At 43.4% G+C, this 72,089-nt stretch overlaps 1 protein-coding gene across 1 annotated transcript; it reads right to left on the bottom strand.

Moving 5' to 3' along the window:
• Positions 1–13,132: 13,132 nt before the first annotated feature.
• ELL2 (elongation factor for RNA polymerase II 2) lies at positions 13,133–61,358 on the bottom strand. Its single transcript, XM_052777532.1, has 12 exons — positions 61,230–61,358; positions 50,337–50,384; positions 32,041–32,162; positions 29,224–29,387; positions 26,397–26,656; positions 22,950–23,074; positions 22,720–22,807; positions 20,394–20,958; positions 17,978–18,047; positions 14,425–14,596; positions 13,372–13,427; positions 13,133–13,255 (listed from the first exon to the last, which is right to left on the bottom strand). The coding sequence occupies exons 1-12, from the start codon at positions 61,356–61,358 to the stop codon at positions 13,144–13,146; spliced, it is 1,911 nt and encodes a 636-aa protein (XP_052633492.1). The 3' UTR covers positions 13,133–13,143.
• Between the last annotated feature and the right edge of the window lie 10,731 nt (positions 61,359–72,089).

Genomic DNA, 72,089 nt, shown 5'->3' with positions numbered 1-72,089 from the left:
GATGCCGCAGCAGTCTGAAGTGCTCATGTTACTGATTGCATAGCTGTCTGAGGTGTCTCTGCATAAACAGGAAGAGTTTTTTTGACCAGAAGAACCAAGAGCAATTTATAAATTAGGTGATTCAGTTCTTCCCTTTTGTCCATGGCAGAGCTGCATCAGGTCACAAAGTGCTGTAGGTCATGACGTAGCTGAGGCAGGGCAAGGCGTGCAAGTACTTATCAGTGTGACTTTTTTGTGTAGGAACTGTTGACAAGGATAAGCCGTTTTTAGTAATAATGGAAAAACACCCTTGCCGAATGGCCCAGGAACGGTCCTTTTGCTGCTCCCTCCTCTCCAGCTACCTCCACATGGTAGGCTGATCTCCTTCCATGTTGCGCACCACACTTTGTAGCTCATTTGGATTTTTTCTTGCTCAAGATTTTCTAAGGCCCAAAGTTTGCATGCAAGAAAGTTGCACTTGCTGTTCCTGAGGAGACAGCAATTGAATTCTCTATACACCCTATTGCCCTGCCAGTTCTAGCACTTACAGTGGGACCTTTGATGTAAAGTGCTTTCATGTAGCCCGGCTGCCGTTAGGCTGGATGTCAACGGGCAACTGGACACCTGTGTATTATGGGTGCAAGCAGCCATCCAGCTTTGAAATCTGAGCACGCAGAGTTCGGGGTGGTACAGCAAGATGCAGCTTGACCTCTGCTCAACAAACCATGCTGTCCTTCTCCAAGAGAGTCTGACCTATTTTCTTTATACATTATACCTTTTTGAAAAGCTCTGGCAGTCCTTTTTTTGCAAGTGCTGGGTCACTGACTCAAAACATCATCCATCTTAGAGGAAGCTTTCTATGGGTAAGAAGTTAGGCAGTTTTTACAGAAATTTGAGATCCCAGTGCTCTGGATCCAACACCAGGTTTTGAACTGGAGAAATTTTACCCCGACTATGGGGAAAAAGGCAGACCCAGCCTCACCAAATAGCTGTAGATTCCTGCTCTCTCTGCCCAAGACGATCAGGGTGGGTACAAAAGTACCTGCTTCCTCAGGAGGAACGGGGGATCGTCCAGAAAAAAGGGGCAGGCTGCTGAGCATCCCTCCCAGCACATGTGTGTGCTATTACTATGCCAGGCACTGCAGGAGTAAGGGTGAGGGCACTGACTCGTCTATCCAACGTGGTGAGCTGTTTTTTAAGACTTGGAAAACATGGTGAATTTTGTGTTGCAGTTGTTCTTGCACACCTTGGTGCTTTGAGGATCCGGCGGAGATCAAAGCTGGTTTTGTAACACTCCTGGCTCAGCTGCAGCCTGAACCTCTGGCAAGGTCTTTCCACAAGACTGATCGGCCCAGCTGATATTTGGGTAGGAACAAGGTGAACTTTGGGATACCTGGGGAAAACTGAACCTTTTGATAGGCAGTGCTCAACTAATTTCTGATGAAGAAAAATGATCAATACTGTTACAGCAGTCTGCCACCCTACCTTGGAAAAACAGGCAAGCCTGTGCATGGCTGCCCTGAAAACCACACAAAAAGGCTGGATTCTAGCAGGGGCATGCCAGTTCTTGGCAGTGTGGTTCAGGAAGGCAAGCTACCCTAGTGTCACTCATGGGAGTGGGGGGATTATTGCCATGCATTTTTCTTGAACTTTCCTTGTGACTATCTTCATTTCATCGCTCTTATTTCCTTTTTCCTCTGGTATTTTTGTCTCTTGCTACGTGCTTCTCAAAGTGCTTCATCCAGCAAAGAGACGAATTGGACATCTAGTTGAATACTCTGTGGTACTACAATGAGCCGGGGGAGGGTTGTGTTGCAGGGGAGAAGGAACCCTTGCACTGGCATGAGCCCCTTGATAGAGGTTTTCTCCTCTGCACCCTTCTGCATGCTGTACGTGGATGCCTGGATGCTCATCGGTGTGCCACCAGAAGTACCTGCTCATAACTTTTTTTTGTATTGTTATTATTCGTCTTCCACAGCTGAAGCAAGAGGGGATAGAAGGAAAAGTGTTATTAGCCACTTCTGCCATACAAGGTAATCTGAGTTGAAAAAAGTCAGTTTTGTGGGCACTAGAATTAATGAAATCTGACTTCCTACTGAGTTGTCTCTTGTGGCTGGTTGTCATTAGAGAATTTAAGGAGGGTGAAAGGTCCAACTAAAATTTTTCCTGTGGCTAAAGGAAATTATATGGGTTTTTTGTCCCCAAGTTTTCCCTCTGAAATGTAGTGGGGCATGAATGCATCCTGCTGAAGTCAGTGCACAAACAACCGCAGTTCTGTGAATGTCCTCAGTGATCTGTAGGAAGAAAATAATTTCTGAAACAGTTGCCTTCAACAGGGGAGGGTGTCCCCATATAATCAATTGCTCTTGTAGAGAAAACATCAGCTTGGAAACAAGGGGAAGAAAAGAGATCTGGAAGAGGCATCCTGCACAAAGGTGCTTGGAATGTCTGTGGATTATGGCTCCTTCTCCACCCCCACAAAAAATAGCAGAAGAAAGGGAAGATACCACTATAAATATGTTAACATTTTAAGAAAATAAAGGCATTAAAAACACTCAAGTGCTTCAAAAGGCACAGTTATGGTGCAGGACCAGCTATGTGGAGGGGATGCAGAAGGTGCTGCAGGCACGTGTTCGGGGGGGGGTGGACATCAGTTTGTATGAAAGCGATCCTGTCAGATACAGGTGGAGCAGAGTCAGTGAGAGCCGTTCCAGGACAGCCTGCAGGGACAGCAGGGCTGGCCTTTGGAAAGCATTTTTGCTGCACATCAGCTCACACATCACCCTGCAGGGGCACAGATGCCAGGGAGAGGTGAGTGAGATTATTACCCTGCTTTCAGCCGAGGCATTGGCTCCTGCTGTGCTCAGTGTTTGCTTTGCCTGAGTGTTGGTCACCTCCACGGTGGTCGATATTTTCTTATCAAAGGCTTCCACTTTCTGCTGTTTCAGAGAGATCCCTACCTTCCCTTGGCCATGCACGCACACAAGATCCCTGCATTAATATGGCTAAAATTTCATTTATAACTCTTTGCTCTCAGCACTATGGTGGGGAGTTATTGAATTCATCAAAAAGTCCTATAAAAAACCCAAAACTGAAGGATATGGAGAAGTTCTTTCTAGGAAGCAAAGCCACCTCATTTTCAGTGAAGTGCTAAGGAAGGAAAAAACAATTTCAGGTTTTCCATAATTAGTTGGGTCTGAAGGAGAATTAAATTTCAGTATAATCACTTGTCTACTGAGGTCTGCCGCTTACTGTCAAATGCCACCCCTTTTGCTTTCCATGATATATATACACTTGCGACTCTTGCAGTTCACACGTGTTCATGAGGTTATTTCTCATAGTGGTCCCCCATATAAGACTGGGAGGGAATCATAGCAATGGTCACTATTAGAAGCAGTGTGAATACAACCTGTTCAAGTCCTTCCCTAAACTGCCAAGTTCGTGAGGAGGACAGAAACAACTTAGGGCTGCATTTGCTTAGGAAAATATCCTTACCACCAAGAAGGATGCTGGGTGTCAGGTACAACCTGAAGCCCCTCTGAGAGAATAACAATAACAATAACAAACAATAATAACAACAGAAAACCCAGAGAAACCCTCTTCAGCCTAAAAGCACAAAGATCAGTGTCTGGAGAAGGGGACCACCACAGTGCAGTCACCACTTCCAGCTGGTATTTGCAGCAGACCCAAGCGGGGTCAACTCTCAGCATCCTGCATGACAGGCCCCATGTGATGACAGGCTTTTAGCTTTTATTGGCTAATTTAGTTAATATGCATTTTTATGTTAAGACATTATTGTTCCAGCTATACCTTAATTCTAACCATATGGGTTTCCACAGGGAAAAGAGCCTTGAGGAGTTTCAGAGCTCTGATCAAAAAGGGCTGGTGGTTTCAGCCTGCTTTTCCTTGCCGAGTGCTTTATCTCTAAATGCCATAATAGCTGAAACACTCAGGAATTGAGGTACATTGCCTTGTCAGTCAAAGGAAACATGCCTGGTAAGAACATGGCTCTACGTGCTTCATCATAACTGTAGCTTCTAACTCAAGCCCTCAGCTACTCTTAATTAGTGTGGTCACAAAAAGATCAACAAGCAGGCACAGTTCTAGCTGGCAGCAGCAAAGGACAATCAATATAAGCCCTCTTTGAAACATATGAAACTTTAGTGTTGGTTGTGGGAATCATTTTCATCCTATTTTAACATTTCTCTTAGCAACACCTGGAAAAAACCACTTGCAAAAGGCAAGAACATGTTTCCTTTTTTGTTTGGTTGGGTTTTTTTAATGTTGCTAGCATCATTTGTGGATTTGCAGTGGTACTAGGTTAGAAGGAAAAAAGCAGGGGAAACGTCTAACTAGCAGAAAGCTTCAAAACAAAAATATCTACTTTGTGTGCTTTGGATGACAGGTTGCTGATGTAAGAGGCGGTTGAGCAGAGACTCAGGGGAACAGAGGTGCAGTGCAGATTCTGTTATTGATAGGAAAAGTTGGTTATTTAAAATGTGAACTGATAGAGTGAGCAGTGAGTGAAAACTTCTTTTTATGAACAGCAGTTGGCAGAAACTGGAGATTAAATGCCATGTTTCTGGAAGGGACTTCTAATATCCTGCTCGTAGGTAACTGTAGTCCATGGAAGGATTATGCATCTTTTTGAACAGTCAGTCTGAAGCATCTGTTTATGCAAGATGCTGACTGATAGTCTTTGAAGATAGAAATCTCCTACTTAGTAACCGGTCTGCTTTCTCACATTGCTTACCAATACAACCCCTACCCTTTTAGAAAGACTTCAGTAAAAGATGAAAAGATGTCTGTTCTCCACATCTGTTTGGTTTCTGGCCCCATCACTGAGATTTGCTGCTTGAAGAGCTTTGCTGAGGCAGCACTGGGTCCCTCTGAGCCATCTTCTTCCCTGCTGCCTAACACGCAGGTAGTTGCTCTGCTTTGCCTTTACCTGAGTATTTTTCACCCTTGTGCCCTGTAATTGCCCGTGCGCTGGATGCACTGTGCACAATTTACAAGAAAGGGAGGATGGCATGATCTCGTCCTCCTTCCCCTCTAGGGTGGGTTTTTTAGGAGAAGACAAGCAGTGCCCAAGAGACTGTTGTCAGTGGCATCCTGTAACCACCTTCTCAGACATCCAAGCCCAACCGTCTCGTGCTTGTGCTCTCTTCTACTCAGGACAATTCTGGCTGGAGCCACCACATGGTCTGTCCTGTGCGTGACTTCCTGATGCAATGAGTTAGGGATGTTTCCAAAATGCTTTGTGGAGTGTTGCCTTACCCAACGACCTTGGTGCTTTGGAGGTCAAGTTCTACAATTTGCTGTTTCCCTTTCAATAGTTTATGTGTTTCTCTTATTTTCATACCATTAAAATTCCCACAGTCCTTCAGCTCTGGCCTCTGGCATGGTTGCTGAATGTCCTGTTGGGTGATCTGTGACTGCATGATACTTGGTGTCATCCTTTTTTTTGAAGTTTTTGCAAACTTTAAAGAACTTCATAATTCCAACATTGAGTATGGCTATGGCCACAGCTAAGTTACTGGTTAGAGCAAATGAACAGGTCATGTATAGTGAAAGCAAGTGCCTGCCATAACCTGCTCCTCAGCTGTATGCAGTAGCATGGCATTCGTAAGTGTGAGACATGAGCAACAGGACACCCCGGCCATACCACGGTGCTGATCTGGGATGCCAGCAAAACTTCTGACTCAGCAGAGACACTTCCAGATGCAGTTGTGCTCCTTTTCTGCCAGATAGCTAGGAAGACTGGGAAAGCACACAGCAAGCCTGCTCTGAAACAGAACCATTGTTCCCACACATCACACCATTGTTTTGGCTGTCAATGGGCCTTGAAAGATGCTAGGGAGGACAACTTTGTGTCCTTTGTTCTCCACAACTGTCTGCATTATCTGCATTTGCTCCTTACAGCACTGCAAGACATCCTAGGGGCCACCTTCCTGTTGCTCCTCTTGAAGCACTTGCTTTGTCCTTTCTCTCCTGATCTGCAAAATCATCAGTAGTTTCCATTTCCCTGTTCTGCCCTTCTCATCCTGTGCTGGTTCTCCTGGCACTGTCCTGGGGATGGAGGAGCTTTATGAACATCAGCCTCTCTGCATTTTTCATTGTGTGTCAGCCTTTTTCAGTGGTTCTGGAAGCAAGAGGCATTTCAGCCAAGGACACTGTTAAGACTGTTTTATCTTCTCTGCCACCACTGTAAAGCTGTGAGACTCTGCTCCTCTTCTTTTTCCTAAAAGCTTGTCTGAGGAAACTTTGGCCACAGCATGACAAAAATGTGCAACTGCAAGCAATTTACTGTGGGAGGAGATGGACGGATAGATGGTTGTTTAGAGATCGTGCAGTGGATTGGCATTCAGTTTGCTGCACATCACAGTGATAACAACTGGCATCTTGTTTCTGGGGTTGTGACATGGTATTCAGCCATCAAGGGTTACCTGGGGATGGTTTGTGCCCATTTCCCAGCAGTGGTAGCAGGGGAAGCTCTGCTAGTGGAGAGCAAGTAACACAGTAGTTGCTGCCTCTAGCAGTCTCATATAGGAGAAGACCATGATGTCTCTTAGATAATGCTGCAGAAAATGTTGTCAGCATGAAGGCAGACATATCAGCCAGTCCTGGTCTGCTTCAGAAGCCTCAGATTGCAAGACAGAGAACACAAACCCCTAAGGCAGCAAACCTTCACCCAGGTATAGCGGGTTGTTTGGGATGGAAGGCTGAGTTCTGGTGAAAGCTTTATTTTTAAAAGGCTTGTGTTGTTATTCCTCTCCAGGTCAGTATTTCTGGCTTTCTGGTGAAATGTCCTTGTAGAGTTTTTTACTGTGCAGGTTTAGTATTCGATGTTATTACTAGTAAAATGGCTATTTTAAAAGCATGTATTTCATTAAGCCTTGAAGCCGTTCTCAGTCTGTGTACACGGCTGTCATATTCAGAAAGGAAGAGAACATTCAAGCTTAATGATGGAGGGAAAAAAAACTCCTCCAGTACTGAGACCCTTCCTTTTTCCCAGTTTCTGCTCCCAGCTACTCATTCAAGCACAGTTGCCCAAGGAGAGCGGGGAGGGTTGGTTTATCTCACCCCATCCCTGCTGAGCACCTGGAAGGTTGCTGAGATGGGTGCACCCAGGGCATCAGCAAGGGCTTGGATCGAGTGCGGTGTGCGGCTTTCTACAGAGGGGAATTACTCAACTTCATCTTGTGCAGGCTGCTGGCCAAGTCCCTTGTGGGTCAGAGAGGTAGACTTGGCTGGAGGAAAGCCAGCCCTGATTTTGACTTTTGTGGCTGGCAGGGAGAAGACTAGGTGTTTCTTAACCTAAAAGCTTTTCTATGTGATCTGGAAATTTACCTGGGCGCTCCAATGTGAGGATGAACACATGAAGTTCTCGTTATTCTTTGCTCAGGATGAAGACTTGGGGGCTGGCTATGGGCAGTAAGTGCACAATCAACAATGACATAAATTCTTTTAGACATCCAGCCATGCTCTGTTAACATGAAAAAATAACTGGACGAGCCTGGACTATGACAGCCCCACCCTCTGTGAAGGGCAGAGAAGCTCCAGTTCATACAGGAGAAATTTCTAAAAACCAGGATATCTTTTTATTTACATACGTGCTGCTATCTGCTTTTTCCTATACCGAAAATCATATTGGTGCCTTACCATCTAGCTGTTTCTGTGACGTGGTAATTATTTTTTGATCAGTGAGCTGAGGCAGTCAGAGCAGAACCAGAGCTGGCACAGGCTGCGTTTACCCACTGTCAGAAAATCCACTGTCCTACTGCCAGCTGTGTGTGCAACACACACAACCTGACAGCAACCCTGGGGTAAAGCCGAGGAGAGTTTTGCAACCTGCCTGTGGCCACAAAACCAGCCTGGAACAAAAAACACGCCAGCGTGCTATCTGAGGAACTCCAGAGTGCTTCTCCTTGCCGGCCTGTGCAACAACCGTACTCAGTCCCACCTCTCTGGCAAGGGGAACAGAGTTATTAAAGCTGTGGTCAGCTGCGAGGCTGCTGGTCGCCCACAGCAGCAGGTAGGGACCACCCTGTCCGCAGGAACAGCATCGCCACCAGCACTGCAAGCTGTGATGCTCAATTCTGTTTCGCACCACAGGCTATCCCAGCCGTGGGCTGGCTGGGGGACAGAGGAGTGGTGACAGGCTCCTGGCGATGCCAGCAGGGCTGCCAACCCCACATCACCTCCCTCCCCTCAGGACGCTGTGCCCTGCCCCGGTCCCAGGGATCTGGAGCAGCCTCCTGGCCCTCAGGGATGTTCCTGCTTCATTCCCCCCCTCCCCGCATCAGCAGAGCTTGAAAGTTTGAAAAGTTTAATCGTTAAAAACCGCACTAAGCTCTTGATCACAGTTGTATCTTGCAGCGTGACTCCCACTGAGTAATTTCACATTTTCTTAACATTGTGTTTTCAACCAGGCTTTAGAGGAAGTACTCTTGGACATGACTTTGGCACCTTAGGAGATAGTGGAAACCCACCCGTACATCTCGGTGGAAATGCCCAGCTGGCCATCAAGTCAGCGAAGAACCAGGAGCAGGGACCTCTGCTCCGGGATGTGTGACCAGCACTGAGCTGGACAGTCGGGCACAGCTGAGTCAGAACTCTCGTACTGCTCCCAGCCCTCCGCTTTCTGCTGCACCCCTAATCCTCCTGCATAAGGCTCTGTCAAAACGAAAACAGGAATATTTCTATACCTGTTCAATGTCAAACTATACATGTAGCTTTCAGGAAAACGTAAACTTGCTCCAGGACTAGGGCTGAAATAGAAAACTGTATAGAAGTATACATGCTAGAGGAGCACTTGGAGTTCAGGAGCTGGAGGAGTTAGATTGAAGCTCTCTAGAGCCTACTGAGCTTATAAAATTATTTTTAATAGGGACGTAGAGCAGCTTTCCACCTTTCATGCTCACTGAAAACTTCAGAAGTGTTTTCTGGTTTAGGGTTTTAAAGAATAGTGATTTTTTTTCCTGTTTGGGAGGGGGGGGCTGTTGTTTTGTTTCTGGTTTGTTTTTTAGGGGTCTGGATCGAAATGACAGCCAGAAACGCACAGGCCTATTAAGTATGTGTAAATCACACATTCTAGAGCCAGTTTATGGGCACAGTGAAATGTGAACCAGAATAAGGATATCTGCTTGTAAAACCTTCATCCATCCATCCATCCGTTTCATATTTATAACCAACAACTGAGAGTGATGCAACCACCTTGTACCAACAGTTAGTGAGCAACAGGTAAGCAATTTCTTTTGAAGAGAAAGCCCTGGCGATGCAGCTGACAGCCAGACCCGAGACAGCACTGCTTGCTTCCTTCCCTGCGTGGTGGTGCCTGTATCGGCAGGGGAAAAACCCCGCAGCCTGTGACAGTTTCCCATACGCTTAAATTTGCTGGATATAGGAGTGTTTTGCCAGGACTATGCCCTGTGTTTTGTAATAAAGAAGCACAGACAGGAGTCCAAAACTTGGCAGAGTGAGAAAAACAAGAAATGCAACTTAGCATGTGAATGTTTTGCTCTTTTAGGTTAGAAAGTGGTCCCAGCACCAGACGACAAGGAACATGGGTCATCTGCCAGCAGAGGAACGGGAAGGGAAGGAGGCAGGATATTGAACTTGAAGCAAAAAGAGGGAGAGGAGTTAGAAAGAGAGGACAACCTGCAGGGAAAATACCTACGTACGTTTGCTTTCAGCTCTAACTGAAGCAGCATGCTTGCTCTAACAGGCCGGGACAAATCACCTCCTGTTCGCTGGCAGACATTTAATGCACATCTTTCTCATTTCGCTATCTACACTTGACAGCAGTGCTCTTGTCCTGCTGCTAATTTATGAAGCGTGTGTTACGGCCAGGTGACGTACCACCAACGAGCCCCTTGCACGTCAGCAGAATTCACCCTGCGCTCCCACGGTAAAGCGGCCGTCCCCACGGCTGCGTTCACTGCACTGCTTCATTGCAGAGATCTAGGATGGACCCCTTCACCCCCAGAGAAGGAAAGACCAAAGTCTCAGGATTGCAAAGTTAACACTTTATTGAATTTAAATTGATGCAGAACAGAGGGGCAACAATGGCTCAAGTGTTCATTAAGAAAACGCCCCAGGATGTTTCACATATAGACTCTTAATACAGTTTGCATGGAAACAACTGAAGAAGTTGTAAAATACTCTCAAGTCAGAAAGGGGGATTCACAGCCCTGTTTTTAGCCTTCATGTTCCCAAATACTGTCATCCCTGGATCAATTTCATATCCTTCCCCAGAAGAAGGTTATGGACTTGCTGGCTACATCCTTCCCCCATCAGGTACAGAAACAAATTATAGTAAACTTATGAAAGGAACTATACTTCAAGGTAGCCATGAATCAACATTTACGTATCTAGAAAGACTGGTTGTAACATCACTATTTTCAAAAAGCTAACAAATAAGCAAAGTTACAATATCAACACTTTTAACCCAATTTCTGTTTAAAAACTGAAGTAGTACCTTGCCTCCAATTCCAACACTTGTCTACATGTTTTACAAAACATTTCTAAAAGATTTGAATAACTTTTTTTTTTTTGATAACTGGCAAGGTGAACTGAAGAGTTAAAAGCACTCAAGTGAGCTGATTCAAGTGACAGTTTAGAGCGTATCTACAATTTTAAAAAATGTTACTTTGGGCACAGTTTTTCTCCCTCAAACTCTAGCAAGACTGGAAACCCATCCTCCTAACCTACGTTTTGTTCAGCCAACTGGAAAGGGCTATTGCCTGCCTTTTAACCATCTATTTTTTTTTTTTTACAAACTGTAGTGAGATTCACAGTTTCCACTAAGGAGGCACACACAGTTGCCCCTTCTCTACATCAATCATGTGCTTCAGGTTTGTAGTAGTGTAACCCCAGCCAAGATGCCACCACGGGCAATGTTTGTTTCTCTAAGTGAGCAGGCCAGTTTTACAGGAAAGGCAACAATACAGTCAGAGGCCTGACTTCAACCAGCTCTCAACATTTGCTGAACTGGAATGTCAACTCCAGGGCAACAAGAGATATGTGGATTTACAGCACTATTTTGCAATGGATAGGCTGGCTTCAGAAATGCTCAATGCAAATGGGCAAAACCTTCAATTAAGGCCTTTACAGTAGCTTGTCAGATCTGATGATGACAGGCAGCGCTGAACCTCTGAAGCAGCACTAACCTCCAGCTGCAACACATATACAGCCTGTAAACCAGAAGATGCATGCGAATACAGGTCAATGGTAAAAGGTGGGGAAAAAAAATAAAAATCGATTAATTGCACTGGGTCTTGGTTATACAGTGATAGCACTACAAATGATTGCAACACATCAGGACAGTTGTAGCAGCCTTGTGTGACCCATAATGGCAGTTAATGTCAGATCCAGGCACACAGTTTAGATGAAGAACACGGAACTGTCGAAATTGGTCCCAACATCAGGAACTTCACATTATTTTAATCTGAATGGCTACTTTGTTTCTAGGTTGAAAGCTAACCACCCAGTGCACCTGCAGCAGAACTGCAGTGATTTTCACCAATTTCAGTTGTTAAACCCAGATGAATGCAGCTCTTACTGGGAAGCAAGAAGTTTTCTCTTCCTTCTGCCATTCGAAATGTGGCATTGAAAACTGCACTAATCCAAGGGTCCCAAAGTCAACCTGGTCTCAAGTAGGTACCACAAATATCACTGCCATGCAACAGTAAGGGATGCACCTCGCTTGCTATGCCATGAACATAACATCTTTGAACCCACAAATTTAAGGCAAAAATTCAATTGGTCCCATCTACCTGACCACATGTTTTCTGGCAATCAAATATTTTCTGGTTTACAGTGATACATAACAGTTTTTTTTGATGCTGGAGATAAAGTTTATTAATGATGCTACCAAAATTTTGGCAAAAATTCCAAAATCAGATTTAAAAACACAATGCTTCCCTTTTCAATTTGGCAGCATTTTGAAAAGACAAACACAGTAAGACACACAAAGATTTTGCTCAATTTTGACTAAATGACCTGTGTTTTCACATGATAAATAAGCAATGGTTTATATCAAAACAAACCAAAAAACTGCATGAAATGAAAGTTTGTGCTGTTTTATGATCACAGTATTTTCTAGTTAAATATATCTGCTCTTTGTTATATTCCTGGCACCCAGGACAAAAATCTTTAAATATATATTTCATGTAGGCAATAGCTTCTGTGCATATCTCTCTTCAAAAAATACTTTATAGTAGTATATAAATAGGTAACTTACATGTTTAATTTTATAATCTTGCCCCAAAACTATATATCTGTTTCATTTTTGTAAAGTATCAATTTCCCCAATATTATTAAAGCTGACAAACTATTGAAATGGAAATGCTGTCATCTTCCATAATAGAAGTAGCAATTTTCTAGGAAAAACCCACAGCAACGCTCGTCAGTTGTTTTAACCTGAGCATTTGGCCTACTTAGAGTAGCAGCTTTTTTTTTTTCTCTCCCCATCACACATGCTCACATGCACACATTCCTGCACACACACACAGTACAAGCACACACTTCCAGACACTGGTAGGCCACGTAGTGCTTCCCAGGTTCTACAGCAAAGTGGGAAGCAGTGTAGCTAACAATTTAACTACACTAAATATACACAAGCAAACACCTTAAGGCAACCACTGCAATGGGGGGTTTAAGTTGCAGGGGTGAATTTCTGTTGTAACAAAATGGGCTGTATACAGCACACATACATGCCTCTTTAACCCTCCAAAACAATGTGATTTTTTTTTTTTAATATTTTGTGCAAATTTCTAAGCCTTCTACCACTTAAGGCAAAGAGTTTTCATTAACAAAAAAGGTCAGAAAACAGCCTTATATCTATCCAGTAACATTCTGATTTGCTACAATATTTTCTTAAAATGTGCACAAGTTCATAGTAGAGGTACTGGGTCCCCAGTACCTACTGATAAAATTATTTCAATGGACAACATAAGTCTTGAAGAAAAAAAAGGACCAGAAAAAGCAGCTTCAAATATGCATATAAACAACATCAACAACAAAAGTAGTTAACTTAAGTCTGCTAATACTGAAACTTCCTAACGTAAAAGTTTGATACTAATTTTCAGAATCTTACAGCAACTAAACTTAAGTTTTAAATAAATACACTTCTGTTCATTCACATGTTGTGGTCAAAGCAGATCAGTGCCATGACCCTGCTTGCTGTTGGTCAAATTCCCCTATTAGTCTCTTAATATGAGACAGCTTCCTGTGGAGATACTCACACCTACTCTTGTCTTGATAGTAGGTGGGGCTACACTGTAAAGATAAGATAAAAAGAAAATTAGGGCATGAAAACATTTCTGCAGAGTTTAATATTTTGTGTCCTTTGCTTACAGACAGCTTTGAGCCAGTCTCAGTGATTACCACCTCCAACAAATTTGATTTACCTTTTGATACTCTTCTACGATTTCCTCACGAAGGACCTTCAAGAAAAAAAACCACAAAGACGATATGAAGAACATTTCACTACTACCAGAAAACTCAAATTTATGTAAAACTCTAAAAATACACTCAGTTTTACTCAAGATGTTTTCTTATCCATGAGCCACCACTCTTCTGCATTGCAAAAATAAACCCCCGCCTCCCCACATCACCCAAGATCTGCAATTAAACCTGTAAATAGGCAACAAAAGGAGCATGTGTTCAAAGATTCCCTTTGAGAAGTCGCTCATGCTGCTGTGCATTCACAGACAGCTCAAACAGGTGGAGTTTGAGGGCTGAACAACTTTTTGCAGGGTTTTGCCATGCTTCAAAAATCAGAGCTAGCCCACACAGAGTTTGAGCATGTATGTAAATTCTGCAAGGTTTCCCTTTGTCCAATTGAGCAATACCAGGGATTTTAAAATACTCCTTCTGCTCACGAATACATTTGCAATCTGGCCAAAAGCTAAATAAGAGCCAACCAAAAATCCTCAGCATGCACACAGAATTAAAGAATTCTGATATTGAACATGTGGAATTTGTATGTCCAAATAAGAGAAGTCCAGGCTGGAAAGCCAGAATATCAGGTTTTTAACACCCTTCTCTGCTAAAATCATAGCTAGGATCAGCCACCTGGAAGATGAGTAAGTTGTGGCTGTAGGTTTAGTTAAGCGTATAAAATCATGAGAAATAGAGGGTCAGGAAAGCTTTGGGATTACAGCCGCTGGTTTCCATGCACTTCCAATCTTCTCCCCCATCTGTGTAACTGCACCGCCTCACCTGGCCAGGATGCTGAGGCAGTCAGCAAAGCCTGAGCCAGTCTGGTAATTCCAGCTATTATTCAGTCTCACACACTGAGCCTGGCAAGTCTTTTAAAACCATGTCAATATGATTTAACAGACAAGTATATTGAAGAGTCTGCCTGTGCTGAAAATGTGGACTTTTGGAAGGTATAAGAGGGAGATGAAATGCAATCTTCACAGTTTTATCCTTCTTTACCTGATATTCTTTGGACCCTGGAGAAAGAAGCTTCCGTTGTGCATCAAACTGCATGAATCTCTGGTTGATACTCTCTATCTGAGCATGCAAGTTCCGGTATTCATCATACTCTGCATTGAAGTCATTCTTGTAACTCTGGCGTTGCTCATATGAGACTACAGTTACGTATTTTCTAATGGAAAAATAAGCATACATGCAATTTTACACCAAGGACATTTTGTAGTGAATATCAAGCATAGACACCCAATCAGTTAATTATATGACTGACTTTGCCTCTACATGTAAGCACATGTGCCCTAAGAGAATGTATTTAGGTAATTATAGAAATCTACCATATTTTTGTGACAGTTATTTGCTAATATTTTACTTTTTAGAGTCTTTATTCAGAAGCAAAAAAAATTGTAGCATACTTAGAAAACATTAGCAATCATTCAAATATAGAATGACCAATAAATGCATCAGCCTCAGTGAAAGAAGAGAAACTGCTAGATTATAATCTCTTTCTATGAAGGGACAGGTTAATTAAGCCATATTTACTTTTGAAAATTCATTTTCATTACATGTTTGGAAGGGACTGCATTTATGGAGTTGGATACAGCTTAGGTTTTTGGTTACATTTATGCCTAACAGCAAAGCATAGTTAATGATAAAATTTGATTATTTCAGTGAACACCAGTTCCATTGTTGTCCATTCAACTAAGGCATATGCAATACAGCAGCAAAAACAAATTGTGGAGAAGTCTGAAACTAAAAAAAAGCCCATCACATCACTTCCTAAGGAGGGCAACCCACAAATGCTTAAAGCCACCGATGCAATTGAAACTTTCTTCATTCCTCTCTCCCTCAAATCAACATGAACGGATTTAACAAGCTCATTACACAAATCTGAGATGAAGTGTCAATGCGAGTAATAGATATAATTTCCCACCGCCATCACACCAATACTTCTCATCCTCATAGCCTAAAGACCTGGTTCTGTTTGGATGATACAGCACCTCCACATGGGGACAAATCCTTCAAACCACCCTTAGATTAATTTTAATGAGCAGTAAAAATTTAACAAGTTGAAAGTCTGTACCAACACAGGTAACTTTTGCTGGTGATGTATCCCAGGCCAGATGCACCTGATTGGAGTATTAGACGGTTTTTAAAGGAAAACTAAAGATGACTTCAACATTTTGGGAGATACCTGTGTAGCAATAGTGTGGAGTACTGGCTTATGCACAGTTACATCCCGCAGCAGGAGTCCTGCACAGGACAAGAGACCAGCAAAGCACTCACAATGTAAGTGTGTGGAGAGGGAAGAAATGAGTAGAAGTGGGGAGAAATGTGAATCTGTTTTTTTTCCTCTAGCTTTTGCATAAGCTTTGCTTAGAAAGCCGGACTTCCTTTACTCTCATAATCTTTATATTAAGATAGAAAGTACCTTTATGCTAAAGCTGTGATTATACTCACGAATTATGTAGCTCTTAGAGACAGTAAGAGAAGCTGGAATAAACTATCAAAGTCTTTTAAACTGGATCAAATTGCAGGTGCTCTCAGGTTTCAGTCTTTCTGTAACGATCAGGCAGGTGTCTGAAACAGTGTGACCTGATTTTTTTCCAAGACACCGTGGCCAGTAGGTTACCTGTGAGATTGTTCCAGAGGTTGCTCCTTTCACAGAGAATTTGTCATTAGAGTTCTTACTCCCACTCAGAACTAAACCAACTGTATGAAACCTTGCATGAAGGCTTTTTTCTTTTGTTTTTTTTTGTGTGTGTGTTTTGGGGGTTTGTTTTGTTTTTTTTTTAACTTTTAGCAATGGCTATTGGCATCCCACTTTAATTTTAGATTACATCAAATAACCATATACTTTACTCCTCAGTATCACTTTCCTTAGCTGATCAGGAAGCAGACAGCAAAGAGCTGAATCTGTCCACTTTCACCCAGCAGAGGCTGGGAATTAAATGTAGGTTTGAGTTCTCAGCCTAACATGTGAAGCACTAAACTGCTTCCCTGCAGGGCCAGACTTACTTTCAGTCTTTCCACAGAGCATCACCTACTCTATTAAATATGATGTAGGGCGCTACCATGCCATCTACTTTAACGCAGATGGAAGATGCACCAAAGTTCAAGTGCTACAGGGAAGCCTGACCTCCCTTGCTGACGTTATTCCTCTGACAGAAGCTGGTGAACCTGGCAGTTTGCAGCATTTTAACAGACAGACACACTTCTCCTTCCCCTCCTGCACTGCAAATATGACAAGGGGGCTCAGCACCACTACTGCGGCTGATGCTGCACAATTGCACTACTAGGTAGTGTCAGGCTCATCTTGGCTTTACTTATCATGGCGCTCATTTCAGCTCCAAGCACTAAGGTCCCATCAAAACCTTCTCAAACTCATCCTTCCAACAGAGGAAAGAGCTTTACATTGCTCCCCACCGTGCCTATCCCCCCCCCCCCCCCCAAAGCATTTTATTAGGAATTCAGGTTGCACTGACCAAGTTATTCCAGTTACTCCACTGCAGCCTCCTTCAAGTTTCACATTTTTAAAAAAAGGCCACCAATAAAACAGTGGGGAAAAAGCCCAGACACTGGGCATTTGCAGAAGCTATTCCTCTGTTTTACAACAGTAAAGAAAAATCCTGTTGTTAGAAAAGTTTTAATATTCTAAAGTATTTAGGCAACCAAATGATTCTGCTATTAAAGCTATTTAATTTTAAAGCAAGTTCTTTAATACTTCTCATAGATGAAAACCTTTTTTTATACAGCAGGTAAATTTTAACTTGTGGGAATATTAATCTGATATGTGACTTGTTTAGGAGCTAAAATTAAACTTACTGGGAAATCCTTCTGTAATTTCACAGACTGCAATATGCCAGTCGTAGATATGCAGCATTTCAATGCAAGCTTAATGCATTTTTATCTTGCTTTGTAGTCAAAACTAAGCAGCTAGAATTCAAAATCTGCACTGAAGTTTTTCTATTTTCTCTAGCTCTTTGGTCTGCAATTCTATGGTGAAATCAGATGTTTTGCTGTAGCTTCAAGTTAGTCAGTGGCCATTTTACATCAAAGCTTTAGAAATAACATTGATGGTTAACTTCTGTTAGCTCATATATAGGCTTGGTAATGCTGGACTTTAAAGTCTGCTATCTTCCCCCCCACCGTTCCATCTTAGATGCACTAAGCAGTGAAAACACAGAAAAGATGTTCAAATTTACATATTCAGTATTTTAGCACTTGGCTTTCCTCCTGTATTGCCTCACCTCCAAAAAGAAAACAGTGCACATTCATATTCCTTTTTTATTGTGTTCTTGAAGAAGAATGAAATTAAATGTTTCAAGTCTTCTTTTAAAGTATATTAAAAATTCTTTTCCCCCACAATAATTAAGGGACAACCTTAGAGTTTAAAACTTGCAGGTACTTGAATAAGGCAGCTGGGTGACTTAAAGGAACTTGTCACTATTCTAAAATTACATTTTGGTAAATTTTCCTTTTGTAGCTAACAGTTTTTATAGGTGATTTTTCAACTGCTTCAATAAGTGGCAAGACACTTAATCGTTATTTTACTCACACGAAGTAGTCTGGTTGTTCACTTGCTGATGAAGGAGCTTCTGTGGAGGCAGTGCAAGTTTCTGTAACTCCTACAGAAAAGCAGAATTTTGACACTTGCGATGAACAGATTTTTTTAATATAGCCAAACAATACCAACCTGATGGGCTTGAAAAAATCCTTTAGAGTTTTATTCTCATAGTAAATTACTTGGAATAAGCTTTATAAGTTAATAATAGGGCTCACACGACCTTCTCCACAGTAGGTAGTACCAGGGTTTAGGAAGAAGGCATGGCTACTTTATTCTACAGGTTCTGCACTACCGCAGTATTAACCTGAGGTCAGCTTTTCTTATTTGAAGACATGACGTGGCATCTGCACAGCAATTCAAATTATGCAGTAACAGAAGTAGCTGCACAAAAGACAACAGCTTGATATATACATATACACATATTTATCTCTCAGCATTCAGGTTCCAGTGAAAAATAGAGTAGAAAGCTGAAGTTCTTTACATGCCATGTTTTTATCCCTCTTTCCCTGCCAATTACAGATATCCAAAGTTAGATTTAATTTTAGCAGTCTTCCAAGCAGGAAAGTCAATAGCATTGTATATGGGTTACTGGCGTTCAGGCTTCAATAACCTGCAACAAAGACTTGCTCCTCATTAGCGTGGCAATACTGGGTTTGAAAGTTATTTGCACTTGTAAATTGCTCTTTTGCTCTTTTAAATGGCATTATGAAAGCACAGTACACTTAATCTCTAATCCCTCTTTTTAAAGGAATATTTCAGGAGCCCCCTATCTTTTTGATAAATAAGAAAACCAGCTACCATAGGGAAAAGTTAGCTGGAACAGGAAGGAACCCTCACTATCTTGGTAATCTCTCTCTGCTTTTCATTTTGGGTTTTGTGGCAAGCTTAAAAAACACACAATCCCTTATATTCATTATTATCTTACGTTGCCACTGTTTAAACACAGTATTTCTACTAAAGTGCAACCATTCTTGCCAATCTCTGAGCCATCTGAGCTTTAAGTCATGGGGAGAAAAAAGCTATCATGCGATGTTCTACTCAATTCTTTTGCTTTTAATATTAAAATTATTATGTGGTATAGCAGGACTATAAAAAGAAGTGTAAAAGTGGGAACAAAATTTGAGAGAAATGCAAACAGTAATATTAATAATCACAGTATGTACAATACAACTTATGTGAACAGTTTTGCTGTGAGCATTTCATTTCCAAAAATTCAAGTGCATTTATTGACATGGCTTGGTCCATTTGAAAGATTCAGCATAAGCACCAACTTGAAACATAGTACAAGTTTTTCCTTCCCTAGCTGCTTGGATTTTTGTTACTGGCTTCTGGAGAAAGATGCTCACATGTTTATAAATTCAAGCATAAATATTTTCAAAGCAATCCCAAGCCATGTGGGCACTGTGTAGTATGTCCAGGGTAAATGTGAAAAGACCATCTCAAAGCACTGTTTTCTACAAGCACAACACTTCAAAGAGGCATCCTGCACACTCTGAAGATGCCTCTGGGCTATGATAGGAAAGGGCTAAACCAGACTTCTAATTTGTGGGCCAAACCTCTGAAATTAGACAACACACAGATTTAACAAAGGAACTGAACTCTGTCCTATTGTGTGTGTGTGTGTGTGTTAAGAAATCAAGTATTATTTGTGCATTTCTGTTTAGCTTTTCAATGCCATTTTAAGCGTTCACCATTCCTACATCTTTTGAAGTAATAAATTCTGCAGCTAAAATGGAGAGAGGGTCACAGCACAGTTCAAACCAAAACTCTAGTAAACCACGTACCAATTTAGGTAGGTTTTAGACTTTCCATGAAAAGGCAGAGTTTGATGAACCTTGTGCTGTGATACACGATGAAATACATTTACATCTGATCAGTTTCAGTAAACTAGCAGGCAATAAATGTGTGACAGGTTTTTATCCTCAGCGTGCAGTCTTTAAAACTTCCTGATGTAAAAAGTGGAGTAACTTTCAGTGAACTGTCAGTTTACTGGAAATCAAGCAAAAAAAAAAAAATCTATTCCTTGTGTTTTTCTAGTATCTTGCTCTTCCTGTTAACCAGTTTCTGCCCAACAGCAATCTATTCAATATTTCTTTGTTCTAATGATTTTTGTACTACAGAGTGAGAATTCTTAAAAATGAACCTAATTTTAGATAAGGTTCCAGCAGAACAGCTTCTGGGTTTTGTTTTTTGGTTGGGGGTTTTTTTGTTTTCTTTAAACTAACAGTTACAATGTAATGCAATGGCAGAAAAAAAATATTGATTCTTCATGACCATAAAGCAGGGATAATAGCAAAGCACTTAATATATAGCAAGTGGTCTATTTGCATTTCCAGTCCCTGTTTTTGCTGGCACCTTTTCATCAGGGTTACCCATATAGCAGTTAGGAAAAGCAGCATATTAATACCTTGACCTGAATCCAAATGGACGAGTGTTTCCGTCTTGGCAGTTCCTTCTTTTTGACAGTCTTTCTCCTCCTTGCTCGCACTTGCAGCGTTCTGCATTTTGCTTTTGTCCTCCTTATTATGCTCTTTTACCTTCTCAGAACTTTGGTGCTTCTTGTCTGCGGGCTTGGGAGGCTCCACCTGCACCATGGCAGGCGCTGGCATTACTGAAGGAGTCTGAAAGGTGTATTTTCGTTGCTGGCGCCCCCAGATCCTACTGCTGTTTTGACCGAAGCTGTCCGCCGGCAGATCTTGTGTCCCTTGCCCCTCAGGGGTGCTGGGGGAGTGGAAGCTGGCAGTTTGAGGAGGGTTGGAAGTGGGAAGGAGTGTGGGAGGCTTTGGCAGAGGAGCAGGAGCAGCGGCGGCCGGACGGCAGGGAGGCTGCGGCGGTGGAGGGGCAGCAGTGGTGCTCTCCCTGGAGGCAAGCAAGTGGCTACTGCACGATGGCTGGACTCGACTGTTCAGGCGAGATATCCTCTGCTTTTTGGTCATCAGAGGACTGCTAAAATTGGTATTCAAACCCCATTTCTGTAATAATAATTAAAAAAAAAATCATAAAAATCTGCAGGATTACGGTTTGCTCCTGTTCTGAAAAAGAAGCATTTCTGAACAGGCAATTGTTGAAAACACATCTTTCTTATCTAAAGTAGCTGTCAAACAAGGAAGTATTGCAGCTAAACACATGGTTTATTTCACTCAGTTTCTAATCATATGATTTAGCAAGTTGTTCTTCAAATCTACAGCTGAAAGGCTTTGGGAGAAAGCTTCTTCAGCAGCTCTATCAAAGGCTTCACCAAAACGAGTAGGTCAGGTTGGTATTGTTTAGGTAGTGATTTCTGTTCAGCCTGGGTTAAGAGTCAGCTTTTGCTGTCACACAGCTGTATGATTTACTAAAGCAGCCCTGAGAAGCACACAGCAATGTGCTTATCAGAGCATGTTAAGTGCAAACCTGATCAGAACAGGTAAAACCCCCAGTTTTGCTACAGGTACCATTCCAGCTATTCTCCAGCTGAAATGCTTGTTCGCATCCTCTTCTTTAGCAAGCACACACCGCTCATGTTGATGTGCAAGTAGGAGTGCCAGGCACAGCTCTGTGCCACCCTGTTGAAATAAACCCAGATTCTGTGTGTATGGAGGCAGGTGTAAAGAGGTCCCTGGGACCTGCACCATTTCATGTTCTGACTGGAAGAAAGTTAACAAAGAATAGAGGTGTGTCCTCCCTCCTCTACTTAAATGTAAATAGCTCAGTGCTGAAAGATTTTCTGTACTTCCCAGCTTATTGCTCTACACTGCATGCACTGTAGTGCAGTTTTAGTCACAGAAAGTATCAAACTTTAAAGAAAAGTAATGCCTTTTATGCAGAGTTTTCCAAACTTCTTCTAAAAGGGTTTGCATTGTCCTCTTGTATTGATAGGAAAACAGGACGTACACATTTTAAGTCTGAAAAGGCTGGGAGAAGGCAGATGTACTACCTGCTGATTCAGAGCTGCCTTTCCACACCTGGGCTACCCTGAATGAAAAAGGGTACTTATATGAAGCCAATAGGAACAAAACAAAACAAACAAACAAACAAAAAAATTCCTCCAAGTGGACCACTACTATAATTTGTCCTTATTCCAGACTTTCCTAAGCTTTACATTTACACAGTAGCACTAGCACGTTTATGCATATTTTATAACTACCACATCACAAAGAACCTTGAACACAATGCAAGCATGTACCAAAACCACATACACATCTTGTCTTTAGAAGACCTTCCTAGGCACCAAGATAAACAAGTTATGTGGCAATACGAAACAGTTTTAAGTATTTAACTAGAAAGTACAGGGTTGTGTAACAATAATGGGCAATCAAGAAGTTCAGCAGGTGATTTTAAACTCTACAGGCAAGTTTAGGCTTCTGCAAGGTCAATGTGCTATGGATGGACAGTTACGACTTAGGTCAATGTGTTGGCTGTTCAAACACAACAGCAGTAGTCTCTGTCAGAGATCTAGGTGTATTTACAAAATACTGTGTAGGCAGGAATTGCTTATTTTTCTGAGTATTTTAATAAACATTCTGAAATACAGAACACTAAATATAACAGCCCTTAAGCTATGTGACCATAAGTTTTTTCAGTCTTTGACAGTGCAACCACCTTTTTAAAAAAAAAAATCCAATTAGAAATAAATGCTTCAGTTTTTCATGTGTTAAAGACAATATCAATGCTTCACATCATAGCTTTTACGCCAATATAAGGTGTGATAAATCTAAATACACTGTAAATAACGTTAAAAAAATAAAAAATACCTGAGAAGTTGATGGAGCACCTTTACTAAAAATTACAGCAGATTCCAAACGACTGGGGCTGGTGGCATTCTGAGATGACTGTAATTTTCTGTAAGGATGACCCAACATTTCAGGTTACAAGGCATAAATGTCTATGTCATAGTTCTTTTATTATAGGGAAGACAGACATTCATTTCCCATGAAAAGGTATTCTAAATGGCTATTTTCCTTCCCCTAGAGACTGAACTTACTTAGCAAGTATTAACTCCAATGACTGTTTATCTGTTTCAGTGTATCCGGGCCAATCCTTTTGAACGTCTTTAAACACAGAATCCTTCAGACCGTAAGAATTATCCTTTGGATTCAGGTTGGCTACCTATAGGAAGACATTTAAGAAAACAAATGTTCATTATACCTAAATGCAAACTACAGAAATAAGATTGGTACTGCAAAGCTAAATCAAAGCTGCAAACAAAATCACGCACCAGTTTTCCAGGTTTTTTAGATGTGAAGATCAAAGTAGCTGTCATGTAATGAGCACCAATTTTAAAAAATGTGGTCAATTTGGGATGTAGAAATTTGGATGCAAGAAAATCCCAAATTGCTGCAAGCATGTATGAATCATACTGTCGTGGTTTAAGCCCAGCCAGCAACTAAGGACCACGCAGCTGCTCACTCACTTCCCCCCCACCTAGTGGGATCGGGGAGAGAATCGGGGGGAAAAAAAAAAAGTAAAACTCATGAGTTGAGATAAAGACAGTTTAATAGAACAGAAAGGAAGAAAATAATAATAATAATAATAAAATGACAATAATGATAATAAAAGAATTGGAATATAGAAACCACGTGTTGCACAATGCAATTGTTCACCACTCACCAACCGATGCCCAGTCAGTTCCTGAGCAGCGATCTGCCCCCCCCCAGCCAGCTCCCCCCAGTTTATATACTGGGCATGACGTCATACGGTATGGAATACCCCTTTGGCCAGTTTGGGCCAGCTGTCCTGGCTGTGTCCCCTCCGAACTTCTTGTGCCCCTCTAGCCTTCTTGCTGGCCGGGGGTGAGAAGCTGAAAAATACTTGACTTAGTCTAGACATTACTTAGCAACAACTGAAAACATCAGTGTGCTATCAACACTCTTCTCATCCTAGATCCAAAACATAGCACTATACCAGCTACTAGAAAGAAAATTAACTCTGTCCCAGCTGAAACCAGGACACATACTCTTATGAAAACCTCTCTCTGCACGATCTATTTGTTTCTTTGTCTCTAACACAGCATTGAGAATCAAGGCAAACTATGCCAAAACTTTAAATCTTACTGCATGAAATATGTTGAGAGGCCTAGTTTTTTATTTGTATTTATTCTTCTTTTTTAAGAACTGAAGAACATTATCTCCACATACAAATTCAGAGTTGTTCAACTTCAGGAGGACACCTGCTGTTCTTTCATTTTACACAGCTATACTGCTATGGCAGAGCACAGACTGTGCCTGGAACAATGCATGTTTTCCATCATCCCGTTAACAACCACAGTATGTCATCATTTGTCTTGATAAACAGAATTGCTGTTCCTTCTCAAGTGCCTGAGGCACAAGAAACTATATCTTTCTACTGAATAATTGTACACGATAACTTAACTAGCACTAAACTTCCTGTAGTACAAAGATGAATTATTCACCTATCCCATTACTTTTAAGCCATATCGAAGTTTTACCTAATGGGAAAACAGTAACTGTACTCCTATCTAACAAGTTATATTGTGAAAACAAGATTTAGTGCTAGAATGTTTAAGGAGGGGTGTACAGCCCAGATGCACTCTTCATCTTGCAGACACAGGTTCATTACAGCAAAGTATTGTCCTGAGAAGGTTGCGCGCATGCCTTGCTGTATAGCTTTGAAAATAAAATGGGTTTGTATCTTCCTTAAGAAAAATACAAAGTATACTCAAAAAGTTAAAATGAGCTAGTAAAACCATTGACACCTAAAGTGCTTGTTTAGACTTCATCACCTGACACCTGTTCAGAGTTTCAGAGAAAGCCTCCAAGAAAAACAGTCTGTCAATTTGTTCGACACAAAATGCTGAATAACTCATCAACACACCACCACCACTTTTTGCAGCTTTGCCTGTTTTTTCCTCCTAAACATGATAAATACTGCTATTTCATGTCTGTGTGCATGTCTGTCTGGCTGCAGCTTAAAAAAAAAATTAAGAGTTACAAAGATACCCTGAAACAGTAATTCACCTGTTAAAAAGAGAACTAAATCTGTATTATAAGAGAAGCAAATCTGTGCATATTAGATCTTAGCAAGTTCAGGCTGCTGATTTTAGACTTGTACAAAAAAATTCATTATGAAGCTAAGACAAACGTGAGCAAGGCTTTTCAGGGTGTAATGCTGCTAATACGACCATTTCTGAATGCAAACCAGTACCTCGAGGTAGTTCGCACCACATACAGGAAACAGACTCCAAGAAAGTCTCCTTAAACACTGACAGGCATAATGGGGCAGAAGAAAACTTTTGCACCTTTTATCCTCTTAGGGAGCCGAGCTTTTGGAATTTTATAATCAACTTAAAGTATAAATTGACTACTTCAATTTGTATGTAAGAACATGGCTCTTGTTAAATTGTGTATGCCTTCAGGATGAAAAAACCCTACCATTTTACTGGGCAAACAAAGCAACAACACTTAACATATTCAGGGAATGAGTTTTTAAAATTCAGTGTAAGATCAACCAAAGCCGTAAAAATGTTGAATTTTACTCACTTTGATTGGTCCCAAACCACTTTTTTCCTAGATAAACAGGAAAAATTCCTACTTTACATATTAATACATGCATTATTCAGCCACTGTCTATGGGTATAGTGAGAATTTAAGAAGTAAGGGAGGACCCACTGCATCATACAATACTTTGAGAAACCTTTTCTGAACTATTTTAGTAGAAAATTAGTAAGTGGCGCTCTTGAACACACAGCATAAAAGTTTAACCTATACAACATTATAGGCTTACCAATAATTTTGATAGATATGATAACGAAATACAGGTGGCACTTAGCTCAAAGGAGCACTGGAAAAGCTACTGAATAGAAAAAGGTTTCCAGTAAGATAAAGACACAATCCTCATCATAGCAAAGAAACGCTATGCTCAGAATCAGACCATCAGCTTTTTCATTTACAGTTTGGCTGGAACACCCCTCCCTGGATTGCAAATCTAACAGATCAAGAGAAGACAAGTACCATTGACAGGCCACCTAATACATTCAAGTGAAATACTAACCTATGTGATTACCAAACTTCTCTTCTCCTAAACTTGTCACAAGAAATATTAAGTACTATGACAAACTATTTCACACAATCGAGACAACACATCGCATTTTCTCTCAATTAAGCAGTTAAGCAGTCCAAGTAAGAGAGAGAGGAAAAAATAAGACATTAGGAGCAACAAAGCTAGAAATAGTTAATTACTTCCTGCCATTCTAGCAATACAAAACCACTCCCCTCAGATTTTTCAGTCTTTCTTTCCTCATGTTGACTTGCAGTTTGGGGCATCTGTATAAAGTTTACTGAAAAACAAACAAGGAGCATTACATAAGTTGTTTATTATTTTCTAATTTAAACACTGGAGTAACACAGCTCAAAATTATGATTAAATGAATAGCGGGAGGAAAAAATTGCTGGCACAAACTCCATGATCTCACCTGCCGAAGGACAGTTGCAAGGGAATTCTTGTCCTTTTGGTTGACACCATCTCTCTGCAAGCGAGCAAGTAACTCTGGTTTCTTGTAATTCTTCAGTGCCAGTAAGTGAATCACCCTCTCCTTGTATGGTCGCTGAGAAATAGCATTATGTGCACGAGTCTTCCGTACTGTGTTTGCAGAGGTCACACGTGCTGGTTTCTTCGTCTTGGGCACAGTATCTGGAATGTTCTGTGGTCCTCTTTTCACCTGTACTTTTCTTCCTAATGTAAGGGGGGGGAAAAAAAAAAAGTGACATGGGAGGTTGGGAGAACACAAGAAAGTGCATTTAAAAGACTTTACCAAGCCAGATGAATGCTGAAAACTGTATCTAGTTAGCATTTCAAGATCTATAAGAACACAGGTAGTAAAGATGCATTGAGCAGTAGGAAGACTTTACTGATTACTTCTATAGATGGTGCTTTTATTATTTTTCCAGTTTATAAGCTCAAGCACTGAATACCCCAAATCAGGGATGATTTTTTTTTTCTTTTTTTTTAAAGACTACTCTAAAGTGTGATGCAAAGGTCTTTCATCTAATTAAAAGATTCCCCATTAACGCCTAGGGAGACCAACTCTACACAATTAATTGCATCACTGCTTAAAGCAACTACCAACATTTGGTGTTAATCACTTGAGTTACACCACATTTTAAGCTGAAATGTTCCCCTCCTATTAAATAAGCCCAGGTTTGTCAGAAACAATACACCAAATATTTAACAATTCTTGGGACCAAGGCCAGATAAGTTTTAAAACATGGCCTGCACAGCATTTTGGATCAAACTCTATAAAAAGACATGTTTCTCAACCGGAAGAACAATCCAAGTGTTTGCAAGTGATGCATCCAGGATTTAAAAATAACACCACCCAACCTGAATCTCAAGTTTTCCAGAAAAGACCCAAACTTCTTGCATTTTTAAATAGCATTTGCTATCAGACAGAGAAAAAAAAAAGAAAGCTTTATCAGAAAATTACAGAAAATTATTGCAGTAAATATTGTTTGCAATCCAACAGAGGATGTGACACAAACCAGGCATTTTTCTGAAACCAGCAACTCATGTTTGGTACATGAGGGAGACTTAATGAGTACTGGTGAGAAAATCTGTAGCTTGCTCTCTATCAGACACACAGAGACTGAGCTGTGCTTATGTACTGCTTGACCTGAGGAATAGCAAAAATTTGTTTCCATTTTGCAGTGGAGGCCAAACTTCTATAACCTTTCCACCCTGCATGTTCCCTGGACTTTGCCCTTCTGCTTTTTAAGAACAAACCTAACAGTGCAAACACACACAATTACATTTTTAGAACAGTATGAACTTGCCAGTTGCTTATTGAACCCATTTCAAACGTTTTGACAAGTTAAATCCAATGTAGATACACAACCCCCCAGCACAGCTGATCATATAAGCAGCATTCATCCAAAACACCTCCTAAAGTCATGTCACTGAATCACTTAAAAAAATTAACTGAAAACATAACCAAGCATTAACATGATTAACAACCCGAGTTCCTAATTTGTACTGCATGAAGCATGTTGCAGAGTCACTCCCATGCCCTACCAGCAACTAGACCTGTCCTCCCCGAGCTTCCTCAATGTCAGCCTGAAACAAAAAAAGTACCCCCAAATATCATAATTGCCCTACTGCCAGTCTGCAGACCCATTTATTTAATGTTAAATATTCACTTAAGATCTATTTAAACCACCAACAACAATCATGCAGATCATTGACATGTAAAATAGAACTTCCCCAACGAGGAGTTTTAAAATACATGTGGCTCCTCTCACACTGCCGTTAGAAGAGCAATTTAGACAATACAGGGGAAGCAGTCCCAACTCTGTGTCCTGGTATCAACCCATGCCAAGCTACCTTAGCGTCAAGGCCACATACACTTAGTTTTGTATCTCCAAAAAGCCATGACAGAGCTGGCTTAAAATGCTCTGCAGTAAGCTGTGGCAGAGCAAGCATTGCACAATCACCGTCAGGGATGTCTGTGCTGGCAGAGGGCTGCAGCTGCAGCCAAGTGAGAGCCTGTTCTACGTAATAAAGACAGATGTACCTGGTTCAGCTCACTGCTGTAGGCAGGACCACTGCTGCCTGTACCACTGAATGCCTATAAGGTGGATGCTCACCTTGCATCTACCTGCAGCCAGTGCTAGGCTCCTCAGGGAAACGGTACTCAGAACAGTTTAATAATGAATGATACTTCCTAAACGCTTTTTGTTTTATGGAAGACAATGAAATCCATGGGAAGGTGCCAACATTACCCTACTTTAACATTTTAAAAAAAACCCAACCAAACAAACATGGTCTTGTGGTAATTGTTGCTTATTAATGATCACGTCATAAAATAAATAAAATTTAATCAGCATTAGCAAGTGTGAAAAGCAAAGTTTTTCATATTAAGCTTATGAATTTGTACATGAGACTTCCCCAGTGTTAATTTTTTTAGACTACAAATTAAGGTTAATGGTTTAGCACAGTATTTAGGTACTTAACAGTACTGTTACAAAACCAAAACATTAGCTACTAAACCAGAGAATCTAAGTGCATGGGGTGGTAAAAACCCTCATTTCGATGGTCAAAATTTTAATCAGGCAAGCAGTATGGGAACAGTGAAGGACTAATGTCCAAAAGTAGCAACAGGAGGCTGCAAATCTGCAACATGAGGGCAAGCTACCTACACACGAGATCTCTGAGCACGCCACCTTTCCCAAATACACGCTGAAAAGATGAATTACTGAGTTTAAAAAACTTACAGACATCCAGTAAAAAATGAAATACAACCGTACCTACAAATGGTCCACCAGGTTTAATAAACTTTGCACTTCGATTACGCGACTCCTCTTCTGCCTGGGTCATGCGCTCTTTGGTCATCAGATAGGACTCACTTGTTGCACATACTGTAATTTTATTCTGTATAGGTCCCAGGCAACTGAGTTGCGAGGCTTCAGAACTATAAAAACATTGAAAAAAGTTGAGCCCAAGCACTAGTTCAGGTTTAGAAGTATGGTTGTATCAGGAACTTTAAAACCTGTCTTAACAGGTGAAGAAAAACATTTTTCAGTTCTCACAGCGAACTAGGGCACAAATGCATTTCAGATTGTCTCTACACATCCAAATTATATCACATTTACCTGTCTGCATAATTACAATTTCCTCACATAACCGTACTTGAGAGGAAGGCTGAGGGCAGCACTGATGGCTGCTGCAATGACAATTACCAGGACCACTCAGGCAGTTACACTGACACCCTCATGGCAGCCAGGTCCTGCCCCAGAGGCTCTCCGCCGGCCGCCCGGCTCTCAGCTCAGGACACATCTCCTCTCCTACCCCTCAGGTGGCTGGTGGTGGCCCTGGGCTAGTGGTATCCCCCGGCGCCAAGCCAGCCTCCCCTCCAGACCTGTGCGCGGCCTGCGCCCTGCTCTCCCCCTCATCTTGCTTTCAAAGATGTCCGCCCTCCTTGTGGCCCGCTCTGTGCACTTGACAGTGCCGAGGAGGGCTTGCGGGTCCACCCGCCGGTTCTCCGAGGAGGATTCGTGTTCGGGAAGAGGCACTGAGAGGAAAAACCCCGCCTGAGGGGAAGGATGGCGAGGTCGCCTCCACAGCGTCAGGCGTTGGGCTTCGGGAAGTGTTTCTGGAGGGCACCTTGACTGACTAACAGTGGCTTCGTTTAAACCGGCCTAATCATCGCCACCCTTAACGAGTACCCCCTGCGGCACCCACCGTTGCACCACGTCTGACCAGAGAAAGGACACCGGCTTCAGCTAACCCTAAACACTTTAACCACCCTAAAAACTCCCCATCAAGGCTCCAAGAAGGGTCAAGAATCTCACGTCCCACCACGTCGTTTCTGCAAGTCACAAAGCTGGACCAAGCCACTGCCCAATATTTCAAGATGATACAGCTACAGTTTTGTCCATAGCCTAGAGGTATGTATTGATTCCTTGCTCTGAAGTCACCACGTTTACAACAGAAAAAAAGGTCCTTCATGCCATCTAAAGCACAGCTTTTACCCATTGCCCATTTTCTTGAACATCGCTGCCTTTATGTGCTTTTTCACCACAGGAATGGCCAAGGACTAATGGAGACACTGTGTAATCCCTCTCCTCGGGCTAGGCATTTTCAAAATCCGAGCCAATTTTTGAAGCTAGACCTGCCTTGAGCACAAAATTAGACTAGACACCCTGCAGAAGCCCTTTCTGCTTTTATTTTTTTTAAGTGACTCTGCATGTAACACTACACAAGTTTTGCATTAACCTTGCAGGCACTTTGCACTAACTGAGAGCTGGCTACAAAGGACGTCGTGAAAGCTAGTCTGAATTAGATTTGAGAGATTAGTAAAACCACATTAAAACTACCTAGGCATGCTATTCAGAATGATTCAAAGCTAAAGCAGCTTAAATTTAATCTTACTTAAAAAAATACAATTTAATTCAATGGAAGGTGCTCCTTCCCAAAGAAGAAAGTGCCCTAAGAGATGCTCAAGAGAGGCAAGCCAGGAGCAGAGGCAGGACCTCTCACCCCAGCATGCACTCCTGCCGCTCGCTTTGTGCCACCCTTGGCAGCTGTCTGGGCCCTTTCGGATACAGTTTAATAAAAAACAAAAACACACAAAAAAAAGACAAAAAAACCCCAAACCCCAAAACCCACACTGCCCCAGGCTCCCCCAGGTCTGCTGCTAAACCGTCTGGCTTTTTGCCAGTCCCATCAGTTAAGTGAGTTCACTGACAGGCTGTATGGTAGTAGAAGAGACCTAACGCAAGGCGAGAAAGAGAAGGATGAGGTTGCTGAGAGATATCCTGTTAGGCAAAGAGCTATTACATCAGCTCATTTTCTTATTGCTCCCAAAACCCGCTATCTAGACAAATCCCTGTTTTGAAATCGAGGGCAGAAGCTCTCCTGTGACCGAGAACCTGAGCAGCACCTTTTGGACACGTGTCAGTGTACCTGTTTGCTATCAGCTTCCCAGATCAACAGACAAACTGCCTGCAATGTCCTAGTTAATCAAATGGGGCAGTTATTCAACACCACTGGACTACATTAATACTACGCTGAACATAATATTCTACAAGCTAAAGCACACTTAATGTAAAAGCACGGTGTTTTCTTGCCTTTTTGGTAGACATTAACACTGTTCACTTTGACTCAAAGGACCAGGACAAGACGCTGCTGTGTTACGTTTGGGTTCTGAAACACCATGGTCATGCAATTATGGATAAGGTCACTGACTTATGTGGTTCTTAAAATAAGACAACTATCCATCACGGCCAGCATGCTAGCATGCTGCCAGCCATAGTCATATTTACATATGGTTGTAGAATGGATCTGGTCTAGCTTGGATGATGCTGAGCTCCAAATGCTTTTAAAAATAGCACTAAAAGGTGAGAAAGTACTCAAAAGGCTACTTTTTTAACAGCAAAACCAAAAAGAATTCTATGTAAAGGCAAGTATTTATAATTAGCAAGAAATCATGCTATTGCTAGGAATTAATTTTGTACTGCAGCTCTTCACTAGGAGCATACTTCTGTTAAAGGTTTTCGCTATATGCTCAAAGCCACAGAATCTACTTAAATTTGCCATGAAAGAAAACGTTAAGTAAAACTTACCTTGAGTCTGTTTGCTGGATACAGTCAAAGCTTCCCTGAGGGTTATCTTTGCCAACATCTGACAAGTAGAAGTTAAATGTATGCTGTTCATTTGGCAGATCAACTCTGGGAATTTTAATAAGCTAAAAGGAAAAAAAAAGTTCATGTAAAAACTTCAATCCACACTCCTTTGCTCACAATTAACTAGGACCATAATTTTAAATGGGAAACTGTATTTTGAAAGTTTTGATATGATTTCAATGATGTCACTAAAAAGACTGCTTTGGCACAATTCTCCCTCTGAAAGTAGTGCTGGCTATGTGTCTGTCACAGCAGTAACTGGAAAAGTGACAGTTGCTCAGCCTCTAATTCAGCAAAGCATTCAAGTAGCAAGTCATCCTTTCCCATTTAGTGGAATTAATATGCACGTGCTTAACTTCAAATGCAAGCGCCTGAGTATAATCAAACGGACCGAAGCTCAGCTAACAAAACAGAGGAGAGCAATTTGCACAGACCACATTGGTCACTGCCCCGACTTTGTGATTTATTCAGTCCTAATGAAGCACATACGGGAGTCGGCTCCAAGAAGGTAAAAAACCAGCAACATCCAAATTATAAGAGTAAAACTTCCTAAACTATAAAAGAAAAATTTCAACTCCAACAGGCGCTAAAAGCCTTTTTTCTTTTACTCAGCTCTAGATGCAATTATTTGCATAAATGTGAAATGTAAATAGTTTTTTGTAAGTTTAGTCAGACGTAACAAAACTTGATTTCCTTGGCTGAACTAGTCATTTAGCACAGAGTGTGCTGCATTCTGCTGGAGCTTAAAAATGTAAATATGAGAAATCATTAAAATGTTTATTAGCATAAGCACATTTTTCAGTGTGCTGCTATACAAAACAATGCCAAAGCACACAAAAACTACTGCCATCCAACTACTTTATTCTGAAGGTAAAATTAGCTTGCAGTAAATCTAAAAAGCTATTCTTCTGAAATTTCCTTGAATTTTTAATGGAGTATTAAATACAGCTGACAAAGCTAGACACGCAAAAGCAATACTGAACAGCCCCTTAGAAATCTTTATCTTAATATTGTGCTTGTGAGACTGGCCAGTCTTCATAAATGTCAATGTCATTTGCATGTCAAAGTGCTGCTACAAAACAATTCCATCATCATTTGTATTTTAATCGTCAGTACTGGCAGAGCTTACCAACAGCTTGGGACAGTGACTGGACATGTAGGAGAAAGACAAGTCACCTGAACACCATATTCTTTTACTTAAGCTGCAAGTACTAGTATGCCTAAAAGAGCGATCTGTGCATTTTATATAAGAATGGAAATAAATCAGGTAAGTTATCAAACACATAAGCTTGGATTATATATGCAGCTTTACCTTTTAATGATTATGAAGATTGCTACAGAGTAACCATCAACCTAAGACGACCACAGGGGCCCAAATGACACTAAAATTCATCTACATTCTATAAAATTAACTACCACTGATAGAATGTTTCAGCATACTGGTTTTACTACAAATACAGCAGCTGTGTATGTGTGAATCTGACAATTTGAATTCAACCCACTGTAGAAGAGGTAATGTTTTTTAGCCCGATATACTTTTTGGAAAATGAACAAATATATTCTATGATCAATCTAAGGCCGGCCCTCAATACATACAGCCTAGCAAAAGGAAGCAGGTAACGTTGCTGTGTATGCTTGGAACACCAATAAGCATGTTTTTAAATGTGCTCTAAGGCCAGCTTCTGTCTTCATGTTGTTGCATAAAACCACATTGAGCCACTCTATGGTTTAAAACAGCAATTCTTCCAGAATTTTAAATACAGATATTAAGGTACAGAAATTCCTAATGTTTAAGGTGATTTCATGCATATACATTCTTCAGGCTGATCAACGGAAAAAAAAGATTTGCTCAAAATAAGTTCAACTTAGGACAAGCTCCGAGGGAAAAAAATGCATTTTAAGTTATATTAAATGCAATTAAATCAGAGCCTATTTCCCGTATTACGGTTCAGAAGTGAAAGCCCACACATTTATGACATGGAATGGAGAATAATTATTGAATCTGGAGGTAACATAAAGCTGGCAGGGACAAAATGCATGAGGATGGAGTTAAAATTCACAGCCGTCTTGAAAAGCTGGGATGGAGGTCTGAAAATAGGTGTATAATAGCCTTCAAAAGAGGCTGTGCAAGGTACCTCATTTTGAAGTAAAAACCCCACACAGGGCAGCACCTGTACAGAAAATGATCTGCAGGTTACAGTTGAACATCCAACCAACACAAGCCCGCAGGATCATGCTTCTGCAATACTGGGGTACACCGACGTGACTACAGCAACAAGAAACAGCAGGTTAAACTGCAGGACCATGATGTGAGACTTGCACGCAGGAGCTGCTGCCCTTGATCCACTTTCTGGCTCGCCAGATGCTTCCACCATGCTTGCCCCCTTCCACCACCACATCGCACAGCACTGCTCCAGAGAAGCAGGATGCTTCAGCAGCCAGCCATGCAGAGCAAACCCCAGCCCTGGTGCACTGTCCTCTACCAAATGCCAGCTACCGGCTTCCACCTGAAGAGATTTCAAGGCTCCCTCCTTGCTTCTTTGCAAAGATTACCTCATTCCCTGACAAATCAAGTAAACTTATCTTACAGAGGCACTCTTTTAAAGCATGGGGCTCTTGCTAGGCAATACGCAGTCTAGAAAGTGTTCCTAGGGTACTAACACATTTTCAGCAACCTCGAGGAGGCAATACTTGAACAGGATAAACTTGCTGACAACACCTGGGTTTGCAAAAACTCCTGTCACCTCGAGCCCTTAAGATCAAGTTTTACTGCCGTTGACATAGTTGCCATTTCTTTCTGTATCTTGCAAGACAAAATAACATTTTGAAGTAGTTTATAGACTCAGCAGCTTCTGCAAATAAGCCTCCTGTTTTGAATAAACAGACCAGTTTTTACACTGTAAATTTATATTATATGGTTCTGAAAAGTTCAATAGGCAGTTCAAGGATTTTTGGTTTAATCAGAATTAAGATACTGCATTCAGCTTGAGATAAGCGTAGTGGCAAAAAGTTTGTTTTTCCTATTTGAGCCATACTTGCAGAAGAAGGTCAAGGAGCCTGTATTAAAAAAAGTACACATTGGAACACCATTAATCCATAATAGAAAATAGATTTTTGTTTGCATCAGGAAGAAGCATTGCAAGCCCATTGTCAGCACATTTGTTTCAGAGAAGCTGCTTTTGATCTGTATTCAACCTTCCATGTATAAAGAGCATCCTGGCTGGTACATGGCCTGCAATACATTGAAAAGAAATTTACTATATTCTTTTACAGCAAAGATGGAGATTTCTGAACAGCAAACACCCACCATTATTTACAGCTGACCTACACTATTCTTCTAGAAATAGTGAAGTCCTTGCCACAATCCTTCATTAAATCTGCTGTAACCTTACCAGCAGCCAACCAAATCGGGCAAGAAAGGAGATGAGAAAGCTCTGAAGAGAAGCTGCATGTTTGCACACCTTATCCAAAGAGTCACCCTGGTCACGTCCAGACAAGGGAAGAGGCTACCTTGAAAGCAGGTGGATGAGAACACAGTTCACAATAATCTCTCCCCCTGGTTTAGGCACCATCCTAATAAAATGAACCATGCACCTTTCCCCTAACATTGCCCTACTTCAAACACGTTAACTAACTGGTCTGAGTTGGCAAGTCTGCAGCCTATATATTTCCCAGAATATATACTAGCACAGGAAGGCAGGGCATCGTTTTTCTCCTCACATGCCTGAAACGATTTATCCTTGCACATACTTCTTTCCCCATTTATGCAAGAAGCCCGTCACATGAAATACTCTCTCCGCTGCCAGAAAACACATCCACATAGGCAGCTGTGCTAAACCTTGTGCCAGCTCCCCCATATATCCCACCCAACACGTGCAGCCCTCACTGCTCTTCCCACTGCCTTCTTGCTGCTCAGCATCCTTCAGAGAAGTGACCCAGTTTCAGCTAACACCCAGCTCCAGTCTTAATACGTCTCTTAGCTGCCTCCTTCTATTCTAGCTAAGGCCACAATTGATAAACACTCAAAGAATATCACTGGTCTGTTTCATAAGATAACAGAGATAAGTTGTGGATGAGGATTTACAATGCGGTAAATAACATCCATTCATGCCTAAAAGTTTTAGCATCCCTGCAATGTTACCAGTACCACCCACAAGTGCTCCTCCTGAACCGCCAGGAAACAGTATTGGGAGAACACAGGCACTAAATGGGAAAAAACAAGCTAAGATGCACCTAAGGCATAGACAGGTGAATGCTCAGTTTTCCCCACCAGGCTTGACCAAATTTTCTGCTCTGTAGTGACCAGCTGTTTGTTCCAAAGCCTCTCCTTCTACATTTCCTCTCCACATTACTTCACAGCTGCCTTCTCACACCGCTTTACCATCTGTATCATCACCTTTGTCCTTTCCTGTTTAAGCAAAAAAAAAAGTTAACCCCCCACCCTGTCTTCAGTGAATCCACTATTTAATAGGCTTTGTCAAAGGTGATGTGTAAAAAAGGTGGTGTCAGAAGCCACTGCAGAAGAGTTATTTTCCAGTTCTGGAAGTTGAGTAGTTGCTTGTTTAGCCTACAGAATTTGCATTATTTTAACAGAAGCATGCAGGAAGTTTTACCATCAATGTCAAATGCATCTCCCTAGGCCAATGGAGATGCAGAAAGCCTGTTTTCTGGATCCACGTGGAAAAGACAGGAGTGTCTGAGCAGATCATTCTTATTTGATGGCAGCTGCAGGAAATTTGCTCTTTCTGCCTCTGCTCTAAGCTTTCATAGAGAAAGCAATTTAATCTATGTTTGCACACAATTCAAAGACAAATTTAACCAACCCCCAGAATCTTCCCTCACGGGCAGATTTTTCACCCGAGTTATGTAGTGGATGATGTGATATGGGACCTCCCGCTTTCAAGTGCCTAACTCTCCAGCGGTGATGTGACTTTTTAGGACACAGGTATTAGGACAGACTTTTAACAACACTAGTGTCAGTTTAATATGACAAGGTGTGCTCTTAAAACACAGCAAAGCTAACCTAATGGGTGACTGCCAGCAAGAAGCCTGTCTCCACAAGCATGTTCCTGCTGCTTTCCCTGAGCCAGCCAGGGCATTTGACTGTGCCAGTCCCACATGGATGCAGAGAGCTAGGGCTAGCCTTGCAGAAAACTACAGAAGAAATTAAAAAAAAAAAAAAAGTTTTCTTCTAGGCCATCTGCATGAACAACATCACTGCAGCAAATGTACAGCAATGGCATTTGCAGAAGGGTCCTCCTTTCCTAGAGCATCACTAGCTAAAAGACAAACCAACAACTTCTTTGTTGCAGTTAGATTTAGCACCAAAGGGCAGAGAAGTGTCTGTAAGTATAGCAGTGAACAGGACAGTGAGGACACCAAACCTATTTATTTACCTATATACAGTGACACTCATGCAGATGCCAGGTTGGATATGCTAAAGCAAATCCCAGGAAGGATGGACTGAGTTGGTACAGGGTCCTCTTGAATTTAAAAAAGTCTTAGCAGAGGATACAGAAAACAGAAGTGGAAGAACAATGTTCTGTAGAGGTTAAGTCTTAGAATTTTTATGCTTTTGAAATTTGAGACTTTGGGATAAAACAGTAAAGTTTTCTTACTGCAAGCTGTTTGGAAACAAAAGAATGGAAAGAGTACTTCTAAATCTTCTCAAACGAAAAGAAGCTTCCACCTTTAACTGACAAGAAAAAAGCCAAGACTTAAAACACACTCAGATGAATGCTGGCAAGTTCCAGTCAAGCACCTGTGTGACCTGGTGAAAGCCAGGCAGATGAGGGTGTTAACACAAGCATGCTTTGTGGCACCCAGGGGTATGCTGTTCCTGCCTCCTGCCTTTCACCCCTTTGCAGAGGGAGCTCTCCCAGCACACCCCACAGCTGCAGACCCTCACGCATGCACCAGCACGCTGGCCTCACATGCACACAGAACAGCACGCTGTGCTTTGGCCTGTGTCACTACCAGCCAGGCTGGAGCACCTCAGGATGAGCGTCAAGGGCTCTTGACCCTCTGCAGCCTACTTTAAAATGTCATTTTGAATTCTACATCCTCAAACTGGCTTGTAATTTCTTACCATCTAATGAGTTTAATAATAGAGAATATCCACTAGAATAACTCAGACCCTTGACTTTAATCTCTTCCTCTTGGTAATTGATTTCTGGATCTATCATTACCGTCTCTCTCTCTCTGACATATCCTCATTGGCTCTGTAACATAAGAACAGTTTTCGTAATTTTCTCCTGAAGTTCCTGTATGGACTCACTCCAATTTCTCTGGCTCATAGCTTTTTGTCGCTTCTGTCCTCCTCCTTTCCATCATTCCCGCTGATACCGTGTGCTGTTATTGTACCCTCAAATCAGGCCAGATGTATTTTGCTCTCTGAGCCTGAGTCACCTAATCTCTTCTCTTTCTGAACACTTCTACCCACTCTCCTCTTGTTCTTCCATAGTACAGCATCACATCATTAGGTTGACACGAGCACTGTATTTTTAGGTGCTTCCGCTCAGCAGATGTGTTCAAGTCCTCTCTCTCCTTTGTCTCTTCTCAGAATCGTTCCAACCTTACCATCTCACCAGTAGCTTTCCCTCAAAGCCTTACTTTTAAGGCTAAGAGTTGGTAGCTCACAAGCTTGAGCTGGAATCTGCTTGCTGCCCCATGCAGGCATCCACACCACTGCCCAGCTCACGCCACTAGTCTCTACAACAGGATTAAAGGATTTAAAAATTAACAGTTGCAGGGCCCTCCAAGCTAAGCTCTTACTATTTTTTTGAGTGACATTTCCAATTAATCCATTTTCTGGAGCTTACTCACAGTTTCTTTAGAGCAACACTTTATCTGCCAAGAGGCAAACCCCTGCTACTGAGGAAAGGCACTGCTTTGCTCAGCAGGGACACTCTGCCATGTTTCATGTATGTCCTGGTTTCAGCTGGGATAGAGTTAACCGTCTTCCTAGTAGCTGGTACAGTGCTATGTTTTGAGTTCAGAGCGAAGAATGTTGATAACACTGATGTTTTCAGTTGTTGCTCAGTAGCGTTTAGACTAATGTCAAGGATTTTTCAGCTTCTCATGCCCAGCCAGTGAGAAAGCTGGAGGGGCACAAGAAGTTGGCACAAAACACAGCCAGGGCACCTGACCCAAACTGGCCAACGGTGTATTCCAGACCATGTGACGTCCCATCCAGTATAGGAACAGGGAAGTGGGGGGGCAGGGATTCGCCTCTCGGGGACTGGCTGGGTGTCGGTCGGCGGGTGGTGAGCAATTGCACTGCGCATCATTTGTACATTCCAATCCTTTCATTATTGCTGTTGTCATTTTACTAGTGTTATCATTATCATTATTAGTTTCTTCTTTTCTGTTCTATTAAACCGTTCTTATCTCAACCCACGGGTTTTGCTTCTTTTCCCGGTTTTCTCCCCCATCCCACTGGGTGGGGGGGAGTGAGTGAGCGGCTGCGTGGTGTTTAGTTGCTGGCTGGGGTTAAACCACGACAGTCCTTTTTGGCGCCCAACGTGGGGCACGAAGGGTTGAGATAACAACAAACCTGACCAGAGCTTGTTAAAACAAATTTGTTATAAGCATTCATTATATCGGTCTAATAGTCGCTGGTCATTATGTTGATTTATGTGTTCTTAGAGTTGTTGCTCTGGTTTTTAAAGTTCTGTTATGTATCACCTCGCTTGCTGTATGTAGTCCCTCTTCTGCTGCTTATCATCCGTGGGAGGTGGATTAAGGTTTTCGCTTTGATGTATTGTATAACACTGGTTTATGGTATGATAAAGTCGTCGGCTGTGGGATTAATCCGGTACTTGCACTCAGCATTGTCACCTTTATACTGTGGAAGCCATCTGTGGGAATCTATTAATAATTATACCATTTACCTTTCCTCCTTGGAAAACCAGTCTATGGGTGGGATACCTTTCTTCCCCTCTCCTTTCTCCTTCAGTCCAGTTACAATGGTGTTTGAGAATTTTGAAAAATTTGAATACTCTTGGGATGTTGGGACCAGCACGGTCCTAGCCCTACTGCTAGGAATTAGCATGCTTCTGAATGTGGTTCAGCTCTCGTTTAAGGTTAAACAACTATTTAAGAAAATCACCCAGAGATCTGCCCCAAGGCTGGATAATTATGAGTGGCAGGGTGTGTGGGGTAGTATGGGCAAGTACCTAGAAAAGTGGGCACCTCCCATGTTTTGGAAATTCACCCCTGAACAAGTGCAGAATCCAGAAGAACTAGTAAAATATTTGGAAAAGGTATGCTGTCACCCCGGCAGCTCCAGAGAGATACAAATTACTGCAACGTGCTGGGGCCTGGCCCATGCCTATCGAGCCCTGTTCGACACCACTCAGTACCCTCAAGGGGAAGAGAAGGTCTCTGGACCTAACAACAAAACGATGAGCACTGCGGTCACTCAAACCTCGGCAACGGGCACTGCGGCCCCTCCAGCCCCGGCGACGAGCACTGTGGCTACCCAAACCTCAGCGACAGGCACTGCAGCCCCTCCAGCCTCGGCAATGAGCACGGCAGCTACCCAAACCTTGGCAACAGACTCTGCGGTTATCCAAGACCCGGCGAGCGGTACTGCAACTGAACCAGGGGACCAACCTGCACCAGTATCAGTTGCCCCCGTACAGAAAAAGAAATATACAAAAAAATCAGTTCGCTTAGCGAAGGATGAAGGCGAACCAGGGTCATCATGGGAACAGGAGGAAGAGGCAGAACCAGAGGTAATAACCCGGTCCCTATCCTTGAGTGAGCTGCAGGATATGCGAAAAGATTTTGGCCGCCGTATAGGTGAGCATATTATCACCTGGCTCCTCCGATGCTGGGACAATGGGGCTAATAGCTTGGAATTAGAAGGTAGGGAAGCCAAGCAGCTGGGATCGCTTGCCAGGGAAGGTGGCATTGACAAGGCAATTGGAAGAGGGACACAAGCCATCAGCCTCTGGAGGCGACTCCTGTCAAGTGTGAAGGAAAGGTACCCCTTTAGGAAGATGTTATCTGTCAATCAAGCAAGTGGACAACCATGGAAAAAGGTATCCAATATCTGAGGGAATTAGCTGTGCTAGAGACAATTCATCATGATCCGGACAACCCACAATTACCCAAAGATCCAGACGAAGTCCAATGCACACGACCCATGTGGCGGAAGTTTGTACGGAGCGCACCATCGTCCTATGCCAACTCACTGGCAATAATGACCTGGAAAGACGAAGAGGCACCGACAGTGGATGAAGTGGCTCGCCAACTCCGTCAATACGAAGAAAATCTCTCCTCCTCCCTACAAGCCTGCATTTCGGCTGTGGAGAAGCTGTCCGAGGATTTCCAGCAATTCAAAGAGGAGATGTCCTGTTGCCCACCTGTAAGGACCAATGTCTCAGCTATTAGGAGTGAGCGCTCCTCTGCCCAAGAGAGAGAATATAGAAGGTACACACCACGAGGTGCCCTGTGGTTTTACTTATGTGATCGTGGAGAGGACATGAGGAAATGGGATGGAAAACCTACCTCGGTCCTAAATGCACGGGTACGTGAGCTGCGAGGAAAAACCACCACAAAAGGGGATTCTACCAGGAAAAATGCCGCTCCGGTTTCCAAACAGAGTAGAAGGGCTGATCTTATTTCTGATCCTCTTGAAGGGACTTCTGAGCCAATTTTACGAGAAGTGAATACTGGATACTCTGACCAGAATTAGAGGGGCCCTGCCTCCAGCCAGGTGGAGGAAAGGGATAACCGGGTCTATTGGACTGTGTGGATTCGATGGCCTGGCACGTTAGACCCACAGGAGTATAAGGCTCTAGTAGACACCGGCGCACAGTGTACTTTAATGCCATCAAGTTACGAAGGGGCAGAACCCATTTCTATTTCTGGTGTGACAGGGGGATCCCAAGAGTTAACTGTATTGGAAGCTGAAGTAAGCCTAACTGGGAATGAATGGCAGAAACACCCCATTGTGACTGGTCCAGAGGCTCCGTGCATCCTTGGCATAGACTATCTCAGGAGAGGGTATTTTAAGGACCCAAAGGGGTATCGATGGGCTTTTGGTATAGCTGCCTTGGAGACGGAGGGCACGGAACATCTGTCTACCCTGCCTGGTCTCTCTCAAGACCCTTCGATTGTGGGGTTGCTGAGGGTTGAAGAACAACAAGTACCAATTGCTACCACGACGGTGCACCGGCGGCAATATCGCACCAACCGAGACTCTCTGATTCCCATCCACAAGTTGATTCGCCAACTGGAGAGCCAAGGAGTGATCAGCAAAACTCGCTCACCTTTTAATAGTCCCATATGGCCCGTGCGAAAGTCTAATGGGGAGTGGAGACTAATAGTTGACTATCGCGGCCTGAATGAAGTTACGCCACCGCTGAGTGCTGCCGTTCCAGATATGCTAGAACTTCAATACGAACTAGAGTCAAAGGCAGCCAAGTGGTATGCTACAATTGACATTGCTAATGCGTTTTTCTCAATCCCTCTGGCAGCAGAGTGTCGTCCACAATTTGCCTTTACTTGGAGGGGTGTCCAGTACACTTGGAATCGATTGCCCCAGGGGTGGAAACACAGCCCCACCGTTTGCCATGGACTAATCCAGACTGCACTGGAAAAAGGTGAAGCTCCGGAACACCTGCAATACATTGATGACATCATCGTATGGGGCAACACGGCAGAAGAAGTCTTTGAGAAAGGGAAGAAAATAATCCAAATCCTTCTGAAAGCCGGTTTTGCCATAAAAGAAAGTAAGGTCAAGGGACCTGCACGGGAGATCCAGTTTTTAGGAATAAAATGGCAAGACGGGCGTCGTCAGATCCCAATGGATGTGATTAACAAAATAGCAGCTATGTCTCCACCAACTAATAAAAAGGAAACACAGGCCTTCTTAGGTGTCGTGGGGTTTTGGAGAATGCATATTCCAAATTACAGTCTGATTGTAAGCCCTCTCTATCAAGTGACCCGAAAGAAGAATGATTTTCAATGGGGCCCTGAGCAACAACAAGCCTTTGAACAAATTAAACGGGAGATTGTTCACGCAGTAGCCCTTGGACCAGTCCGGACAGGACAAGATGTTAAAAATGTGCTCTATACTGCAGCTGGGGAGAATGGCCCTACCTGGAGCCTCTGGCAGAAAGCACCTGGGGAGACCCGAGGCCGACCCCTGGGGTTTTGGAGTCGAGGATATCGGGGATCCGAAGCTCGCTATACTCCAACTGAAAAAGAGATATTGGCAGCATATGAAGGAGTTCAAGCTGCCTCAGAAGTGGTTGGTACTGAGGCACAGCTCCTCTTAGCACCCCGACTGCCAGTGCTGGGCTGGATGTTCAAAGGGAGGGTCTCCTCTACACATCACGCGACTGATGCCACGTGGAGTAAGTGGATTGCACTGATCACACAACGGGCTCGCATAGGAAACCCCAGTCGCCCAGGAATTTTGGAAGTGATCACGGACTGGCCAGAAGGCAAAGATTTTGGAATGTCGCCAGAGGAGGAGGTGGCACGTGCTGAAGAGGCCCCGCTGTATAATAAACTGCCAGAAAATGAGAGGCAATATGCCCTGTTCACTGACGGATCCTGTCGCATTGTGGGAAAGCATTGGAGGTGGAAAGCTGCCGTATGGAGTCCTACACGACAAGTTGCAGAAACTGCTGAAGGAGAAGGTGAACCGAGTCAGTTTGCAGAGGTGAAAGCCATCCAGCTAGCATTAGATATTGCTGAAAGAGAAAAGTGGCCAGTGCTCTATCTCTATACTGACTCATGGATGGTGGCAAATGCCCTGTGGGGGTGGCTACAGCAATGGAAGCAGAGCAACTGGCAGCGCAGAGGTAAACCCATCTGGGCTGCCGCACTGTGGCAAGATATTGCATCCCGGCTAGAGAATCTGGTTGTAAAAGTACGTCATGTAGATGCTCACATATCCAAGAGTCGGGCCACTGAAGAACATCAAAACAACCAACAGGTGGATCAGGCTGCCAAGATTGAAGTGGCTCAGGTGGACCTGGACTGGCAACATAAGGGTGAGCTATTTATGGCTCGGTGGGCCCATGATGCTTCAGGCCATCAGGGAAGAGATGCAACATATAGATGGGCTCGTGACTGAGGGGTGGACTTGACCATGGACACTATTGCACAGGTTATCCATGAATGTGAAACATGTGCTGCAATTAAGCAAGCCAAGCGGTTAAAGCCCCTGTGGTATGGAGGGCGATGGCTGAAATATAAATATGGAGAAGCCTGGCAGATTGACTATATCACACTCCCACAAACTCGCCAAGGCAAGCGCTATGTGCTCACGATGGTGGAAGCAACCACTGGATGGCTGGAAACATATTCTGTGCCCCATGCCACCGCACGGAACACTATCCTGGGCCTAGAAAAGCAAGTCTTGTGGCGACATGGCACCCCAGAACGAATTGAGTCAGACAACGGGACTCATTTCCGAAACAACCTCATAGACACCTGGGCCAAAGAGCATGGCATTGAGTGGGTGTATCATATCCCCTACCATGCACCAGCCTCTGGGAAAATTGAGCGATACAATGGACTGTTAAAGACTACATTGAGAGCAATGGGGGGTGGAACTTTCAAACATTGGGATACACATTTAGCAAAAGCCACCTGGTTAGTCAACACCAGAGGATCTGCCAATCGGGGTGGCCCTGCCCAGTCAGAATTTTTACATACTGTAGAAGGGGATAAAGTCCCTGTAGTGCACATAAAAAATATGTTAGGGAAGACAGTCTGGGTTACTCCTGCCTCAGGCAAAGGTAAACCCATTCGTGGGATTGCTTTTGCTCAAGGGCCTGGGTGCACTTGGTGGGTGATGCGAAAAGATGGGGAAGTCCGATGTGTGCCTCAAGGGGATTTAATTTTAGGTGAGAACAGCCAGAATTAAACTGTATATTAGTTGCTATATAACCCTGCTACTGTATGTTATCCTTACTATAATTATGTGCTATATCCATAGTACTATAGTAAGAATCACTTAGATCAAGCAAGAAAAGAACTGTGATAAAACTGAGCAAAGCGCAGTAGTGATGGAACCAGAACTGACTCCAGCATGCAACAATCCAATGGTGCACACCATCCTCCTGCTGCGCCAAATGTCACCTGCTCGTCACACCGCACTGAAGCCCAATCCTGCTCTACCGACTGAGAGGACTTTGCACCATCCCTCCTGCCCAGAAAGACTGGTATGACAGATGGAGCCCAGAGTCGGAAACTAAATGAACTCAATGAACATTTTATGAACATGACCCATGAACTAAAGGAATGATATCTCTGTGTGTGTATAAATATATATATATATCATTGCTCATATGTCTTAAAGGGATGGAAAGGTGATGATTGATCAGGATGTAACCAAAGGTATGGGAACTGTGCATGACGTCAATGGTATAGAATAAGGGGTGGATACTGTCCTGGTTTCAGCTGCGATAGAGTTAACTGTCTTCCTAGTAGCTGGTACAGTGCTATGTTTTGAGTTCAGAGCGAAGAATGTTGATAACACTGATGTTTTCAGTTGTTGCTCAGTAGCGTTTAGACTAATGTCAAGGATTTTTCAGCTTCTCATGCCCAGCCAGTGAGAAAGCTGGAGGGGCACAAGAAGTTGGCACAAAACACAGCCAGGGCACCTGACCCAAACTGGCCAACGGTGTATTCCAGACCATGTGACGTCCCATCCAGTATAGGAACGGGGAAGTGGGGGGGCAGGGATTCACCTCTCGGGGACTGGCTGGGTGTCGGTCGGCGGGTGGTGAGCAATTGCACTGCGCATCATTTGTACATTCCAATCCTTTCATTATTGCTGTTGTCATTTTACTAGTGTTATCATTATCATTATTAGTTTCTTCTTTTCTGTTCTATTAAACCGTTCTTATCTCAACCCACGGGTTTTGCTTCTTTTCCCGATTTTCTCCCCCATCCCACTGGGTGGGGGGGAGTGAGTGAGCGGCTGCGTGGTGTTTAGTTGCTGGCTGGAGTTAAACCACGACAATGTAACTTCCACATTTACAAATCCCAAGAGGGACAATTTTTGCCATAGTATGATTTGGATCTTTGCTACAGTGGCTTCTGCCCAGGTGAGCTTGCTCCCAAGCTTAAAACTTTGTTTCTTTGTCTGTGTTAATGTAGATTTCCAGCCTGCACCTTCAAGGAGACAAAAGTGCTCCAGAAACCTACATGACTAATTTGAAACTTCAAAAAACTGCTCTTAAACGTGAGAAAAATCTCAGCGCTGATTTGTTTTCATTTTAATACTAGAATTCTTTTTGTAAAATGCTGTTTCCTTCAAGGACTAAACCTCCTCCTCCTCCTTCATTAGATCTATACTACAGAATGTGCCCAATGTCCCTTTCAAGAAAGAAATTAAGATGCCTTTCTACAGAAATCATGTGACTACATGTGGCTGCCTTGCAAAAAATATTAAATATTTTACTACACAAAAACCATTTCAAATACATACATTTTACTGATTATGTTGACATGTAGACAAATGGATAACCTTAAGGGAGAAGACATTCTTTTAGTTTCAGTCTTCTCGCCCCTCCTTCCTTCTTTCTCTCTGGCCTTTTTTCTAAGAACTTAATGTCTGCTTAATAAGCAGTTTTTCTAAGAACTTAATATCGGCTCCCACAAATCCATGCAGCTCACCTTCACGCACCAGCTCACCCGTGTGCACCTGAGTGCTGGGCACCATGCTGGTTTCATTGCCACCCAGCAGGAATTTGTCACCAACCTGCTGCAGAAAAGCTCCTCAGCTGGGGGCTGCGACTGCTGTCCCCGACACCCACGCTGCTGCACCTTCCTCCAGCGCAAGGACCAAAGGGTTTGCACAGGGACAGAAAGCAAGGCAGGCAACAACTGTCCCTAAACTGGAGCCCAAAGATTCAGCATACTGCTGAATTCCCCCAAGCCGGCAACTGGTTTTGTACGCTCACTGGATGAAGGTGAGCTCGCAGCGGCTGCCCCACAGCAGCTGGAGGCATGTGCGCCGCAGCCGGAGATCAAGGTCGTCAGCTGTGGGTACGGTGCACACTTCACAAATTTGTCTCTGTTTAAGAAATGTATTTGCAAAGTTGCAGGACACAGCAGAGAAAGTTAAAAATACAGGAGGGAAGCCATAGCAGAGAAAGCAAGGTTGTTTGAAAAATTACCTCTACAGAAGTACATTGGACTATAATTGGACTTTTTTTTTTAAAGGTATCCCTACTGTGTTACAAGTTAATTGCCAATATTCACATGCCTCAGGGCTATTGTATCTAGCACAGCACAGCTGCTACATTCTCCAGGCTGCCTAGGTGTTTAATTACAACCTATTTCTTAAAAATTAATCTGAATCACTGTAATGATCCACTTCTTGCAGTCCTTCAGTGTCCTCCAGCTCTCTCAGCCACCAGCAGATGTTATCATCCAGAGTGTTTGGGAGTAAGATGTTCCAGGAGGAAAAGTTCTCCCTCCCAGGGGCTGACTTGTGCTCTGGTGCAAAAGTTTGTTTTAACAATCACAGATATTTTATGAATTCACAAATCTCAGAGTTCTTAGCTGTGTTTTGTTCAAACTGTTCCAGTGCAGTTTCAGTGGTTCTTGTACTGAAGAGCAGCATCTAGAGGCTAACTATGCAGCACACACAGATTATTTATTATCATACTGAATGCAAACCATCTTACTGCACCACTGGATTTGCTATTGTGCCTTCTGACACCATCTATGTACTTCCAACACTTTTCAGTTCCCTTAAGAGCAACCCTACTGTACAACAGAAAAAAATGAAGCTTGCTTTTCTTTTTTGGCAAAGTGACTGCAGAACCCCTTTGACACCAATCTTAGCTTCTTGTTAAACATATACATGAAATAAAAGCTCCTCCCTTGCCTCTTCCAGTGTAAGGCTCCTTTGCTCAGTTCCCACATCTAATGCAACTCTAGACCACCCCAAGCCAGAAAGCTCCTTTTATTTCTCCACTCCAGCCCCTCCTATCAGCCATACAGGCCTGGGACAAGAATGTATGTAACTAGAGATGGAATATTTAAAAAAAACAAAAACAAAAACAAAAGCTTTTTTTTGTAATGCTAGTATTTTATCCTCAGCTGGGAGTTAGATAGTTGCCTGAATTGCAGAGGAAGTACTCTCAAGAGACAGAGAAAATTACTATTTGCTTTCAGCAGCATTTAAGGAAACATCTTGCTGCCACAGGTAACCTGCAACGTCTTGGCACTGACAAATACACCTTGAACACTCTTCACTCCAGAGACCGCCTACTGGAAACCAGTCCAGAAGAGGAAGGCAGGCTTTTCAAAGGGCCAGGTCAGTCCTCTGCCATGCAATTTGTGTACTCTGGAAATACTCAGAACATGGCTGCACAATATACACAAATAACAAGCTAACCATTTCTCTCCCACTGTATATACAGTAGTAAATGTCCTGTTTTAAGTTACCATCTGCCTTAATTACCTTAAATTTCTCTCCCTATTGCAAAGACTTAGAATCTAGGAATCTCCTGCAATAAATTCCTTAGTTTGCATTTCCTTAATTATGGACAGATTTGAAAAGTACCATAAGAGATTATTGCTTCTGCAGCAAGCAGCAAAGTCCCTGCAGATGTTTCCACCCCATAGAGCATGGAAGCAGACCTTACTGTTGAGTTTCATAATAAAAAAGTACATACCTGGATTAACTTTTTAATAGAAACAAGGGTGATACCGTTGTAAGTTAACATTTGGCTCTTCAGCAGTCTTGTGACCCCCAGATTTTGACAGCTTTTGGTAGAACCCCCAGACTTTTTACAGCTGAGAAACAAAGTCTCTCCCAGCTTAGTAACATCTCAAACCGCACATACTACTGCTTTAAAACTGCTACTAGAGAGCATGGGAGAAAGCAGCACATGAACTTTTGCAGAGAAAGAGAGGGTGCAGGGTAGATAAAGCATCCTGGTAATTTTTCTTTCACACCATACTACTTGCAGAACTTCAGATTAACAGCTAGGTTAATTATTTATACTCTGAGAGCTTATTTTGAACTCGGCTCCTGCTCCATTCCTTGCAGCACTCATGTGCCTGCTGCCACAGCCGGCAGGCCAGGAAGCTAATCGGTGGGGCTGGCCAGTCTGTTTTACTGGATTACTTCCCAGCCAGATTAGCAAGTGCAACTTCCTTCTTGATGGCAGCACAAATTTAATTTGATCTGTGCTCCCAGCCACTCTCTCCTGGTACAGCTATTTTGGCTGACTCTCAACTAAGATGGTTATTCATTCGAGTAAGGAAACTCTTTCACCAGTGTAGTTTAAATATTTGCCAGTATGGTTTAAATTGCGAATAAGCTATAATGACAAAGGATTTTCTTACAAGTGCAGTTAAGAGACTTTTGTCTGCACAAGTAGCTTTATTATAGATATGATTGTCCCAGCATCTGAGCACCCTTCAGCCAAACTGATGCTGGACCAGGACTGTAGTTTCAGACCTGTGGGCGGGAGTACCTCTTCACACCAGCATAAAGACCTTACTCATCCTTCTCTTGCCCCTTCCTGGCTATTTATACACCAGCACCACACAGCTACATGGAAAACTGGATCAGTTAATGGATCTGAATTAAGTCTAACAGCATAAAAAGCATAATCCATACTTCAGTCTTTAAAAATGAGACTTTAGCCATCCCTTAAAGTTTAAATATTAAACCTAAAACCTTAAATCATTCTACTTAGAGATCATAGCCTGTATTTTAATGTTACCTTCAGCTTTAGTTCTCCAATTTGCACCACTGACTGATTGTTTAACAGGACCTGTGGCCATTAGGAGGCATTTCCTCATATTTTCCTCCAACTCTTCAAAAGGCTTGAAATACTCTGTTTTATTAGTTTCAGAAAAGGGTCAAGAACCACCAGTAGTCTGTGGTATGCAAAACCCCACCCCTCAAAACTGCAGTTCTGCTTCACACCTTGAAACCAACCGCTTAACATCTATTTAAAAAATATTAAATTTGCACTGCTCAGTTGACTTACAACTTATTTCCATGGCTTTCAAATTTAGGCTAAAAGGTGACAAAAGTAAGATAAAAAAGAAGCATACCTAAAGCATGATTCTCTTCCACTTTCAGCTACAACTTTCAAGTAAATACACAATGAAACATATCTGGCATTAAGCAGATTTTAACAATCTCTGTAGGATTTTTTTTTTTTTAAATAAGTGAAAGTGGTTAATCTACACTGCATTTATTTTCCAACATAACAAGAGTACAAAATACTCACCCCTTGGGATCCTTTAAATTGAATTGAAGGTTGAGAAGAAACACGATCCTACAAGAGAAAGAAAATAAGTAGAATGTAAGCAAAATGACAAATCTTTGTGCTCCGGCAGAAGTTAATTCGCTGCAGAAAGAGAAGGTGGATGATCCCACAGCAAACCGTAAGGCTCCTCATGCCCATACCAAGATGCAGACCCCACCGGGCAGCAGCAGCCAGGGCTTCAGCAGCAGGTCTGGGCTCCTTGCAGCACCCAGGGTTTCCTCCACTCAGCACCAAGGAGCCCGAGAACCGATGCTTTATTGTGCTTAGCAAGGACAACAGCGTGCCATGGGGAGACTGAGAAAATTCTGAAAGTTGTACAGCAGTATCTGCTGGCAGTGAAAGGAAAACTAACCCCTCTTCTGCCCAAAGTACCGTTGAATGTGGGAGTCCAATACAGTGTGCTTTCCCCCTCTCAAGCCCTGCCCTGCTACCCTGGTTGCTTACATATTGGGATTGGCTTAGTTTCCAAAAAGACTATTCAATAACAGGATTTTCACATGTACTTGAGTTCTGGGTATCAGCTCGAGATGCGTCATTAACAAAGGCAACCTGCCTACTCAAAAGGTCTTCCTAATGATGGCTTTCCTCATTAGGACAACGCTCAGGCCCCCATCGCTTCCCACTGTTACAGATGACCTGCTCTTTGCCCGGACCCCCATGCACCCACCAGTACTGCCAGGAGCTCTTGCAACACTGGAAACCAAGCTTCCCACCACAGCATCTTTTGTGTTGCTCCCAGCAGTGTGGACAGCCCGGCTGTCCTCAGGAAGGCGAATAGCACCCCTCTTCTGCTCTTACACTCGTAACTTGAGCTAATTAACTTCAGCTAGCACATGTCTTAAAGACGAAAAGACATGCAGCACAATCAAACTGGCTCCAAAAAACTTCTGAGCTCCCCCAAACAATCCTCACTTCTTCAGCTACATATCTGCCAAGGGAAATACACAATATGGCCAAAAATAACAAAAGCCACCTGCGCCTTGTCTCTATCATTTCACAGCACCAAGCGCAGACTGTTCCTGACCTGCGAGGATGTAAGTGTCCTGCACTGCTGCTGTGCTGACACCGCAGTCCATGAAGACTTGCAAATGTTAAGGGGAAAAAAAAAAAAAAATTAAAAAATCAAGGAGCTTCCTAGCTGGAAACTACTTTTCTGTCACAGGCTGGCTTATGGACAGATCTGCTCCTCGACACAGCCCAAACAGCAACACCACCAGTGCCAGCAGGAGCCCACTGATAAGAATATCCCATTTTAGCAGCAATGCTGACTTTGCTCAGCTTTACTGAATCCTGAAATTATGCTGCTGGACACAAAAACATAGGGCAGCTATGCTGACGAGCTCAATTTGCTAGGCTTTGTCCACAGGGTGTTACAGGGAGTTTGCCAACACACTGCAAACACTTACACTAAACAAGTTGCACCAAAGGATGAAATCCTGACTAATACAGACTTTATTCCAGCAAAAGCAAGTGCTTATGGACTTAAAGTTTAGGTGCCATTCAGGACTCAGCATCACTGGAAAGGCAAGTTAGATTCAACCCCTGTCCTCTCCTCCCTCCAGCCACAGGTTCCTCCTCCTTCACTTGCACTTGTCTCGCCCTTTTGCAATAAAATCCACCTCACTCATCCAGCAGAAAACTCCCCACGCTGGGCTTAGTGATGAGCTGAACCTGCTCACACAGGTGTCAGAGAGTGCTGGAGCCGGCCGAGGGCAGGCAGCAGGAGTGCGTGACGAAGCTGAGCTTCACCAGTGCTCAACGTCACCTGTGAGCATCACCCGATGACGCAAAGTCCCAGAGAGGGGGTCGGGCAGAAATAATACCACTGAAGAGCTGGAGTTCCCACACGAATTGGTGGTGGGGTCTTTAAAAATGACTACACTTGTTTGATCGGAGGCTTATATACACTATCTCAAGTTATGCAGCAGCCAACAACACATACAACCTTAAGCCCTGAAATGGCTCACTGCATATTTGTCTGCTCCACAAACCTTCTGACTTAAAGCCTAAAAGTTTTAGAATTCAGCCAAGTTTGACATTAGTAATGTACCTGTCCACTTAACCAGCACATACAAGTAAACTCATTTAAAAAAAAAAAGCGACAAGTTACATATGCAAAGTCTGGCACACAGTTATGAATCCTAACCCTTGTCTGAGGTTTTCCAGAATGAAGTTTAGTGCTCCACAGAGAAATTAACGTATGAAGGCAATTCACAAAACCCTGATGCAATTATTGCATAGGACCATGCAGCAGCCACCACCTTCTTGCAGTGGCTCACAGAATTTGACACAAGCTGGTTTTCGAGCTGGAGAAACCATGCTGGTGTACCAGTCGCCTCCCCTGCTTCAGCATGAGGAAGTGCAATTTAAAAAAAAATCTGAATTTAGCTCGGCATCAAGCAGAAAGGTCACACCTACCCGCTGGCAGGTGGTCTGGAGCAGCAGGATGCTGTGGCAGGGAGTGGGTCAGGGGACCTTGGCCCTCCAGCCAAACCTTCTGTCAGCCCCCGCATCCAACGAGCTGACTGCTCTGAACTACCACCACATGGACCTCAGGCTTCAACTCAAATGCAGGAAGCACTTCTCCAAACCCCCCTTCCCTCTGCTCCCCCAGGATCACCCCGTTTTCCTGCATTTCTTTTCTTGCAGCAAAGAGCATGAAGCTTTAGAGAAGCGGCTCTCTGCAGAAGGCCAGGAGCCTCACCACTTTTGATGCCCATTCCCCTTTTACCTCCCTACCACCTGCCCTTGTTAGGGGTGTTAGAAGGTGCATCCCTTGTTACTCCTGTTCTGCAGCCATTTATACACTTGCTGTCCACGAATTAGTGTAGTCCCTGCCCAAACTCCCTGCTACTGCCTGTCCCCAGCCTCCTATGAGAGCAAGGTGCAGAAGTCCACCATCCAACAGGTGAACACACCCACCCGCTTTCCTTTATCTGCTGGTTCCATCAGCTGCCCTCTCCCTCCAGTATTGCAAGACACGGGCAGTATCAGCTCTACTGTCACGTCACCTATGATTCCTTGAGCCACAGCCCCGCATCCTTCACCTCCCAGTGGAGAGCCCCAGTCTCCGTGGTCTCTCCTTGCAAGGCAGTTGCTACAGCTGGAGAGAGCAAGCAGAGGACAGCTCTCCTCCCTCACATCCCTCACAAACCAGGATTGCACAGGGGACTCAAAATGTGGGTGCCCAAGAACTTTACACAGCACCAACAGGACCCTCTCCATCACCCTTAATGCCCTCCCAGATGGTTCCTGGCTCTTTGCTAGCTATTCTGGCTGATGATGCACACTGAACAAATTATTTCCGAGTACTGGAAATAGCAACTCCAAGATCTCTTATTCTGTAGTTGCAACTGCCCATTCCAAGTTTCGTGTCGTGCAGAGCTTATTTTTCCCCTACATGTTACCTTACCTATGGTGAAAACCATATGCCACCTTTGTTGGCACCGATCCAGCTTGGCAAGATCTTTCCAGACCAACTCAGCACCACTTTCTGATCACCTGAAAAATCCGAGCATCACCTCCAAGCTTTGACATCTCAGTACCTTCTCCAAGCCACTGCAGAACATGTTAAGTGAAACTGACTCCAGGATTGACTCTTGGGAAATCAGAGGTGGACTTGCTTCCACCCTGAAGAGCCACCACTAAGCCAGACCCACTTCTGCACATCATTCCTCCGGTGCCAATCTCATCTCTCACCTAACATGTGAGCTGACCCCTTGTCCCAATCTGCTCTCGCCAGTTTGGCCAGTTCAGCCCAAAACTTCTGGAACAGTGCAAACTTGAAAACCTTACAATCCCACACCTAGGGCATAAACTCTAGAGTCCCACCTAGTTAATCCAAGGAAGTGATCCTGGAAAAACTGTTAGCACCCAAAACAGCTGGAGCAACACATGCATCGCCTCACTAAGGAGTAGGAATAATCTGGTGTCAACTCAGCTGAAACCCATGCTACAGACAGCTCCAGGCACACTTCATTTAAGTAATTACTCTTTATTTGCATCTGAAGATTCTATTTAAGATAAGGAATAAGTTCTCCTACACAGGACTGGTTAAAAAAAAAAAATTAGCTAGAGGACCTGTGACAGTCAGGTCTTAAATCTCTAACCCAGGGGGGCAAAAACTCAAGAGCTTTCTCCTCCAGGTCCACTATTTTGCTTAATAACCTTTGGGCAGGGACTGCGTCTGCTCACAAGACTTGAGATCTGTGCACACACATGGCACACTGCAAATAACTCAGATATTTATAAGGCACCACCCTTGTATGTGAAGCTAATTATCTACTGTTTTTCAGGCACGTTGACTCAGAGTAAGCAGAAGATGCCTTTGTATCAGCACATTAGAGATTGTGATGTGTAATAAAGTTTTTCATATGCTTCGATAATTTTTAAAGAGCATTGTATTATGTAGGAGGAGGCTAGAACAAGATACCAGTGTTGTCTGGCAATGCCATCCTAAGGATTTCCCCTCTCCCCTCCTCCTCCTTTCAGCAGCTTCTCTTCCCTGCCTTGGGGCTTGGAGCTGCCAACTGAGCCCAAAAAAGTCATTCGTCAATTCAGAGCATGGCCATGTATCAGCACAACTTAGGCTGAGCAATTACAGAGGTGTCCTCACAAGAAGAAAAAGCATTTGGAAGGAAAGACTACCTGCACTGATGAAGTCCATTAAATTACTCCAGACAGCGTAGCACTGCCACAGAGGATCCCTCCTTATGTACACACTCCAGCGAGCACATCAGTCACATCACGCTTCCAAGCGGCTGCAAGGACTGAGAAACTGAAGCAGCGAGCCAGGCTGCACTTAACAAAGTTCAGATAGCCAACTCTGACCTCCAGAGGTGTAATATATTGAAACAACCATGTTGTGGGCAGAGCTATTCTGACAGTGGATATGGAAATACAACAGGAATTTAGGCTCCTTTGGTGTACCCATTCTTATTAGTTTTGGAGCTACATTATTTTGTTGGTGGCTTTTTTTTACATACAAGATGGCTTCACATGATCTGGACAGTACTCAGTGAGCAGGAAAACCCCAAACATTGAAAAAACCTTAGCACACAGCTCCAGAACTTGGTTACTATACAAACCCTAAAGACACAGCGCTCATCGTTACCCCAAGAGTACTTCATAAATACCAGTGCGTTTATCCTCCTAGTCACCGTAAGTGGGCATTACTACCATTTTACAAGCAGTAACAGAAAGAGGTGACTATGATCTGTGTTACCTGATAGTTTTGGGTGTCAAATGTGAAAAACCCAACTTCTGGTTTTCACTGAGACTCGTTGGCACTTGATATTCTCACCTGTAGCTTGTGGTTCCCTTCACTATACCCATGACCAGCACACAGCAGTGGCAGTCTACATGAGGGATGCTGCCAAAGGGAGCGCTTGATCACTCAATGCCAAAACCGGACTGCCAGCACTGGCACAGGGACAAGGCAAGCAGAAGTAGCATGCAGATGCTGAGGGGAATGGGCAGGGTGCATCTCATCAGCTCACCCCATCTCCTGGAGCCACAGCACTGATGTTGCAGCCCTGCAGCCAGACAGGAGCAGCCTTGGGAGAGGGAAAGCACTGGAGCTGCTGGCTCAGAAGGTGGGACTTCCCCTCCTGGGGAAGCTGACAAATAAATCTACTTCGCTGTATTGTAAAACAAAGTTGTATTCTTGCTGCGCGGCCGTCAACTGCTCAAGAGCCCACAGTGCCTGAAGAGGAAGGTCCGGCTCCTTTCCCTACCCATTCCCTCCAGCACTTGTCGGTCTTTTCCACAACCTCATTCAACTTGCTAACCCAGAAGACATGCCACAAAATAGTTAAATGGGTAGTTTTCTGCAATAGAAAGAAGTGGAACAGGACTTTCCCTTTTCAGGGGTCATGAAACCTCAAATCAGTTCAAGCCATCTCAAAAGTTCACTCTGGACATTCAGCTCAGTTGTCAGATCTCTACTGATCACCTGTGCAGGATGCAGGCAAGGCACTACGATCAAGCCATCACATTTGCTAGGACAGTGTTTTACTGCCCTAAGTTCTTCCTGCAGTCCCATGTCTCATCAGCCACAACCTTCTGACATCTGAAACAGGATACAGGTCTTAGTCACTTCATACCAGACCTCTGATTTATCCAGGGCCGTCCTGTACGCTAGATGAGGTAGGAATTCTGCAGGAAGGTAATGCATCAATACCACTGGAAGAACTATAGCTACCACCCAGCTACCCCAAAGAAACCATAGGGATTAAGATTTTTTCCCCCACTAATAGATTTGTTTGAAATCGGACTCAGCAGTTAGCAACAACACAAAAACACGCAGAGTGACATCACACAGGCCTTGCTGCCATAAGAAAATAGGTTCAAAAGATCTCACAATCAACCAGTCATTGATGAAAATGCATTTATAATGAATACTCATATTGCTCAAATCAATTAACTCTGCATTATCAGTCACGTCATACAGTAAGAGTGATGCAATCTTAGATTTCAAGAAATCAAACGAAAATAGACACACAACTTGCCATCAACTCTCCATCGGCAACTTGGAGGCAAAACCACAGAGATGTCACATAGGCACATTCCTTCTTTTGCACAGAAGTGAACATCACTCTCCTGCAGTTTAGATATTCGTGGCAAGCGTGCCAGTGGCAGATTTTCATTTATGTGCCGATAGCAGAATGGAATGCCTTGAGGTCTCCCAGCTCCACTGTAGGCTCTGGAAATGCCCTGCAGGAACCAGACTCTCCCACACACTCCTGTTCCTAGGATTACCTTCAGCACCTTCCCTCAACCACTTCCAGCCATGCTGTTGCTCACTGCTAGCTCAGTTCACCCCATTCCCTTCCATGGAGACAGGAGGGATGATAACCAGCTGACCTCAGCTCTCGGCTGCCTCCTCAGAGCTCCTAATAATTCCTGCTCCAGTCTTCTTCTTCACTCCCAGTTAACCCCAGTCTGCTTTTTCTCTTTTCCTAGACCTTATCTTCCCAGTCTTCTTGTGTCATCATCTGGAGTTCCCCCTCCAAGTGTCACATCAACTCCCCAGCTGCTCATCTAGGGTAGCATCTCCCCACCACAGGTGCCAGAGCCCATCCTTACACACCTAAATCTAAATCCAGCACAGCTGTGGGGACATGCAAGCTACAGTTTTGAAAAGACTAACGAGGTGTCTACCTTAGAGCTGACCTCAAAAGCAAAAAAGCAAAACCTAAGACATCTGCCCCATCTGTGAGCCGAAGCACATCCTCATTTGCCGCAGGACACTGCCAGAGCTCCCTAAAAGGCCAAACCCTTCAAACAAATTAGTTTCCTAACCCCCAGCCCAAACCCTGGCCACCTGAGGCAGATACAAGCCACAGGAAGATTTGACCCTGGTAAACGAAATATGGCGGAGCCCTGTGACTCCACTTCAATTGCTTAGAGTGGGAGAACATCAGGCAAAGGTAGCATTTCATATGCTTACTGACTCTGCAGCTGGAACATCCCAATAACTGTTTGAAAAATAAAAACTTAAATGCAAAACAGATTCCTAAGAGTCACAATTATCCTTTGGTTTGAAAAGCTCAGATTTTACAGGCCAAAACCTTTGCTTTAACAGCATGCAGAATAAAATATACACCTCCAGCTGCTTTTACCTGGAGAAGCACAGCTGAAACATGACTGTAGACAGACATTAATCCTGCAAAAAGCCACATCAGTTGAAGGCAGCACTGTCCCCACTTCTCTGCAAACACTACTCCACGCAGTATTCTCTGATCGGCTTCAGAGTAGTCAGCAGATTAGGTCAGGCCACCACCAGTGAGAGTGAAATTATATGCTGTGGCCAAACCAGATAAGAGGCTCCATGTGCACCAAAGTAAAACGACTCAATTTCTCTTTAACCTGTCTCTTTATTCTGCTTCTGAGGATCATACAGTAAGCCAACTTTACAGCTAAGCCAGCAAAAAGTGATTTTTGTTTTTTTGCCGGGCAAAGTTTCTGCACAGAGGGTGGAGTTGCGTGCTATAACTTGAGCTAATCTAATCAGTTACCTGCCACTGAAAAACGAAGGTTCTGCTCCCACAACTTATCCTGGCCACGTGCTCTCTGCGCCCTCTCACCACGTTAGCTCTAACGCTTCTGCATCCAGCACCGCACCAGCATGGAAAAAAAAAATATAAAAGAAGCTCACAACTAAATAAATTGGTTCATAAAAAGTCCCAGAGGGCAATACAAGGGATGGAGGGAGGTGATGTACCAGGCCAGCAAAGCCACACCTGGTAGTGGTGAGATGCCAGAGCAGCTGAGCCCCAGAGTGTGGTCCCACCAGCAGGCACGGCTCTGCCTGAGGTGGGCAGGGACGACTCAGCCTTGATTTTAGAGCAGGACCTCCTCTGCAGAGCAGCTGCAGCTCTGGCCTCTGAGGGCAACCCACAGCACTTAACTAAACTAAAGCCAAAATATCACCCCCTACTACATAGAACTTGTTTTAAAAAACCAATGAGCCATGCTTTAAATTAACACTGCCACAGATGATGCTCAAGGATCTTAAAGCATGCTGCTCAATATTGCCAAACGAAATCTAGGCAAGAATGTCCTCCGTCATCTGAAGCCAGTTGACCCCAGGCCGTGATGATAGAGCACATAAAGCGAGTAGGGAATCAGGATTTGTACTCACCTACTAAGCTGCAGAGACCAGGCCTGCTGAAGAGGTACAATCTCTATTCTGTATTTCTGAAGGTGGAGGTGAAGTTAGATGTTTTTAATGTAAGAACTTAAGAGTCTTTCAAGTTTTCTTTAGCTGTCATGCCAGCTAAGAAAACCCTTAGCAGAGGTAACAACAAGGAGAGACTGCTTCATTCTTTATGCAGACTGTTTAAATTTGAATGTTAAGCAATTAAATATACAGAGCCTGATTACATGCTGCCCAGGTTCTACAGGTGATGGGACAAGCAGGTCATTGGAGGGTTATCCTGATTTCTCACCTCTACATGCTTTCTGCGATATTACTTGTGCTACACAGATAAGACCTTCCAGCACAGAACAGAGGCAGCAGCAGAGCTGTAGGTTACCTTCCTTGCATTCGCCTTATTGCACTCCCCAGTCCTCAGCAATGCTGATTTTAAGCCTTCATTGCAAATTCTTCAGTTGCACAGCCAGAACTGAAATGGGTCAGCAACATAGCTGAGCATTAAGGTAGAGAGAAGGAAGGTATCACCAGCTACAGACCATCAATCCTGTCCTCCTCCAGCACTGGACAGACGTGTGAGCTAGCAGATCATGGCCAGACCTATTTAAAATGGAGACAACAGAAAGAGATAGTCTATTCTCACCTCCCTCATGCCTCCCCCCGATGCTGGCGTTCTTGTCAAATATTAATAAAACAAACCAAAAAGCCTCTGCAATAAGATAACTCTGAGGATCACTTCTCGAACAGTGCCACAGGAGGTTCTTCTGCCAGCGCAGAAGTTAGAAATGTGTGATTTGGTTGAATAGTTTAAAAGATGACCCTTTCTAAACCCAGAAATTCCAGAGGCTAGAATAACAAAAGTTTGAAGTTTTTATGTTCCATTATTCTTCCACTTGCCACTGCTCAAATGGCACATTCAAACTTCAGCAGGACCGGATTATAGAAAGCAGACCTGCAGGAAGAGTTGGAGTCTCATTTGCAGTTAGGGAGAAGAAGAAATAGCAAAATAGGGAAAAGAATTTAAATTATTTTCTTGAGCATAATGACCGCAAACCACTCTTTATTCAGTTCGCAATATCCTGACGATTAGGCATGTACTACTCATTTTTCACACAAAATTACATGAACTTGGAAATTGATCCTGGTTTAGAAAAAACCACAGGTAAATAATTTACCCAAGTTGTTTCATAAATCAGAAATAATTAAACCTCTCTCAAGATGTATTTACCTGCAGTAAAAAAAGAAGTTTTATTTCAGTCAGCACAACTTCCAACTTGTCATATGTTTGAATACACAAAAGCATCTGCTTTCAGACCACAACATCCCATATCGCACTTCCACGAGGTGCGCACAACCTTTCTGGATCTCTGCTCCCCCGTTACAGTGTGAAATACCCAGGATCAAGAGTTCAGCTCACTTAACGCTCCGCTACAAGTGAAGCGCTCCCATCCCAGCAGCGCGTCCCACCTGCATCCCGCCGGCTGCGGGAACGCATCCCTTCTCCCGAGCGCAGCACTCGCTCACCTCCAATTAATGACTTTAAATTAGCTGCAAGGATGCCGGCACCGCGAAAGGCGGCTGCAACTGCAAATATCAAATACCCGAGTCACTTTTAAACACGGCGCGGACGCACGCAACCTTCGAGCCTTTTACAGCCTCGAAAATCCCTAAAAAACCAAAATCCCTGCCGCTGCCCGCTTGCGGGGCTGCTTGCCCCGCCGTGACGGCGCTCGGCGAGGGCTTGCGAAAAGAACCCGTAACGAGAAATTCATTCATTTTAGCCAGCAGGCACGCCGGAGCGCTGCTGGAAGTTTGCGAAGTGTCAGAGCGCGGAGAACACGCAAACACCCTCAAACTTCCACCCGCCGCTCCGGACCCGTCCTCCGCCGGGACGGCTGCCTCCCGAGGAGCCCACGGAGCACGAGTGGGGACCCAGACCTGCCCGGCAGGTCCGTGTCCTCCACCCCCACCCCGAGAGGGGTGTGGGAGGGGTGTGGGGGTTTCGGCCGCGGCACCTGCACACCCGCCACCGCGGATGCTGCGGGAGGGACCCCACAGGAGTAGCGGAACGGGATGGGGTGTGTGGGGTCCGACGCGGGGATGCTCGCCCCCAAGACACGACAGACCCACCGCGGAGACACCACCACCCCCCCCGCCCCCGCTGTAAACCCGCAGAACCCCACGCCCGCCCCTCTCACCTTGCAGCCCTGGTACCTCTCCAGCGCTCGCAGGGCAGTCTCGGTCAGCTTGACATGCATCACCGTGACATTCTGCGCTTCTTTCCGGCAGGACACTCTGTAGCGCTCCTCTTTCTGCAGCTCCGCCATCTTACGACCCCCCTACCCCCCCACCCACCCCTCAGCAGCAGCAGCAGCAGCAGCAGCAGCAGCAGCCGCCGCCGCCGCCGCCGCTGCCGCTGCCACCGGTCACTACGACCATCCCGCCGCCGCCGTCCCCGCCATCCCCGCCACGCGCAGCCGCGGCGTGCCCATTGGCCCAGCGGGGCGGAATACCCGGCGAGGGACGGGACGGCGCTGTGGCGTCACCGCGGAGGGGGCGGGGCTCGCGGTGGGCGGGGAGGGGGGGAAGGCTGGGGCGGCAGTTGCTGAGGGCCGGCGGGAGGGGGCGCGGGCGCGATCGCTGAGGGGGAAGGCGGGAGGTGAGGGGGAGCCGCTCCGCCCTGGGTGCCCCGGGATAGCTGTGGGGACCGGAGCGGCTGGAGCCCGGCCGGCGAGTCGAGGCCTGAGGCGGAGGACGGGGAAGCGCCGGCCTGCGGCTCCTGCCGCCCCCCGCGGCAGAGGCTGCCCGGAGCGTCCGGTAACGCGTCGCCGCGTGAGGAGGGTGTCGGTACCTCAGGGCCGGGCCGCCGTCGCTAGTTACTGCTCTTTTCGGAGTGAAAAAACAAAAGGAAAAGGAGTAGCCTGGCCCTTCGAATGGCTGAAGCGGCTTTCGAGTCGAGAGTGGCGGAGCGCTTCGGTAGAAAACTGCTCTGCTTTATCGCGTCATACGGAAGGGAGCAGCGTCATACCCCTGACCCGAACGGCAGCCTGTACAGCCTTTCTAGCAGGGGCCAGTCCTGACTTCAGTCAGTCGGTGAGGATGAGGGCAGGTGCACCGTTGTTCAAATGGCGCCCATTTGACGAAATGACCCCCGGGGGTCTCTTCTCGCCTCACGGCTTCCTGACAAGAGGCAAGCCAGAGGCATCCGAGGGCTCCCGCGTGCTCCGCAGGAGGAGCTGACATGACAGAGCAATAGGTTTAACGCTGACCAAAATTACAGGCTGATAGTTGTGCTGACTGCAGGTTGCCATTTAAGTTACTTAAACGCGTGGAAAATACTTTATAGGTGGCTTAAAATAGTTTTACTTTCATTTTCCCCATGCCCAATCTTACTCGTGCTCTACAATTCATCTTGGTCAGCTGGCACCAAGAAAAACTTGTCCAATCTTTACATGTTAGGGTGTAAAAGCATGCTCTTTAAAATGTGTTGAGTATTGTCTTCCAAAGCACGTTTTTCATGTCACAAATTAAAATCTTGTCTTTACTTTCAAGACCGTGTCCATATCTGCCCTGGTCTGGTCACCTGTCTGCCATGCTCGGATTATAACTTGCTGTTTCGATTTTCACCTCCAGCAGTTTCGTTCTTTTCCTCCACACACATACACATATATATATATACCCCCTCATATACATATTATATATATACCCCCCCATACATGCATACATATATATATGTACATACATATATGCACACCCCCTCATACAGCCCCCTTTCTTCTGGTCATTTCTCAATATATACCTGTTCGGCTTCACTTTTTTGTGATGGTTATTTCCTGGCCAAACTAAGCAAATAAAATACATAGTAAGAAGAAAGCTAATGGTAACACTCTCTTGACCATATAATGCATAATTCTATCCATACTGTGTCATTTCTTATTTAGGGAAGGCTTAAGTAAGTCCTATAAATGCTATACCTATAGGTGTGTCTATGCAGTGTTCTGTTGCAATCAAGCTTGCCTGTATATGTTTCTTTGCAAGACTGGTTCTCCGGAATGTGAATGTTTCTTAACGTGACTATTATATAAATAATAACAACTCAGGGACCAGTGGTGTATGGAGAGCAGACATCAGTGATTCCTTCAAAACGCGTCAATGTGTAGGTCTTAAAGTTTTCACCAGGTCATAATATATGCAGTAAGCAGTAACGCAGAGTCTGTGCAAGAATAAAGGCAAGAAAGTAGAAGGAAAAATGTTTGTATGAGTGTCTTGAAGTGAGTTCATGCTTTTAGTAAGCCAGTGCATTCATCATCATCCTCCCCTGAGCTCTCTGTTCCCTTAACACATTCTGCCACTGCTCAGCCCTTTAAAGAGTTTTTTTGCTTTCCTTCTGTTTGGTTTTTTGGGGGTGTGTGCTGTCTACAGTAATTTTCTCTGTATTTTCAGATATCAGGTGAATGAAAACCTGAGAACAGAGCAGTCTGCTTCAGCTCCCGACTTTGAGACTTGGTCCATCTGTTTCCCCTTTGGTAAGCTCCCAAATACATCACCACAGGAAGAAGGCGGCAGATCCTCTCCCCCACCATCAGCCCCAGGAAAAGCAGAGAGAACCTCGTCTGTGAGACACACAGCTAGGAGCTTTAGTAAAACAAGCCAAAGATTTATAGTGAAAAATAAACACCTTCAGCAATTGCAAAAGCAAAGCCTAATTTATGCTCATTTCACCCACTTGTGGATTTTCTTTCTGCTGTTAGTTTTCATATGTGAGAACATGGAGAACATAAATAATCTTTCATAGGAAATGAAACATTTCTGGTCATTGAGTTAACTTAGGATCTGCTCCAGCTCCTGTTATTATCAGGATCAAAGTGAACAAGGATACAATATGAGACTCGCAAAAAAAAATGGACTGCTTACCAGGTTGATGATGGTGTCGCAGCTCACTCTTTGGTTTTACAAAGTGAGATCATAGGCCCTATTCCCCAAAACAGCCCCCAGAAGAAGAGCCTGCACGCGTCCCACGGGAGTCAATGGCCTTGCATTCTCTGTGCTACAGACCTTTGGGTCTTTAGGGCTTGCCTATATAGGGAAGAACCTGTGGTCTTGCCAATGTATGAAGTTGCACCTTTTTAATTAAAGGTGTGATTGTATGCTGAGCTATTTAAACTGGTGCAGCTTTGTAAGTGGACACCTTTAGGCTAATGGCAGAGGTTTCTTTTGCAGTAAGTTGTTTAAGCTTATCTTGCAAAAGTGAACTAAGAAATGTTGACACAAACTGCTTTAGTGGCAAATGATAAGTGAAATAATTTCTTCCACTGGCACAGGTGGATATGGAAGAAGGCTTATTTTTTTCCACTCTTTTAACATGCGAATTCCATGCTCAGATGAGCTTTAACATTTGTGCAGTTTCTAGATCTTCTGGTAATTAGAGTTATTTCAAACAGCATTCTGCAAGTGTCAAGGTAAGAAATGTAATTTAATCTTAAAAATCTTAAACTATTGCTTCTTTCTGATAGTTGCTTTCTATAAGCAGAGGGTAGTACCTGTATGTAAGGTTGGGGGGGGGGGTTGTTGTTTTTTCCTTGAAATGGAAAAGGAGAGTGTATGAAGGAAAGGAGCTGACTGTACTGCTAGTTTTGTGCGCTATTTCCTCTTCCATAGTCTACTTTGCCTTAGAAGAGCTGCTTGGAGAAAGGAGCTGCGAAGTAAGAAGCTTGGTAGCTGGGCAACGGTGTCATTCATCCCTTGCCTATTGAGGTATGACAGAGGAGCGTATGTGCCGAAAGGAGGTAGGGGGTGCATATGGAAAAAACCCAGATGTGATTCAGAGGTGCACAATTATGCTCATAGCAAATACAACAACCAAAGGCAAATGACAGATAAAAGCAGACTATTTTCATTCCTTCTACTGCTTTTCCTGAATTTCATTCCATACTGAAATGAGCAAAAATGCTTTGCTGTTTTTCAACACTAGCATATTTATACGTGTGCACACACACACACAAAACTAAAGAGCAAGCGTTAACAATGATTTTAAGACGTATGGCATGTTAACTTGCACGCTACTGTGCTACGTGCTTTGGTTGACAGGTGGTAGGAATCGGGCTGTAATTCCTGTGATGCCATTGCCAAAAATCGGCATTGCTTTGCTCTGTGTTGAGGAAGGGAGGAAAGAGATAGCGATGCTTTGGCAACCCTTCACTTCTGCCAAGGGTTGCTCTGGAGCCCTGCCCTGGTGAGGGGCTGGCAGCTCAGCACCCCTGAAGTGCCACTGCTGCAAGAGAGCAGAGCGCTGGGGACATGGGGTGGGCTGCTAGGTGCCTGATGGAGGCAACTAATTGCAAAGGACTTTCACAACTACAAGTTTCTGGCGTGGTCTTCCTCTCGCTAATGTCAACGGCAGGACATCCACATGCTCCTGTTCGGTAAGGTCAGATCTCACAGATGGTTGTCATGACCTGGCTTGTGGGGTTTGGGGGTTTTCTTTCTTTATGCTTGGTAATGGATGGTACTATAACCAAAGTTCAGACGGCCTCAGTCCTGCACGCTCTTACTGTGGTGCAGAATGGAACGCACTGAAATATGTGGCCAGCTTGGATAAACAGGACCCCTGAAGTTCTTATGGCTGGCACTTCCTCTAATGAACATGCTTTCCAAAAAAAAAAAACCAATAGCCAGCGTTTAGGGAGAAACAGCCAATTACTGCTGCAAAGCAGCCAATTGCATTATTTGTTCCTTCTTTAATGCAGTGTGAGCTCTTTGTAGTTCATGGAGCAATGGAGGCTGCAGTGACAATTCATGCTGCTGGAATAGCAGTGAGTGACGTGGTCTGCCAAGAAAAATCTCCATTTCCTCATTTTAGAGGTTGAAAAATATACTTCCACAAATAGTAGAAACAAAATTTTTAAGTGTACCCAAGAAACAGTTGTACTTTGTTTTCAGTAGTCTTCAATAGTAAATTGGTTATCAGAATGTCAAAATGTTGTTTTCAAATTCAGTGCAGTATTGACTTCTTAATCTATTTAACCACTTATGTGGTTGTTGCAGTGCATTCGTAAAATGTCAGTGTAAGTTAGTGAAATACTGTCATACAAGATAGATACGCCAAATTACGTATTATACAGACTCTGTTTTTATAGGGATCACATAATCCCTAATCCCTGTTCTATTGTGGGATCGTTCATAGCCGTAGCAAAAAGTGAAACCTTCCCATCCCTTCTCATGAATGCACAACAGGTATCATATAGGTTCCAGATGCCTAATTCCTGTGCAATCCAAGTCCTTTGTACAGCTGCCTTCTACATCTGCCTAGTGCCAAGGTTGAGCTTGCATAATTTCTGGTTTGTGGATTATTTTTATTGCTACTCACAGGCTGTGTGAGACTGAGAGGTGTACCACTTTCAAACTGCCCAAACTGATTATTTAGGCATATTATTGGTCCATATGAGGCACAGGAAAGATGTGGAATAAAAATTTAACCTCTATGCAATTTTAAGCTAATGGCTGTTTTCCATCAGTCCTAAAGCTGTGCTTGTGTCTGTGTGTGTTTGTGTATATATATATATATATATATATGGTATTTATTTCTGTGGCATATATATCAAAGCATAGGCAAGATTTCTGTTTTCAAAAGGCTGTTGAAAATATACAAGAACAGAAAATTGTTTTGTGATAACTTAAGTCTACTAGTCATGACTGTTACTTTTCCCCCTGAAATTCAGCAGAATTGTGAAACAGAAGTATACTTGCATGATGTATGCTGCAGTTATTCTTGACTCCTGCGATCTTTCCTGCCATTAAAAACAATCCTTTCTTTATCCTGCTTAAAGAAAAAAAAATATTGTAGGCAAAGGATTAGTTGGATATACACTGTGTACCGGCGACATGCCATGCAGGCGTGGTAACCGCTAGGAAGCACCCACTGCAAACAGCATGGCACACCACCTTTGTTTTAGCAGAAGTTGCATGGCTGTGGTATGTTTTAAATTCCCCTGGATAATGTGAAGTTGCTAAGGTAACCGAGATTTGGACGAAGAAGTAGGAGAACCAATCAGTAATTCACTTGGCCGAAGGACATTATCCACTTCTGTAATCAATTATACAGAAACGTAATCATGTCATGACAATCTGACATTTCTGAAGCGAATGCTGTGCTTTTGTTAAGGGCTAGCTTCGGATGAGAAAGGATGAATGCGTATGCTTCTCTGAAATTATCTAGTGACTTTTAACTAAATTATTCCTTAGTATTAGATAGAAGGGGTAACATTGGGATAATTTATTCTGTATACAGCTGAGAAAGGAAGAAACTGTGATTTGACTTCATGTTAATACTAATGTTTGAAAGAGGTGAATAGAATGATAGAGCAGTTCACAGAAAGTTCTGTAATATTTGTTGTTGTTGCTGCTCTGTTTTATATAAGTTTGTGTATTTTAGCCTGTGATTCCAAAAGACCATTTCTGCTGATAGTTCTGTATGCACGTAAGCATTTGCAGGGTGCAAGGTAAACTAAAGCCACGTATGTCTAAAGCAGAAGTGCTTGCTATTAAGTACTTGCTCTCTGCCATGAGAATTCAGTTTAATTAATCTGGTGTTCGTAACGTTAAGATGCTGTTTCTCTCCAAATCTCATTCATTTTCTTGGTCAGTCATCAAGGCATGAAATTTGTTCCCCTGGCTGGCTAAGCTGTTTTTACTGGGTAAAATAATATATCCATCTTTTTATCTTCATGGTCAAAGAAATGGTCCAAAGCCACGGCGGATGCTTTGGATGCCGTCACAGCAGGCCCCTGCTCTTCACGCTGTCATCTGAGTGTCTCGTCCCCGTGTGGGCCCACGTGGGACCCCCTGTTTCAGCTCCTGGTCCTGAAGTGGGCAGGCGGGCATTGCTGAGGGACCTGCCCATGGCACAAGCGGCTCTGCACAGCCTTAATGCTGGCATCAGCGGGTCAAGCCTGCAATGAAAGCTGTTATCGGAAGGGTTTCCCACGCCTGAATTCTGCATGGCTCGTTAACTGCAGGTTGCAAAGTGCCGTCTTTTGTCCCTCCGTTCCTCCCTGGAAAGCATGAGTTTTGCCCAGAATTCAATTTTTAAAACAGTGCTGCCTGGGCTGGTGTCATTTTCCCCTCTGTCTCAAAGAGAAGGAGGTCAGTCCTGTGTGTCCCTCCCTGCTTTCTGGGCACGGTGCTGTTTGAGAAGGACTAGAGCATCACTTCAGAGCAGACAGCTATCTAGGAGGTGGCTGTTGCTCCATGCAGCTGCAATGGGAAGAAGAGCTCATATGCCACACTCTGTAGCGTAGAAACCTTGTGCGTCTGCAGTGCAAATTCATCTCACTTTGTACATTAATTGCTGTCAAAATAAGTATAATTTAAACTGGCGTGTGCCGAAATCATCCTTAGCCCGTGGCTCTGTGTAGCACTACATCCAGTCCTGGGAAGCCTCGCACTGGGCCAAAACCACTTTGCCTCCCTGGTGAAATGCACTAAAACCGAACATAAAATCACTGTGATGATTTGAGGGAAATCAAATGTGGAAACCATGTAGGAAAACTGTGTTTTCTTTCTGTAGGGCAGCTGACTCGGGTGTCCAGCAGCCAGTGTAGAGCCAGTGCCAGCCTGGTGCAGTGTCTGCTGGCCATGTGTCCGTTTGGTGGTGCCAGCACCCTGGCACTTGCATGGGGAGGAAGAGTGAACAATACAAACTGCTGAATATAAACTTGCGGTGCTCTGAAATTATCTCATGATTTTTAACTAAATTATTGCTTAGTATTAGATGGAAGGGATAGGACTGGGATACCACTCCTCCAGGCTGAGCAGCGAGAATGCTGCAAATACTGGTTTTGTGTTTTCTTGGTTATAAATCTGCTTAGCCCAGACCAAGTTTATAGGGTCAGCTTGTCCATGACTGTACCAGCACAGAAACGAGTGAGTGCAGAGATGTGGGCCGTGCTACCTGCTACGGGTTTTTCCACTGAGCAGAGAAGACCTCACCTCACAGCCTCGTCACGTCCGCTGTCTTTCGAACAGCTCTGATCATCTTTCCAGTGTCTCTGGGTCCTGTGTAGTATTTCCAGACTTAGAAAGAGGCATAAAATTACATCAGAAGCAGTCTTGTTATTTCATGAAAAGCAGTAGAGAGGACAGACGTAAACTTTGGTTTCCATTCACTTTAAAAATATGAGTAATAATCTGTAATATTCTTGGTTTCTCTCATGAATGAACTCTTTGTGATTATACATTCTGTAAATAGCCAAGTACAAGGCAAATGCTATTAGAAGAAAATAAACACGACTTTTGCTTTCTCTCCTTGCTTTTGGCTTTAGAGATGAAAAGAGACTATAATTGCACAATTTTCCCAAAATGGGGAAAAATAGGATCATGATAGTGAACTGTAAGAAGTAAAACCTTTTTCCTTATGAGAATGACACCTGATTTCCAACTTTTGATCTTTATTTTGAGCTTATAGAACCAGTAGAAGCTTCCAGATTTCTTGAAGTTTCTTTTTATATCACTTTTTATCATACTTCATATCAAGTGTCTTCTGTTTCATTGCTTGAATAAAATATAGAAAATTACGAATATGAAGGATTTTTTTACTTCGCACTACTTTTGTGTAGTTTGAAACCCACTGGCCTTGATGTTCTTTCTTATGGAAGAGTTCATCTGCTAAACTTGCTCCTTGTTAAACTATATGGTTGAGTACTTGTTGTAGTTTTAGTCCTTATTGTAATTTTATTCTACAAATAGAAATACAGCCTCTTTGCAATATAATACATGTCTTATATGCCTCTGCTATGCTGGAGAATCATTAAACCAATTAGAGACATGTTTCTCCTTACTATAATTTCTTTGAGACTTGCAACCTGTAATTTATATGTAACTTAGTATGTAGCAAGACATTTGGGTTTTTTTCTTCTCTCCCTGCACCATTCTTAAAAATAAAATTGTCCCAGATGTTTAGATACAGCTCTTGAAATAGGGACATGCAGCACTGGATTTCTTTACAAAATAACACTGTTAACTGCTGTAGTAATAAGATTTGTTTACCCTCTTTGCTAGAAATAGTCACAGTCACCATTCAGACGCCTTCAGCTCTGTCAAAATACCACAGTTACTGTAATTTTGACAATTAGAATTGTGCATCCCACTTCGCTATTGTTATACTATCAGGTAATTGTTAGCTAGTCACCCCTTCCTATTTTACATTGCACTGTTTAAAATGAAATGTTTCCTTTTTATTTCTTTCTTGTATTTTAAACTAGCTTTTATTTTTCCTTTTTTTTTTTTTGTCTTCTTTTAATTGTAAGCTTGGAGTTTTTTCTGCTTTGTTGACGGGAAGTTTAAATTTAGACATAGGCTGGAACTGCTGAAACCAGCTTATTTATGTTCAGTTGGTTTTGGTTTACGTTTGCTCTGTAAAGCTTATTCATTCATACAGAACAGTTAAGTACGACTTGGAATGTTTGCCTTCCAAATTAGTTTCCAGTCTTTAAATTTCTGTCATGCATTTGAAATGAAGACATGAGTTTTGGTGGAAAAATTGGGTACTCCATGTGATCCACTGCATTAGACAGTTGATTACATGGTACTGTATAAATAAAATAAATAAATAAATAAATGACGACACTCAAAAACAAGAAAGGAAGGGAAAAGATGCCATATACCAATACCGCTATCATTTGCTGTTGGGCTGAAATTCTGGTTCCACTTAAACTGTTGGAAAAGCTGCCACTGACTGCAGAGGAACGCAGGTTTCATCCTAGGGACCATGAGGACATGGCAAAAGAAAATAAAACTCTTCACTCTGATCCTTTCTCCTCATACCCCTGACCCACTGAAAAAATGCTTTCTGGCTTAGACTGAAACAGAGGCAAATGTAACTTGGTTTCACGGCAAAAGCAAACAAAATGAAAATACCAAATTTGGAACTAGGGTTTCAGTGATGCTTAGTGTGAAGGAAAACTGGCTTATGGTTAGGAGCTGGTAGATGCTACCATTATACAAGTATATAATAGCAAAGACAGCGGGGCTTTGTTCCTGCTCCTGGCAGTGACTTGCAAGGAACATAATTTCTTGGCACATAATACTGATTTACCTATCTTTGCAGCATCTTGAATTACTCTAATGGAAGTTATTCTCTAAATGCAAAAATACAATTACTATAAAATGTCTGCTTTCCTATGAAGCTAAACAGGAGAACAAGCAGTTGGGATTAACTGTATTGTTACAGTGTGCCTTACAATAATTAATTTACCTTTAATCCTGAATACCTTGTCACCTATGATTTGTCATTTCTGGGTGTAGTTTCATTGCTGGAGAGCCATCAAATGTGAAGCCCACATTGGGATTAATTAGTAATTAGCTCTCCAGATAATGAGATGATCATGAAGAAATGGCCAGCCTTCAGAAAAGGACTTTCTGGCAATAATATTATTCCTGAGTGCCATGTGTTGCCCAGGTAGTGTGTGTGCTGGGGCAGGGGGAGGGCTGTTTCACAGGGAGGAACCTGTACGTTCACAAGTGGCCTGAGGTTTTATTTTGCAAATAATTCCAAGAAAGGAAAATGCACGAGCCCTTTTCTGTTGAGATGTAAGACATCCCTTTTAGGCCACTCTGCAGCTTGCAATACTGGATGTCGTTGCTGTGGCACTGTAGGAACTGAACAGGAGCTTCTTGGGGAACTGCCAAAATAAACAAAGTAGAAAAATTAAGACGCGGCTGCCACTGAGTCATACTATCTACTAGCCCTTCTTTAGTATTCTGAGGCAAACTCTCCCTCAGACTACTAGACTGACATAATCCCCAGAACTATGTTGGACCACTTCGTTGGAAGGGCCTTGTATAGAAATGTCAAGCTTGCAGGCTCCCGTTTAAGAGCCACCATGTATACATGTATATGCTTTCTATTTCCAGGACACCCGTGGAATAAATCTTGCAGCTTCAGTTGCATAGTAGGTCCCTGTGGCATCCCATTAGCGTCTTTCTAAGTCACTTGTTGTCATCAAAACCCATAATGACTTTGCTCAGGATTTCATTAAGTTAAGAGCAAATCTGATTAGCTT

This window comes from Harpia harpyja, chromosome Z, assembly GCF_026419915.1.
Source record: "Harpia harpyja isolate bHarHar1 chromosome Z, bHarHar1 primary haplotype, whole genome shotgun sequence".
NCBI lineage: Eukaryota > Metazoa > Chordata > Aves > Accipitriformes > Accipitridae > Harpia > Harpia harpyja.
The sequence above is the reverse complement of the archived record's forward strand: the minus strand, read 5'-3'. Positions and strand labels throughout refer to the sequence as shown.

Excerpts from the sequence above, each read along its gene's own strand:
- ELL2 (XM_052777532.1), bottom strand. The coding sequence starts at position 61,358 with ATGGCGGAGCTGCAGAAAGAGGAGCGCTACAGAGTGTCCTGCCGGAAA. Across the intron at positions 32,163-50,336 it reads AATTTAAAGGATCCCAAGGG|CTTATTAAAATTCCCAGAGT; the intron begins GTGAGTATTTTG and ends TTTTCCTTTTAG. Across the intron at positions 13,256-13,371 it reads GTAAATCAAATTTGTTGGAG|CCCCACCTACTATCAAGACA; the intron begins GTGGTAATCACT and ends TTTACAGTGTAG.